Source organism: Vicugna pacos, chromosome 11, assembly GCF_048564905.1.
Source record: "Vicugna pacos chromosome 11, VicPac4, whole genome shotgun sequence".
NCBI classification, from domain to species: Eukaryota; Metazoa; Chordata; class Mammalia; order Artiodactyla; family Camelidae; genus Vicugna; species Vicugna pacos.
The window spans coordinates 90090599-90162687 of NC_132997.1; the positions used below are offsets into that span (position 1 = coordinate 90090599).

Here is a 72089-nt window from a genome sequence, read left to right on the forward strand (position 1 = left end):
AGTAACTTTATTTGAAAAACAGTGTGATTTCTTTGGACATTTAAACAAATCTCAAGTGGCTTAATTACAGTTTTCTCTGATTTTAGCTCCAGCAGGAGGAATTTTCACGGCATTTAGGTAATTTATCAACTGGGCTAGGTAACAGACAAAAGATTACATTTTCCTTTCTAACATTTGGGAGGTACATTTCTACAATAAATGCGACGATTTTAAAAGATCGGTCTAGACTTAAATGAATGAAAATTATGCTCGTTAACTGTAATGTCTGGCGTCCGAGGTGGGGTGTCAGTCTTGCCTATCGGTGGGCCACCGTGGTCAAACAAAGCTGCTTAATTCGACTGTTTTAAGTTTCAAATTGAGAAATATTGTTCTAATATGGCAACAATGGGGCTGTTGTCCTTTCAAGCACTCAGCGATGGCAGCCTCCTTACGGCTCGTTTTATGCAAAACGAATGGCAGGTAATTGAGATTTAATTCTTTTCAAGTAAATTACAGTGAGCGCGTGACACAAAGCCGCGGCGGACCCTCCTTTCTCTGTCAATAGTTGAATTAACGATGGCAGGAGTGAAAACAGCAATTCGGCACCACGGCCCTCCCGCGGCCCCCACCCTGGACAAAGGAGGACCTGCCAATCAGGCCGCGCCACCTCGAGGCCGGGAATCCTCGGGGCGCCGAGGTTCCGGGATGGAATGTTCCGGTGTCTCGGCGCAGGGGTCGAGAAAGCCGAGGCGCCCGCGGGGGTCGGCGTGCGCGCTCCACCGGCCGGGTGCCCACCGCGTGGTCACCGCGGACACCAGGGGCTTATGGCGCTGGACCCGCGCGGCCGAGCTGATGGCACAAAGGCTTCCCCGGGGGGCTGGTGATCCTGGCGCTCTAATTACAGGTTAACCTGGCCCGGCTGGCCTCCCCGAGAAACGCCCGGGAGGGCTTCCGGAGGAGGCGGCGCCTCCGAGCGAGAGGCAGGTCTGACAGCCGGGTTTGCCAGCGGCGCGGGGTGGCTGCGCTCTGCGCGCTGGGGTCCGAGGGGCCGAGACCAGAGCGCCAGTTCCGACCCTGGTGAGAAGGGAGCGGATGGGGCAGGCCTGAGGGGCGGGTCGGGAAGGGACGGTCGCCAGAGAGGGCGCATGCCTAGTGTTTGTTACCTGCGACCCCAGGATCTCTGCAGACTGCCTGGGCGCAGGAAGGGGTTTGGTTCCTGGTACACACTAGGTGCTCAGTAATCACTGAACTGGCCACTGACGTATGTTGTGACTGATCACTTCCCATTGTATTTGAACGAAATCCCAACTCCTTTCTGAGGCCCACCGGGTCTGTGTCCCCTAGCTCTTGCCTGGATTTGGAATGCCAGGAAGGGAATTCTGCCTGGTGAGTCTTCAGTGGGTAACTTTGGGCGGGTTAACCTCTCTGGCCTCAGTTTCCACAGCTGTAAATGGAGTTAATAATGGAACCCTACCTTCAGGGGTCCTTATGAGCATTTAATAAGCTACCAGTAAAATGCTTAAAATGGTGCCTGGCACAAAGAGCAGAGCCCAATAAATGTTAGCAGGGCTTACTCGCGTCAGTCACATCTATGTTTCCCTTTTCCTGGACCTCCATAAATGAACCTGTGCCTCAGGGCCTTTGCACTTGCAGGCAGAGCTCTTGCTCTGCCCTTGTCATGGCTTCTGCTTCAGGCCTCAGCTCGACTGTCACCTCTGAGAGAGCTTCATAATCACCTGGCAGTCCTGTCCATCACTATCACAAAGCAGTTCGCTTTCTTCTTAATTTTTATCCTTTCTCCGTGTATCTTTCTCTAGTCTCTTATCATATATTGTCTGTTTCCTCCCCAAAGTGTAAGTTCCATGAGAATGGGGCCCTAGTTTGTCATGTTCTCTGCAGGTCCCAGCACCTCGATCAGTGCCTGCACTGCAGTAGGTGCTCAGTAAATCCTGCAGAGTGGTTGGATGGAGTCACATCCTCTGGCCTATACTTCAGAGTGGTTGAACTGTGTTATCTCTAAGTGCCCAGTTCTGTCATTCAAGATTATAAGTGATGTCATTGGCATGGAAGTTGTATTTTCAAAATTAAAAACATAGTAGTAATTTTCTAAAGTGATCTAGGTTTTTAGGAAGGGCACTAGACAATTGGAGACTTTTCTCGATGTCGCCATCTTTCTACCCTGACCAGTTTTGACCATGAGGCTGGACCAGTCTCTGGGAGCTCTCCCCATGGCTCCCTGATCCTGGGAGGTGATGGAGGTACCTTCCAGATTCTTCCCTAGCCTGCACCCAGGAACCCTGTAGACCTCTGCCTCCCAGCACAGCAATGCCCACCTTACAGCTACCTGCCCCTCAGTGCCACCCACCAATGGCTACATCATTTCGCACTGGCCTTTTGTCCCCAAACCCCCCTAGCCAGAGCTTTTCTGCTCTGATTGCCCTCTTTGGCAGTAATCACAGATTTGCACCTGCTTTTCCTTCTTGCTGGAGCCAGCTGCTTTAGACTGGCTCCTGCTGGGCTTGCCAGACCATCTGAAGGAGCCAGCGAGGCCGACGGCTCAGCTCATGTTTGGGGAGATGAGTCAACTGGCGAGGATCACAGGGTCACTGCGTCTCTGTGTCCAGGCTGGAGCCAGGGACAGAGTATTTCTGGAAGCCCTGGCCTGCCTTCCCATCTCACACTGTTTATTTACTCAGTGAGATTATAAACAATGAGTATCTCAGACCTGGTGTGACCATCCTTGGTGGCCCGCGCGTGTTTCAGCATCTTACCTTTGGGAGAGAATTTGGAGAAGACCTCTCTGGCTATCCGGAGAACAAGAAGGATAAATACTCAGCTCATTCACAGATGCAAAACGAGTTGCTTAGCACCACTGGATCGGGTGCTGGGGACATAGATACAGTGATAGCCGACCCTTGTTTAGCACTTTCCGTGTGCCAGGAACAGTTCTAGGTGCTTCATGTGTGTTACATCATTAACGAAATATTCGCATCTCTATGAAATAGGTTCTATTATTATCCCCTTTTATGCAGGAGGAAACAAGCTCAGAGCAGACAGAGAGGTCGCCGAGGTTACACGGCCAGAAGTGATGGGTCTGAACTTAACCAGAGCCTGCACGTCTAACCAGCACACTGCATGGCCTCTCTGTCTTAGTCTCCAAGATGGATAAGATGCAGCCTCGGTTGTCCAGGGGCACTGGAAGCAAGTGGAAGGTAGCTGGGTGGGTGGGTGTGGTTTCCCGCACAGGGGGTCAGTAGTGACACATAATGGTTCTTTCTACACACCTGGCCCTGTTCTAATTGCTTTACACATGTTATCAACTCTTTAAATCCTCACAGCACCCTAGGAGGCAGGAAGGAACGTCACCCTCATTCTACAGATGAGATGCAGGGAGATCCAGCAGCTTCTCAAGGTCTCAGGGCTCGTAGAGGGCAGCGCTAGGATTGGAACCCACAGGGCCTCTCTCCAGGGCCCGTGCTCTTACCTCTGCCTTGTGCCTGGCCTCTGCCTGGTAGACCTGGGGCCCCTGTGCTGGTCCTCAGGCAGTGAAGAGGGTGCTGAGCCCCTTCGGTGTCACCAGGAACACCATGAGCTTGGAGCCCAGAGCTGCTGCTCATTCCCGGAAACTCTTGGGGAGACTCCGTGACCTTGTCTGTGAAATGGGGTCATGAGGTCAGCTCTTCCTGCCTCCCAGGGCTGCTTCGGGGAGTGAGGAAGAGAATGGACTGGGAAGAACGCTGTGGAGTGTGAACGCTGGCCAGAAACACCCAGTTCTGTGGGCCTGGTCTGAGCTGGGCAGCCTGGGGAGGGACATAGGCGACTGATCTACCTTCACGCTCAGGATGCAGGCCCATGAGAAACGAGGAGGTGATTATTTTAATTACAAAACAAACGACTATAAATGAGGTGTCTCCTTTAATGATGCAGATGATTAGAGAATTGTCTGCTCCTTCCACCCCTCTTTTGTCATTTTCTAAGAGGTCTGTATTCAAAGGCCCCTGGGCCAACACACGTGCCAAGCCTGGTGCTTGGAGATTTATGTGCTCCATCTCCCCAGACCCTCCTCACTGCATCCATTTTCCAGGCTGAGAAACTGAGGGTTTGGAGGATGAATGGATGAGCTGGGCTCTGAACCAAATCCAGCTGGCTCTAGTCCTGGCACCTTTACTGCAGCGCTGGAGGGTCCCGGCACAGACCGGTGTGGCTACCCCTTTTCTCTGTTCTGAGCTTTTGGCTTTAGTTGCACCTTTGTCTGAGGGTCTCCCTCCCTTGATCTCAGTACTTTTATGTCCTTCACCCTTCCTCAGTCTTGGGGGTCCACCACCCACACAATACCTCTGTTGAGTGCCTGAGGGACGATTCCACACCCCCTCCACCCACCCACCCACCCACCAGCTTGCTGCTAGTGGGTAAGAGCTTGAAGTCAACACAAGGCACACGAGGCACAAGGTGAGGAGATGTCTGTCCATCTCCAGGATCTCACCTTGTGTGAAGTGGCACCCCAGAGTGCCAGGGGGCCCTGAGTACAGACCAGGCTGCCTTGGGTCCTCTCCACGTTCACCCCAGGCCTCCTTCTGGCCCCAGTAGCTGAATTTATTTTGGCTTAAATGACTGAGTGGTCAGGGATAGTAAAAGTGTAACTTCATGAAGCCATCAGGCAGATTGAACGGGGCTGTGAAGGGGATGTCAGCTGCTTGTGGGCTTGCAGGGCCCACTCTGCATGGGCTGGTGGGCTTTGCTGTGGGACTACAAGTTTGCAAGTGGCTGGTGACTCTCCTGGTATGTCAGCGTGCCCATGGGCGGATGCTGGCCAGCCTCAGGAGGTGACTTCCGACAGGGAGAATCAGGCTTGGGCTGCAAGGTGGCGGCATGAGGATGAGGGAGACACATTCTCTGTTTGCCTTGAACCCACGGGGTGGCCAAGGGCAGCTGCAGGCTGTGAGCATGTACAGGAAGGGGTGTTTGCCTTTGGAACTGGCATAGCCACTGGGGATGGAGTCCCAGGGCCTTGGACAAACTACACAGCTCCTCTGCACTCCATTTCCTCGTCCGTGAGGCTGGGATGATAGCTGCATGTAGCTCAGAGGGTTATTGGTAGGGGCTAATTATTCAGTACGTGGAAAAGCGTTTTGAATGGTGTCTGGCACAGAGTAAGCAGTCAGTAAATGTTAGCTGATCCTCAAAATACAAGCTCAAAATTATCTTCTCCCTTCCCAGCTGCTTTCCCAATCAAAATACACAATATGCAAAAGTTGTAAAATGGGATGCCTTTAAAGCTGTATGTTGTCAAGAGACAATCCTGATGTGTCTTCTCGGCCCCACCACTCACTCCTGTGTCATCCTTTGTAAGTGACAGTTTTCTGAGCTCACAGTTTTCTTCTCTACAAAATGGATATAAAATTTTAAAAAAATCTAGTATTAATTGTGGGAATTTTGTGAATAATGTACATAAAGCAAATGGCACTTGTCATCCTTCTTCATCCCCTGCGCTTTTTCCCGTCTGTGCAAGTTCTTTTGGAAGCCTATGAGATGTGTTCTCCAAATCAGTTTTACTTCCCTCCCGGGGACACGAGAAGACTACATTTCCCAACCTCCTTTGCAATCAGGGGCCTCACAGGACTGAGTTCTGGCCAGTGGAACGTGGGCAAGAGTAATGCATTGTACTTCCAGGCCTGGCCCCTAAAATTTCTTGTAAGATCTTTCGTGCTTGTTTTCTCCTCCACCTGCCAAGAGAATGTGGCCCAGGGTGACCCTGGGGGCTACAATTTGAAGATGGTGGAGCTCCCCAGCAGAATTCTGCCCTTCACTGTGTACTCCTTATCAGCCTGCTTGGACTGGGACGTGTGTATTAAACCTTTGAGATTTAGGGGTTATTTGTTACTGCAGCTAGCAGTTAGCCTATCCTGATGTATACAGAATTTTGTAGAACCCCTACCTAGTGTATATCCCTGTGTACATTTATATAAGATTTTGTACATATTTTAGACTTCCTGGCTCCAGCCCCCTTAAATGCATCTATATGACCCAAGGTTAGGACCTTGTTGCCTTAAAGAACCAAACCCAGCAGTTGTTATTTGTGATGGTGGTGACATAATTCCTGAGAGCATCTTCTTGGCTTCAGGGCCTGCCTATAGCAGAGAGTCGGAAGACAACTCCTTACCTAAGGGATTTTAGTAACAGCCTCCCCTCTCAGGGCAGAAGTCTCCTAAGAGGACATTGCTAATCATGCAGACACTCTCGTCCATGCTGCAGTTACCAAAGTGCCTGCTCTCCTCCTCATGGCACGTCCACCACATCTGATGGGTCATGGGTTATGGGATCAGGCAGCCACTCCTCTCTGGAGCCCCTGAGACTAGGCTCAGGCCCCCTGGCATCTCTGCCCTCCTTCTGCCTAGGGTGAGATGGGCTCCTTCTCTGCAGCCTCCCCGCATTAAATCGAGCGCCCCCTGCAGGCCAGGGCTGGGCTGCATCCATCCCCTTTCTCAGAGCCTGCTGCAAGGTTGGGGTGCAGCAGATATCATTTGTTTTGCACAGGATTGTTGATCTCGGGGGTCAGGCACCATCTTTACATGTCCTGGAAAAAAAAATCCTCAGCTTGGGTGAAGTTTATAAGAATTAAAAATAATAATGACTTTAATATATTGAGCATCTGTTCTATTCCAGGCCTCCTGTTATTTCTTTAAGTCCTTTTTCATAATCCTGTGAGGTGAGTTTTAAATAGCCCATGGTCCGGGTGAGGGGGTGGAGGTGTAGAGATGCCAGGCCCAGGGTCTCAGGGCTGCAGGGGGTGGGTTGGAGACTCCAGCTAGGCTCACTCCAATGGTAAGAACAGCTAACTTTTCCTGAGCCCTTACCATGTGCCAGCAACCATTTGCCATAAGGGCGTTATATGAATTATTTCATTTAATTTTGATAATTTTCTTTATGGAGAAGAGACTACCATTATTTTCATTTTATAGGTGAGAAAACCAAGGCTCAGTGAGGTGAATTATCTGTTTTTCCCAAGGTTTCATGGTTAAAAGAGGTGGTGCCCAGATTCAAGTTCAAATCATTCTTCCTTTAGAACTTGCACCTTCACTCACTCGGCACTTTGCCGAAGTGGAAAAATGCGGTAGGAACCAGGAGAACTCCTCCAGGGGTCATGCCTTTGGGTTGACAGCCTGCTGAGTCTGCAGTGTCTGACTGTGTGCAAAGTCTGACTCTGTGCCCTCCTGTGACACAAGAGGCCCAGACTGTCCCAATGTGTTGGCGTGCTGGGAGAGAAGAAAGCTGGGTGCCTATACCTGCAACCTGAATAAGTCAGTGCCCTGGAAAGGGTAGATTTTGCAAACCTCAGAGGAGAAAGAGAGCACCCAGGTAGGGGCACGGATGGCTTTACCAAGCAAGTGGAATTAAATGAGCCTGATCTACCTGAATTTGAATCCCAGCTAGCTGAGTGACCTTGAAGAAGTTACCTAACTTCTCTGAACCTGAATTTTGCCACGTGTAAAATGGAGATAATGAAATAATAATATATAAAGTGCTTAGAACACAGGAAGCCCTATATTATATACTTATATACTCTTTTCATGATCAAGGACTGGTGGACTTTCAATAGCTGAAGACGGGAAGCTAAAGGCACCAAGTGAATGTCAAGAGTAAAACTTCCGAGTCCAGAAAACAGAGGGTGTTTTCTGAAATAATAAATAGCTCAGCTTGGCTGGTTCATACGGGAGCAATAGAAGTTGAGGCTGAAAAGAGAGGCCAGGTTGATGAGCACATGCTTAACTCAATAGGCAATAGGGAGTCCTTGAGGGTTTTTGAGCAGGGGAGTGTCATAGCTGGAGCTGGATTTTAGAGAGATATCTTGGCTGCAGAGTGTACAGTGGATTGGAATGGGACTGATGGGGGGAAATCCCAGTCGAAAACGATTGTCATCAGCCAGGGGAGAAGGTGGTGGCAGCTGGCAGGGCAGGAAAGTGTGAATTGGCACTCGTGGCAGGGGAGGTCCTCTGGAGCTTGGCGCTCTGTAGACTCGGTGCTGCTTGGGGTGTGTACGACACACACCCTTGGCCGAGGGCAGTGCGGCCCTGGTGCTCATGCAGGTTCGAGTGAGTGGCTGGGTTTTCCCTTTGCAGGCCCAGGCTTGGGAGGCTGTCCCTCTGGGCATCATGTCAGCACTGGTGTCTTTGTTCCAAGAAAGAGACAAAAGAAAGGTAGAGAAAGGGCAGACCAGCCTCCTTTCAGTCCTGAGAACCCGGGGTCCCTGGTATCCTCAGAGTGGAAAAGCCCTGTGATGGTCCAAAAACAGGTTCCAGAAGACTCACTCGGAAGGGAAAAAGGAGTCAGGCTCCTTTTGGGTTTTCATTTAGGCTTTTGAAAAGCAAAGCAGACTGGCGAGAGCCGCCTGTCTGAGGCGTGTTTTATCTTAACCTTTCCATGTAATCCTGAAAGCCTGCCTAATCAATTGAAGATCATAAAATATTAGACTTAATGCTGCAAAGTGCTGCTTTTTAATTCACATAACAAGCTCCTAAATAATTCAAATAGCAAACAGACCCGGCAAGTCAATGGTGGGAGGCTGCTTGGATCAGCGGGAGAGTGTCAACACATGCCACATTTCCCGGATCGACTCCATTTCAAGAACCCTATTAAGTTAATTGCCGGTTTCTGACAGCAGAGAGCATGCTGGGAGCACAGCAAGCTTTATTAGCCTCCGTGGCATCTGGAGACATCAGCCATTTTGCCCCTACTTGCAGGCACTGGGAGCCGCATGGAAAAAAGTAAATCAAATTATGAGACAATAAATGCTTTTGGCAACACGTGGGCATCAGATTCATTGGCGAATCCAGGAGTTTGGGTGTCACTTGTAGGCTTGTTAAATTTTTTACAGCAACACCGTCTATCTGTTGCAAAAGTCTCATAGGATGCCACAGAGTGGTTACATCATTTGGCACCAACTGCATGGCCGATGCAGGTAAACATTAGTGCAATTGAGAGGACCCCACCCCCTAAATAAACTCGTGGGTGGAGAGAGTCTTTATTAGAGCGGGAGTTGGGGTGGACATTTAGAGAGGCCTCAAATACCCCAGCTGTCCCCTGTAACCCACAAGTTACACATGCAGGTTTGTTAGCAGACCTGCCTAGATTTGGAGACCCAGTGGAGACACCCGCAGGGTTCTGGTGATGGTCGGAGATGGTCAGGGAAGGGAGGATGTGTGAAGTCAAGGTCCCCACCTTCTGTCCTTCTGGACGTTCCCAAGCAGGGCATTGCTTCCATGGCTTCCTGCTCTCCCCTTGGCCGTCCTGATATACACTGAGTGTGGAGTTGTGGGAGGGCATCCTGGCAGCTTGAAGATCCATCAACAGGTACCACGCAGCAGAGTGGGGCTCTGATACCTCCAATACCATTTTTGATACATGAGAAAACACAGGCAGAGAGAGATTCTGCGACTGTCCCAAGGTCACTCAGCCAGCCAGTTCTCTTCTGTTGCCTGACATCATCCCATTTCATGCTGTATCTCTTTCAAGTGTTATGGTGCCCACCTAGATTAGATCTGTTATAATCCTGGTTCAACCATTTATTGTCTGTGTGACCTTAACTTGAGCAAAATATATAATTTACTTGTATCTCAACCCTGTTGGCAGAATGAAGACAGGGTGCTTACCAGATGGGAATTTTATGGAGAGGATTGAATTAATGACGTATGTTAAGCGTTAAAGCTGCAAGCTCTATACCCAAGCTCTCAGCGTACTCTCCTCCCATCATCTGTGCCGGGGCTGCATCTGAGTGAGACACAGATGAGTAAGATTATTCGCGCTTCTAGGCTATTCTTTACAAACCAACACTCTTCCAATTGATTGGCTTTGCGCATCTGAATTCTTACATCGTTTACATACAGGGAGGCAGATCTTTTTCTTTCTCATTCTCATCTCTCCTTGCCCCAGTCCTGAGATCCAGCCTCAGTGTCTGCAGAAATGACACTTCTTCTGGAATCAGGCCCTTGATAAGATGGAAATACAATGGGAAAGACCCTTTGTGAATGATGGTCTGAGGAGGCTGGAGGCAAAATTGACAGCAAGTAGAGAAGTACAGCAAGTGGACAGACAGTTTGGATCCTGGTTCTCAGGCTCCGCTGCATTCATGGGGTTGCTGCGCTTTGATGCCAGAAGGGGTGTCAGAGATGGAGTCTGGCACCCCCATTTCATGGGTGAGGAAACTGAGGCTCAGAAAGAGGTGGAGACTAGTCTGAGATCACACAATGTGCTGATGACTGAGAATGATGACTTTTTGAATCAGAGAAAACTAGAGTTCGCTTTGGTCAGAGTTTTGTAACACACTTGGAGATAATTGGAAATGCCCCGGGATGCCGCAGGCCTAGGGTTGGAACCACCGTGCTGTCTGGGGCTCTTTGTTCGGGGATGGCAGCACTGATGAAATCAACAGTAATTCACACTGTCGGCGACTTGCGTCCCACATTGTCCCCTTTCAAAATATGGATATGTTTTATTTCTCTGGGTTTCTTCTGTTCATGACACACTTATTCTGTGAGTCTTCTGAGGTTGACTGGAGGATGACTGTCCTGTGCTGGAGGATTTAGATGACTCCTGGGCTGTAGAAGCAAACACAGACACCACCCATGTTGCAGGCCCTGTACGTGTGGCAGGTCATGTGATCCTCACAACAAGGAGAGGGATTATGATCCCATTTTTAGATAAAAAGTAGAGGCTCAGAGAGACCAAGCAACTTGCCCAGGACAACACAGCTAGTGCTATGGGCTGAATGTTTATGTCCCCTCCTCCCCACCCCACATATACTCTAATTCATATATTGTAGCCCCAAACCCCACTGTGATGGTGTTTGGAGGTGAGCCTTTGGGAGGTAATTAGGTTTGAATGAGGTCGTGAGGGTGGGGCCCCCATGATGGGACTGGTGCCCTTATAAGGGGACGAAGGTTGCTGAGCCCTCTCTTTCTCTGCCAGGTGAGGACACAGTGAGAAGGTGGCCATCTGCAAGCCAGGAAAACAGCTTTCATAGGACACAGGCCCTGCTGGCACCCTGATCTTGGACTTCCAGGCTCCAGACTGCGAGAAATAAGTGGCTGTGGTTTAAACCCTCAGTTTGTGGTATTTTTGTTGTTGCAGCCCAAGGGGATGAAGACAGCTGGTAAGTGTGAGAGCTGGGGGTCGTGCTTTCCATCACACCAGGGGGCGCTTGGTGGCTCCCAGCCGTCACACTCACCCTCCATTGCAGATCATGGCTCCTTGTGACAACAGGTGTCCCGGAGACCTCCAGGCATATGCTGTCTTCTAAAGTCTTTTCTTTTCTCCGCCTCCTCCTTCTTTCTCCTCAAGACCCTCCTCTCATCTTGGAAAGACCCCTGCAAAGTTGATGCAGGAATCCAGGCCCATCACCTGCCCTCCACCCAGGCTCAGCCAATCCCGTCTCCTTGCTGCGCCCCATGTGCTTCACGCTGTGGTCCAGCCCCCGTGCCCCCATCTCCGCCCATCAAGTTATGACCCACATCATCTGCAAACTAGGACCAGAGTCTGTGAATTGGAACAAAACCTAGGCTGTCCCCACCCCCGGCACGGGTCCCCAGCTCCGTGAGTGAAACCATGGACTCTGAGGATAGGAAGAAAAGCTCTCTTCTCACAGCCCCGGGAGGCGGACGAGCTGTGTGCGCAGCTGAGGCCCAGCCTCGCTCGGAGTTTCATATACATAATCTAAATATATACTTTGAAAATTGAAAAGTGCTCACGTATAGACTGTGGCTGCAGGGAGGGAGAGCTCTCTTTGAACATGTCTCTTTAAAGACAAAACTTGCCAAGTGTTTTCTTGCCCTCAAGGAGACACTTGAACGTGGCACCAGATGTAAAATGGAAATTGAAGTGTCTCTCCCAGGCCACCGTACACGTATAAAACCGGCACGGTCTATTCTGAGCGCTCATTAATAGCTGGTCTCTGAGGGCCCTGGCAGCAGCCAGAGGCTTTTACTCATTAAAAAGGTGGCGAGGTAGAGTTTTGTGGCTTCCCCGCTTCTCGCTGTGTGATCCTGGCGTTTAGATGTCGCCAGCAGGCCCCAAATGAGCGCCCCTCGATTGCTGGCATGAGTGACAATTTTCTGAAGGGTTCAGGAGTGCCACCCACTCGTGGATGGGGCAAGAAACCCTTGCTGTTTATCAAGTGGATATGTCTTTCCTCCAGGTGGGCCCACAACAGCATTATCTCAGGACAGACCCAGAGAGGACAAAGCTTTAGCTTGTCAGCTAGTACAGGATATTGGCGATTCTCAGCAGAGCATCGTGGTCCTCTCAGCACCACCGTAAATGACACAGAGCCCCCCGGGCATGGTCCTGGCAGGGAGGCCTGGGGTCCTCAGATGGGTCGGGAAGGAACCAGACCCTTAGAATTGCAGGTGCTGACTGACAGCCCCCGGGCCTCACGGCCAGCAATGCCCACTTGTGGGAGCCGCTGGTTTATTTTAGAAAAAGAGAATCCCCGGCTTCTTTTTTTACACCCCACCTCCCTCTTTATTCTTTGTTTTGACTCTCCTACTGTTAGGATCAGCGTTTTGTCCTCTTCTCCCACTCTTGTGAGGGGAGTGACCCTGTCTTGTCCCCATCAGCACATCTGTGAGGATGCTGGACAGTTTTCCAGCATCCTGAGGGCTGCCTCTCCCCCCAGAACCTCCAGGTGGAGGCAGGAAACCTCAGTGGCCTCCACAGTTCTGCCTCTTCCACGTCCACGTCTCCTGCTCTGGACCTTTGCTTCTGGTCTCCTTGACTTGCTGCCGCTGTGCTTCTTGTGGCAGGCTCAGATGTCACGTCCTCTGAGAGGCCTTTCTTAATATGTCCCCTCCCCCTCCCCCCTCTGCTCACTGTTACATTAGAACAATTCGAAATGGCCTTGTTGACTGGTAGCTCCCTTGTTTTTTGTGGTCTCCGCACACTCCGAGGGTAGATCCGGGAGGGCGGGAACTTCCTGTCATGTTCACCTGCTTCCCCAGGTGCTCAGGGCCGTGCCTGACCCCCAGAGGTACTTGCTTCATTGAATGGGCCAAGAAACAAAGGAATGAATTGAAGGGTCCTTCTGTCCCCAAACCTGGTTCTTCATCACTCCCCTGGAGCAGCCCTTCGGGGACTTTCGTTGTGACCCTTAGTAGCTTTCTGGGCTGTGGTCCCCAACTCTTGCGGAGTTTCCTGCAGGAGCGCTACAGGGCTGTCCTACACGATGCACTAAGTCAGGGTCACCCCAAGGGACCAGAGCGGAGATGAAGACAAGACGAAGGTCATGGTATCGAGTTCCTGTAGGAATGTCTCCTTGTCTGTTTTTAATGGCTCAATTTCCAAACTGTGTTGAGAAATTCATTAATTTTTATCCTTTATCATCAGCAGGTAGAAAATGTATTATTTTTGAAATGTTAATAATAAATTGAGTTGTTTAAATTGAACTAAATTTCAAAGCTTTACAGCCTGATGTGTGCTCTGAGGGGCAGGAACAGGGTGATAATAATGGAAACCAGCTGGGCTGAGGCCGGGGTGCAACTGTAGGGGGCAGGGCTAGGGGAAGCCACTCTCGTGGAAATGTTATATGAAGGATGGGGAAGTTGCCATGTGAACGGCTGGGGAAGAGCATTCCTGGTGGGGGGAACAGCATGTGCAAAGGCCCCTTGATGTGCTGGAGGAATGGAGAAAAGCTGTGTGGCCGAGAACACCATAAACAGGAGGAGGGTCAGACAAGATTAATGTTGGAGAGGTAGGCAGGGGCTAGCTCCGTGGTTCCCAAGGGGAGTGGTATTGCCACTAGAGTTCATTTGGGATATTTGTTGCCGGGAGGTACCATATATTCAGTGAGTAGGCACCAAGGGAGCAAGGCTTCAATTAGGGCCTCTAACAGTCCTACAGAAAGACGGACTGGCCGGGGTCCTGCTGATTTGAGGATGTCCCAGGAGATACTCACGTAGGTGAATTTCCAGTGATCTGAGTCTGGTCATAACTCTTTTATTCATAGAAACAGAAAGTCATTTTAGCACAGTGTTAATTATATATTGAATTTTCTAGGAATGGAATTACTGTATAAATTAAGGGATGATTGCTCTGTGTTTTGTTTGGATCGTTACCAAGCGGTGTTCGCCATGTTGGGAAAATCACGTCACCCATGGCAACATCACCCTTGGTATCTGAGTCTCCAAAACAACACCCCTGTTGTCAGTCTGTGTTTCTAGCTGTGGCATTCACTACGATTTTACACACAAATACAAGCCCTTGTGTTAATTAGTGAAGTCCTGTCAGAGACCTTACCTGAAATACAAGATGAAATACATCTTGTTTTATTACGAATTACTTTTCCCCCCTTATATTAAAGTTAATATATTATTATGGTGAGGAAAATATCTTGTGTGTAGATAAATTATATTATCCCTGAATTCTGTTTTAGGATAGCAAAAGAGCATGACAAAATATTGTCTGAGAGAAGTCCCAGGGCTGGATCCCAAAATTTTGTGTGACTCTTGATACGAAGTTTGGATTTTATGCTGAGAAGCCTCAGGAGCCATGGCAAGATTTTCAGAAGTGATGGGTTCTTTCAGGGCCGGTGACAATGACATCTCCTCTTTTCCTCTTTGATCTTCCTTTCCTCTCCTTCTGGCACCTGGCACAATGCTGGTTACCCAGCAGGCACTCTGTAAATTAAAGTGCCACCAGCCAGAACAACCTCGGCCCGTGAGCTAAGCAGGTCTGTACTCCTCCCATACAAATGAGATCGCTGAGGCCGGGAGGGGTGGAGCTGCTTGCCTGGACCAGGTAATATCTGGTAACTGGTATCAGGGAGATAGGGATGTACGTGTGTGTTTGGGTTGGGGGTACCTGCCTCCTTTTCCTATCCCCACCAGCGGTTCTGTATGATGTCCCTGCTGGCCAGTCTACCACTAACCCTCAGCCACCTGCCCAGGACCCGCCCTGCTCACAGGCCTTCCTGCCTCACTCCTGTGACTTGACCGAGGCTGCCGGCATCACTGTGTCCCAGGAGCCAGCTTCTCAACCTCTAGACCCCAGGCCAGGATCTAAGAATATCTCCGAGAGTATTCTCCACACCTGCAACAGATGTGCCCACAAATCACCCGGTCCCAGGGGGCTGGGGAGCAGGCGAGGAAAGGGCAGCGTTTTCCTAAAAGCATTACGCACTTAATGTGCAAAGTTACATCACACATTCATGCACAGGTCCACATTCTGGGAGCTTATTTCAAAACCAGAGGCAGGTCAGGGATCTCAAGTGTGTCCTTCACAGAGAAGGCAGCGGGGGGATATAGACACCCATGAGAGTCAGATGCTTTCACACGTGCGGGGGCAGATGGAGAGCGATGGATATTCGAGGGACCCCTTCTCTGGAAGGGCCCAGTGGGTGCCTCCACGAATGTCTTCTCACTTCTTACCAAGCAAAACCCTGCCCAGTGCACATGAGCAAGCATGTCCTCATCTGACAAGTGTGGGAAATGAGGCCAAACAAGGTCATGTGTCTTCCCATCACTTACAGACCATGTGACGTGGGCAGAGCCTGAACTTGAACCCAGGTTGCTGGACTCCTAATCCCACGTCTTCCCCACCACCCAATGCAGTGAGAGATGTGAACGGGTGGGATGTACACTGTATGTATAGAGTGTGGATGTATAGACACATCTAGCTACACTTTTAAAAGATTTTATTAAAGTGTATATATATTCTTTTTCAGATTCTTTTCCATTATAGGTGATTACAAGATATTGACTATAATTCCCTGTGCTATATAGTAAATAAACTTACTTACAAAACAGAAACAGACTCACAGACATAGAAAACAAAATTATGGTTACCAAAGGGGAAAAGGATGGGGAAATAAATTAGGAGTATGGAATTAACAGATCCTACTAGACATAAAGTAGATAAAAAGGATTTACTTAGGTACATTTTTTTTTTTAATTTGATGGGTCTGGGTACTTTATTTCTAAGAGCCACAGAAAAATCTCTGGAACCTATGTGAGATTGCAGCCAGTAGACAAAGAACTGTCCACAGAGCCTGTGAAATAACAAGTTGTAAAAATGAATAAGATTGAGTTCACTCCACAGTCCTATCGAGTTTAGCTCTTCAATTGACGAATTAATTGTCTTGAATTATTGTTGGTAATTTTAGGGTTTTTAAAAATTAACTCGAGGGTGTTTTCACATTCAGAGACCATTTAGAAGTCTATTTGGTTTCATAGCAGAGGGAACTATGTTCAATATCTTGTAATAACCTTTAATGAAAAAAAACCGAAAATGAATATATGTATGTATATGCATAACTGGGACATTGTGCTGTACACCAGAAATCGACACATTGTAACTAACGGTACTTCAGTTAAAAAAATTTGAAAAAAATAAGTCTATTTGTTTTCTAAATTTAATATTGGAGACATGACAGTTACAAAGTTAAAACCCTAGTTCTTCCTTATGCGTTTAAATTCTGCTTATAAAATGTATTGTTCTATCTATTTTCCTAGTAGTTTTTTATTGTGGTAAAATATGCAAAACATAAAATATATCATTTTAATCATGTTTAACTGTATAATCCAGTGGCATTAAGTCTATTCACACTGTTGTACATATCTGCACTTTTTTAAGAAACCTAAGAAATCTCTTCTGAAAATTCTAGCCAAGAACAAATGGATCAAAGGCTTCTGGGAGACAAGCCAGCCCCACGTGCCCCTGTGTCCACATCCCAGGGTCCAGGGAGCACTTGTAAGCACGTCTCTCCTTGTCTAGTAAGGTGTGTATTTCTGCCAGATTCTCTCGGTCACTGAGGTCACGTGGCTTGTTACCACCGAGAGAGCATCTCAAAGCCAAGCTGCCTCTTCCTCCCTCTCTATTTCAAAGCAATGTTTCCACAACCAGATTTACATTTTCAAAAACCCTTCAGATAATCACAAACCCAAGAAACTTCCACTCCTCTGAGGTTTAATTAGGAGAAACTGTCTTTCTGGTACTTCTGAGAGCCTGGCTCTGAATTTCTCAGCAGAAAGGGAAGGTTCACGGCAGATGAGTTGGAGCAAGGGGGACCTGTGAACAGCCTCCCCCTCGCCCCCCTCTCTTCCCTGCAATGGAGAAAAAGATGTGTTGCAGGTCATGAAATCACATTGCGAGTGTGCCCTGTATCATTAGGACCCAGAGAATGGGGACGATCGGAACGCAGGATAACACATTAGCGATAGATAATAGAGTCTAAATAAACATGATCAGCTTTCCTCTACGTCTCCGGACCAAAGCTTATCTATAAATACCCTAATGACGCCCAACCAGCCAATTACTCGTTTCTTGGAAGAGCCCCTTATTAATGGCGTTGCAGTGAGGGAAAAACATTAATTATTGGACACAGTGGGATCTTTTACGTTCTGTCTGGTCCGGACAGCACCAATTAATGCAACAATTATTAGCAACGACCGTGGCAGCCTACTGAGTGCAGCCAGCCCGGGCTGACTCGATGGGGTGGGAGAACACGTGTGCTGGGGGACCATCACCCACACTCACTTCGTGGAGCCTGCTGCTTCCTCACTGTGGAGACTGCTGGAACAAAGCAGACGGTGGCCAGAGTGTGTTGGTTTTTCCTTTTAAGCCTCAGGATTGTGCTCCTGGAGTGCTAAGTAGGGGAGAGGAGGAGGAGTCAGGAACTAGTCTGTTGTGTTAAGTTGCTAAGTGAAGCCGGGCAGAAGATCGGAGAAAACAGGCCACCTTCAGGGCATGAAGCACCTGTCTTGGGCCCTACTCACTCTTCCAGTCCCTTCCTTCTCGTTCATTGTACTGCAGCCTCACGGCTTCCCTCTTAGCTACTCCAATTCAGCAGTCTGCCATCCTGCCCCAGGACATTTGCACAAACCCGAAGGAGTCCCTGCGCTTTGCAAGGCTGGCTCCTTTCTGGATGCAGTATAAACGTTCCCTTCATAGAGAGGTCCTTCTTGAGCCTAGGCCCATAATACACATTTCCCTTTATGTCAGTCACTGCTTGTTTCTATTTTTTATACAACATCTATCACAAATTAGCACAGGGAACTGTATTCAATTTCTTGCAATAACATATAATGCAAAAAAATCTGAGGGGGGCAGGGTATAGCTCAAGTGGCAGAGCGCTTGCTTAGCATGCATAAGGTCCTGGGTTCAATCCCCAGTACCTCCTCTAAAAATAAATAAATCTAGTTACACCCTCCCACCAAAATAAAATAATTAAATAATATAATAATAAATTTAAAAAACATAAAGTTAAAAAAAGAACCTGAAAAGAAAATATATATGTATGTATATGTATAACTGAATCTCTGCTGTACACCTGACATTATAAATCATCTACACTTCAATAAAAAATGAAATAAAAAAACCCAAAAAAGTTATAATATACTTAACAGATATATCTCATTACTTTCATTGTGTCTGTTTCCCCCACAGCAATGCAAGCTCCATGAGAGCAGGGACGTTGTCAGTTTTCTCCAGCATCTGCCTGAGTGTCTTGCACTTAGCAGGTGCTCAACAAACATTTGGTGGGTGAATGAGTAAATCTGTGCATTGTGTAGAAACAGATTATACTTAAGGGGTTCCATGCAGATACGACAAAGGCTAAACTGGCTATTCTCTTGCAGAAATTCCATAGGAAAAAAAACCCCAAACCGTTCTATTAATAAATAGCAATAATGATGTCTCCTGCAAACTATGTCGACCCTACTTCTGCACTTTAAAAGTGAGTCGTGTTTGAAGGGCCTTTGACAGGCTGTCCTGTAACATGCTGGCCTTCATTATTATCCACATCATGGAACTTTATTGGAACAGGTGAAAAATGAATCTGCTCTGCCCAAGGTATAAAACAATTGCAGGAACGCTTTTATTTTTCTCTTCTCAGTGACAAGAAGAGGATCTCTTCTGGGAGGCATTAATTACAGAGCACTTTGGAAAATTGGTTCAGTGAAGGCTGGGAGAACTCCCCAGAGCCTTGGTCAGGGCTCTGAGAAGAGGGTGTGCCCTGGTGGCTCTCCTGGAGAAAGAGCTCCAGGCTGTTTGCACCAGAAGTTACCCTTTCGGAGTGTTAAAGCAGCTCATACACCTTATTCAAAGTCAGAGCCAAGTTCAAGAAGCGTATTTGACCTCACTGAACCTCAGCAATCCCTGGGGCCACTAACTGGGGTCCAGCCTCGTGTGTCATTGACCGAGATGATCTCCTCCTGAGGTTTTCTAACCAACATGGAACTGTGGAAACTTAAAGGCAGCCACAGGGAATCCTTAGCTGACGGCTGCTGTACAGATGTGGCCATGGCAGACGCTACCATCCCAGCTCTCCTAAATAACGGTCTCCAGGGAGACACTTAGAAATGACAGGGACACTCAGGGCATCTGTCAGGGCTGTTTTTGCTTTCATCTCTTCTGGAGAGTGGCAATGACCTCAACTCACAGTGATCTCACCCCCTTTGCACGCCTCCAATACATTTGGTCTTGACCCTGCCTTTGGGCCCAAGTGTGGACTGTCCAGCATCTAGGCTGTTTGGGGGCCGGCAGATTGTAAGCTGCTGGAGGGCAGGGTCTGCAAGGTCCCTACCCTGCTCAGTGCCAGCTTGGTGATGAGAGCTCGGTGGTGTTGAGCAGAAGGCATTGCATTGACATTATTGTAAGTCTCTCCCCGCCTCCGCCCCCGCCTCCCCCCAGACCAGCCTGTGACTCCTGGAGAGCTGGAACCACAAATTATTGTTCCATTTCTGGTGCCTGGTGTGGGGCCCCAGCCTCCAAAATGACTTTCAAACTTTGGAATGAGCCAGTTGATAGTCTTCGAATGAAGCTGCCCTCAGAGGCATGTCAGAAGTGGCGATCCCTGCTCCAGAAGAACCATTCTTTTCTTTCTCCCTTGAGAAGGAGCATTTTGGCTTACTGTGAACTTCTAGATGCCCAGAATGAAAATAAGAATGAAGCATTAGAGTCAGATGATTGCAAACAAGGAGGCCTGCTGATCTGCGTTCGAATCCTGGTCCTGCCACCTACTGGCAGCAGGCGTTGGATGTGGTACTGGCATCCATCTGGCATCTCGGCTTCCTTGTGTGTAAGATAGAAGTGGTCACAATCTCATCACGCTGGAGGGGTGTTCCACGGGGTGATGTCAGTAGAGTGTTTAGTATGATGTCTGGGACAAAATAAAGTTCCAATAAATGTTAGCTGTTGTGGTTATTTCTGCTCTAAATGGAGAAGTTCAGCCCTGGGACTGAGGTCAGCTGACAGATTTGGAGGGGAATTAAGGGTTGTCCTCGGCCTAGAGGATGCAGCAAAGACAGAGGTTGATTCCGTCCCAGGGAATCTGTTGCACGTTAACCATCGTGGTTTCCTGCCCACTGGAATCTCATTTATTCTGGAGAACCTGGCCCGTGTCCTGCAGAAGGACACCTTACGTGGACGCTGAGTATTTGACAAACGAAGGGAAGGACGATGACCAGGGAGCGTGGGCTGCTTCCGAAGGCCCCAGCGACGGTGTTCGGGGTGTATTTCACTACTCGCTGTAGTCCCCGGACTGTGCCGGACGATCATTAACCATCTTTAAATCAACCAGTGCCTGCAGCCACATAGAAATGCCCGTGTCACAGGACCTAGATCATAAATCCTGGGCTGCAGTTCAGATTGCCTGCTCTTAGGGCTTTGAATCAGGACTCATGCTTGAAACTACTATCTGCTTTTTCTGCTTTTGGCATCTCGATATGTTTGACATTTCTTAATCAACTCATGGTGTAAAAGTCCCATGGCTATCAGCGGCTCAGGGGGACGACTGTCTTTTTCTCCCAGATCCCTCGTCACCCCACCCCGGGTGAATGTTGTGTACACTGTGTGTAGCTGTCTTGTGTGACTACCCTGAAGATACTTCCTAAAATCAACACAGGCATTTTAGGTGTTGTGGAAACAGACAAGCAGAAAGGTATTTTGTTTATGTAGATTTGATGTGTAGGGCGTCTAGTTGGTGCCTGTTGGTATCCTTTGATTCAGATTCACCCTTCCTTCTTTTATTCATTCCCTCCCTTCTCCTACTACCATTTCCTACTGTTTCTCAATATAGTGATTCTCGACTTCCTGGAAAGTTGAAGAATATGGTAGTCATTTAAAAAGTGTAAAATTCCAAGAGTGGAGGGTATAGCTCAAGTGGTAGAGCACATGCTTAGTATGCATGAGGTCCTGGGTTCAATCCCCAGTACCTCCTTTAAGAATAAATAAACAAGTAAACCTAGTTACCTCCCCCCACCAGAAAAATTTAAAAAAATAAATGAAAAGTGTAAAATTCCTTACCCAAAATTGTGATGTCTCTTCCAATGATTTCCGTTATTATTCATGACAAATGATTTTGTTTTTGAATTGAGAATATAGTTTATTTCCAAAACAATAGCATGAGTTCTACATCGATGTCCAAATCCTCCACCGTACAGTTGTCAATTCTGGGTCATATGTGGAAGTACGGATGGAAAGCAACTTGTTCCGGTTTTGGGGGGTTTATGGCCTTATAACACTTAAAGAGTAAAACTCCTTCACCGCTTGCTCACTGCTCTTTACTTTTTCTCCGCATCTGATCGCACTCCCATCATGCTTGCTACCTCGTGACATTTTGTGACAAGTTCAGTATCTTCGTCAGTGCGGTACCTATCTGTGAACCTTATATAATTGGGGTCCCTCACGTCATATGTGTACCTTACATAATTTCTCTAACCATGAACCTTGTTTAACTGGAAACCAGGAACCTTTGAGCTATCTAATGACATCATATGGCTTTTATTAATTTCTGCCTATTTGCTTAGTTGCCCATTTCTACGCTTATTCTAAACTTTGACGAAGAAAGGAAATGCGGAGAAGGCAGGTAACAACAGAGCTTATTCAAGCAACAAATGAAATATTAAATGAAAAGAAATGAAGTCAGTAATAAATGAAAATCCACAGACATATGAAGCCATGGTACTGAAGACTACCTCTGTCAACAGTACCAACAACAACTTCCTTTACTAAAAAGATGCGGGAAAGTCTCCTGGGCTCCGGATTGCCTCTGGGCAGGGTGCAGGTGGCGCCAGCAGACAGAAGGTGCGGGGACCCCCTGCTGTAGCGAGTGGGTAAGAAAGCAGACCCTGAGGTGACTGCCTAGCCATGGGATTTGGGGTAAGTTATCTAGGTTTGTGGGACCTCTGATCTTTCGTCTATAAAAAAAGGAGCCAAAATTATCCCCTATCTCATAGGGGAGTACTGAGCTTAAATGAAATAACTTGTGTGATACACTTCGCGCAGTGTCCAGCTCCCAGAGTCCTCAATAAAGGAAGGTTAAATGCTTTCCTAATGATTAGGACCAGTTAAAGATGGCATGGGCTTCCTGTGGGATGGGCTAGGGAGTCCCCGGCCACTCGAAGTATTTAAGGGGAGGCAACTGGCTTCTCAGAGTTTCTCCTGCTAACGAATTATCTAGGGTGAGTGCTACCATTTGAATTCTGATTTCCATAGGTTCTGGGTGGGGCCTGAGTTCTGCGTTTCTAATGAGCTCCTGGTGCTAGTGATGCTGCCAACAACCACACTCATGTGGAGGCCACTGGTCACATGTGGCTATTAAATATTTGAAATGTGGCTGAGTCCAAATTCAGATGTACTATGAGCATAAAATGCACATAAACAGTATATAAGGAAAGGACATAAAATATCACAATAATTTTTATATTGATTGCATGTTGAGGTGATGATATCTTCCATACATTAGGTTAACTCATGTATTAAAATTAATTTCACCTGTTCCTTTTTATTTATGTATTTAAGTTTTTACCATGGCTAATAAGAAATGTAAAATGACCTGTGGCTTACATTCCATTTCCACTGGGCAGCACTGAGCTGGACCATCTCCGAAGGTCCCTTCGGAGCATGTGCACCGAAAGTCTCTGGTGTCCCACATGGTCTCTAGGCTGACGTCCACTCGTGTCCAGGTGTGCGTCCCCTGGGGAACGGGTGGCCTGTCCTCCCACTGCTGAAGTCAGTGAGCGGGGCAGAGACGGAGCCCAGGGGTCTGCAGCCTCCTGATTGCCTGGGGTGGGGGTGGGGGGTGAGGAGGGACCCCGTGTGTCTCTCCACTTTTCTCTCCCTCTCAATCTCCCTCAGAGCTAACAGGCAACAAAATGCTGTGTCGCTGCAAGGGGTAACCAATTTCCACCGTGAAAATGCCATCTCTTATAACTGCCTTTCTGGAGAAAAGCCACTTCGTCTTTAATCCACAGCTCCTCACTGAACTTACCCCCCCCCCCACAAAATAACAACGGCTGCCTGGGGAGGCTTTTCCTTTGGGAGCTGGGTGTTTGGGAACCCAGGGGGCAGAGGTCCTGGCAGTGCCCGCGGACGCAGCGCCGTCTCCTGGAAGGTCACCTAGCAGATGTGGCTCCGAGTCACCTGAGGGTCTGGTGAACTGAGACCCACCACCCTGCAAATGATGGGGCTGTCAGAGGCGGGGGGTGGACCTGTCAGGGCAGGTACTAGCTCAAGCCCCATGACTGCAGACTTTTAACATCATGTCTAACCTCTGGTTCCCACATCCAGCTGCCACTTTTCTTCTTGTTGTTGTTGCAGTGCATGGTTTTTGCAGGCATAAAAGTGAAACTGGAATTTGAAAACCACCTGCCATTGTCATCTCCACCATTTCATCTTTCCTTGTCCGTCCATAATGGCTGCTGGATACGAGGTTCTGATTTTTGCACAAGGAACAGGCTGAAAACCTTCTGACATGACTTTGCCCAGCCATCTCACTGGATGAGACGCAGCGCAGTAAGCAGCGAGGAGCTTGAATGCAGTCCTTTCTCCTTTCTAGCTGGGGACCTTGGACAACTGATACAGGCGCTGTGTGCCTTGGTTTCTTTTCTGTAAGATAGTGATGGCGATAATACCCACGTCCCACCTCGGCAGAGCTCTCGTGAGAATTACTGAATTAATGTGGTCAGGGGCCGAGAAGAGTTCCCCTCTCCTGGAAGGCTGTTATTCTTGGCTAATAAATGCTCCCTGAATGGCAGCCTCTTTTTTCAGCTGGCAGATTACTTAGAAAAGCCCCCAAATTGCACACCTGGTTAAGTAAGTCAGGTCCTGCGTGGCGGTGATGTAACATACCTATTTTTGGTGGACTCAGCAATTCAGGGAGTGACCCATCTCCCTGCACTGCACCGAGGTCATTGCAATGGATTTCATCAACCAGCAGGTTTGGGAATGCACCACAAGGTTCAAGTTTTTCTGCCATCCTGCCACTCTGGACCGCTTTCACCTCAGGCAGCTCAGGTCGGGGCTGGGAGGCGGGGCAGGGCGCTTCCATGATGACATCCATGTTCACAATGATGGCATCTGAGACAGGAGGAGGGGCAGAGGACACAGTCCCTGCTTGACTCTCCAGGGATGTTTGCCACATCACCAGAGGAGTGGGAGGATTTTTGTTTGTCTGTTCAGCTTTGGGTCTGGAAAAGGGAGGCTTGTGTTTCCAGGTGTGTTTAGGACCTTTTGAAGGTTGAATGACAGCTCCCTGGGGGAACACGTGTTGTGAAGCTCCTGCTGTAGGGAGGACCACAGCGCCCAGCGGAGGGCGAGATGGTTCCTGAGCATCTTGTTGGGCACCTTTGTCTGGGAGAATTTCTTAAAAAGCCTGAACTTGCACCCCAGGGAGACATCGTCGTGGCTTTTTGCACCACTAATCCAGGTGGAGTGAAGGGCACTGGGTGAGGGCAACTCTAGCAAGAACAGAGAATCTGGAGGTTCAAACTCTCTTTGGAATGAGGCTGAGTGTTAATAAAAGTGTATAGACACACAACTAGCTTGTTCACTAACTGACCCACTGTAAATCGAGTTGCCGGCGATGGTAGTTGGGTCAAATCACATGAGGTGGATGCAAAGAGCGGAGCTTTGGGCCCGACAGGCCTGAACTAAAACCCTGCTTCACTACTATTGGCTGTGTAGTCTTGGTCAAGCCACTCAACCTCTCTGAGCCCCAGTGTATGTGTCTGCACCATGGAGGACAATGCCTACCTTGCAGGGCTGTCAGAGAAATAGACAGCAGGCAGCCCCAGACCTCCTGAACCGCCTGGTGCAGATCCAGGCCCTGCTGGCCCCACGTGGCCCTCAGCTCACTGGTTGCTTCTGATCTTCCAGGTTCAGCTTAAAGGTCACCTCCTCAGAGAGGTCTTCCCTGATCACCCATGGAGAGCACCCTGCCTGCTCCTCCCACTTCCTGTTACTTTCCATTGCTTCCCCTGGTTTGTTTCCTTCTCAGCTTGAGACACAGTCTGCAATTTTCTTGTTTGTTTGTGTTTGCTGATTGTTCTTTTTTGCTTATTGATCACTGGCTGTCTCTGGCCATGTGACTGAGGTCACCGAAGGCAGGGGCTTGATCTGTGTGTGTTGGGACTGCTTTGATCAGTGCCCGGCTCAGAGCAGATGGCTGGGGTCTTTGACCAAAGATCCTTGTATCCAGGGCGAGCTTCTGAGCCTTGTTAGACCTTGTTTTGTTCTGCATCCGTGATACCGGGAGCCACTTCAAAGGGTTGTGAGGTAATAAGGATGCACGGAGATACAGTGTGGGTTTCACTGAGGACAGGAAGTGAGTGACACAGAGCAGAAATCAGTAGTATGAGATGATATCATGAGATGGCGTGCAGAGTAATCAGTGCCCCCAAACAACAAACATTTTTATTCTTTTCCCCTTTGCTCTTTTCTTCTGAGTTTGTACCTCTTACTTGCAGATACAAGTCATACAGAACACAAACTTTGGGATAATAGATGTAACTCTGAGAAATGAGAAAAGAGAAAATTTTGATTTCTCAACTTACAAAACCTGTGATTTCATTTATAATGTCAGAGGAAGGGTCCAGTGGGTGAATTCACCCATTAACGTGGAAACTGACCGAAGGAGTCAGTCTAGACGGGGAAGTAGCACCTTTGGATTTACTGGTATATTCCATCAGAAAAACAACACAACCCTTGTCCTCTGTAAGTTTATATAAGGACATTTCTTCATGAAATCATCTCCCTTAAAGAGAATTGATCTCCTCATCAGAAAGAACTATGGAACAGAGTGGATTTCTCTTTTTACCTTGAGTGGCAGGAAGCTCAAGGTTAATTTCAACACGCAATCATGATATTAACTCTCAGTTGATACTTCTACTTATTTCGGTGTTTTGAAAAGAAGCAGGACTTAAGTAAATAAATGCATTTTGTAAGTGTGATTTGCTTACTAAAACCCTGTGTCTGAGTTTTCTGGGATGGACAAACTGCACTGACACTTCCTAATTTTTGCCACGGCATTTGTTGAAACGTCTCTGTGACCTGAGCTTGGCTCTCTTCCCTTGTTCTGGTCCGTAATTTCCTCAGCTGTTAAAAGAGGCGTCTAGACTGAGAAGGCTTGTTCTGGGCACTTATAGATTGAAAACGCTTTCATTCTTTCTATGTTCTAATGAGCAGTGAAGCCCTCTCTTCTCTGTTCCGCTGTGTCTCAATGCTGTGAAGCAGGGATTCTTTTCAAACTTTCTTTTTAAAGCTACATTGTCTTTTGTCCAAAATAAAACTGATGGGGAGTCCAAGTACACGCAACACATCACAGCAGAGCTCTTGCGGTTGAAGTGAGGGGTGGGGTTATGGGCCAAGAATTCCACCTCCCTCCCCTCCCTCTTACAGACCCCAGGGCACCTCAGAGGCATCCCCAGACTTCCAGGGAGCACCGTCTGAAACCACAGTATTACAGGATTGCTGGACACAAGCAGAATGGAATTCGCTTTCTAAAATCTACCTGGTTTAAACCACACCTGGATTGTAAGCTTCTCGAGGGCCAGCAGGATCTGGCACCTGTTGAAAACACAGGTGTGTGTTACTCAGTGAATGAATGAGTCCAGCAGTCTGTTCTCGGTTCAGATATCCTGCGAGGCTTTGCAGGTCCTGGAAGCATCTCTCTGCAGCCCTTCAGCATCTTGTAAGACCACAGAGTCCCCGACGGCTCGGGGAATATAGAGCGTGTGCTTTTATGGCCTTTGTATCAGAATGATTTGTGACTTCTCAGGTGGAACAACCAGTGACATAATTAACATTTCAAAACTCTGCAACCACAAATTTACTTTCTTTTGAATATTTGGGGCCATTTAAACAGTGGCTTTGGTATTAAATTTGTACTTTATGGGATCTGGGGAGCAGGGACATGGGGTAGGGGGGAGCAGGAGGGAAGAATTTCCCAACCTGTATGAAAAAGGATGGAAAACATTGGTGAGTTTTTGCTTAAAAAAAACCCAAAACTGTTTTTTTCTCTTCAATTGAAATACTGCTTTAAAGCATTGGCAGGCTTACAGAAGTGAAATGAAAAACAAATCCCACAAAAATCCTGGAGTACCATAAAAATAATGAATAAAGTAGTGCAAAATGCTTTGATTTTAGTAATGTTTTTCAGTAAAGCTGGTACATTCCAAACAGATTGTATTTATCTCAAAGGAGGCCCTCTGCACTGTGGCTTAAAGGTTTATAACAAATTTCATGGTCTTGCTTGGGATATGATAATAAGGACTCACATAGTAAAACAAAAAAACAAAAAAACAAAAAAACATAGCTTTGAAAGTGGGCTGACCGGGTTCAAATCCCTCTTCCCCTTTATGTTACCTGGGCCTCTTTCAGTAAATGGCCATCCTGTCTCGGTTGAGTTTCCTTACGTGAAAAAATCCGAAGAACAATGCCTGTCTCAATGGGAAGTTACATGTGGGAATGGGAATAAAAGTAAAAGCTGCTGGCGGGGTTTGTGGGCACTGGGACTGAGTTTGTCTGGGTAAAGATGGTGATTCTGTATTTGTGTCCAGAGCGCTGCACGTTGTCTATAGTATCACACAAAGCTCCGATTCCAAAGGTGCAAGAAACTATAGCTGTGTCCTTGTTTTGTTTTTAGTTTCCATGGCTTTTTTTCTGGTTATAAAATTAGTATATATTTACCGGAGAAAGCTTGAAAATTAAAGATGGATGTTAAGGAGGAAAAGAAATCACCCACAATGCAGTTTGGTGCAGCCATTGTGGAAAACAGTATGGAGATTCCTCAAAAGACTAGGAATAGACTTACCCTATGACCCAGGAATCCCACTCCTGGGTATAAATCCAGAAGGAACCCTTCTTCAAAAAGACACCTGCACCCCAATGTTCATAGCAGCACTATTTACAATACCCAAGACATGGAGACAGCCTAAATGTCCATCAACAGATGACTGGATAAAGAAGAGGTGGTATATTTATACAATGGAATACTATTCAGCCATAAAAATGACAACATAACACCATTTGCAGCGACTAAGTGAAGTAAGCCAGAAAGAGAAAGAAAAATACCATATGAGATCGCTTATATATGGAATCTAAAAAGAAAGAAAAGAAAAAAAAAAGAAAGGAAAAAGACAAATGAACATAAATACAAAGCAGAAACAGATTCATAGTCATGGAATACAAACTTGTGGTTGCCAGGGGGGAGGGGGGTTGAAGGGGACAGACTGGGAGTTTGAAATTTGTAGATACTGACAGATATATATTGAATACATAAACAAGATTACACTGTATAGCACAGGGAAATATATACAAGATTTTGTGGTAGCTCACAGAGAAAAAGAATGTGACAATGAATATATGTATGTTCATGTATAACTGAAAAATTATGCTCTACACTGGAAATTGACACAACATTGTAAACTGGCTATAACTAAATAAAATAAAATTTAAAAAAAATCACCCACAAGCCCAATAAAATATTGGTGTGTTTTTCTGTGTATAGAAATACAATTTTTCTTTGGTTAATTTCTATTTTTTGGCAAGAAAACTGTTTTATTCATTGAGATTTTCAAATAAATTAGAATATGCTTTAACATACTTTTCTTCCCTTATAATTTCTTAGAAGACTGCATTTATTAGTACAAGAGTAATTAATAAGTGCGTATTGTTAAATACTTAGAAGTGAAGGCACAAGAAGAAATAAGTATATTAACTATGACCCAAGTCACAGAGATAGTCACTGTTGACATTTAGTTGTATATATCTTTCTTTTTTCAATTATATATATATAACATTTTGTATGTAATATATATAAATTTTTCTTTCTAGTTTTATTGAGATCTAATTCATACATAAAATTGTATAAATTTAAGGTGTATAATATAATGATTTGATATAGTATATATTGTGAAATGATTATCACAATGAGTTTAATCACCTCATGTAGTCACAAATTTTTTTCTGGTAGTGAGATATATAAATTTAAATTTTAAAATTTAAATGGGAAACTTCTTGAATGATCACTATTGTCGACTACTTTCTTTTGACAAATATTGCATATAGAATCCTTCCTACATCATTAACTTTTCTTATATGTCATAAGTTTTAATAGTTGATATTATTTCATTGTTGTATATCATAGTTTATTAATTCCATGTTATTAGATTGATTTCAGTATTTTATTATCATAGGCAATTTTGCAGTAAACTTCTTAATAGCTGAATTTATGCTATATCTACGATAAGTTTTTTAAAATAAATTTCTGGACATGAAATTTCTAGCGGACTTACATGTACATTTTCAGGTCTTTTGTCAACTTGCCCTCCAGTAAGTCTATACTGATTTCTACTGCCACTAGTATTACATAAAATTACCTGCTTCCTTATACCCTTAGGGTTATGATACTAGTAATATTATCAAAAAGAGAAAAACTTTGTTAATTTGTCAAAAGTTATCATACTTGATTATAACTTACATCTATTATTTTATGCATTATCTTCTGTATCTTTTGTATATTTTTATTTTTCACACCAGTTTAATTTGTAAAACAACATAAAGAAAATGAATAAAATACATTAAGAGTACAGATAGATTAGTTTTGACAATTGTACATACACATCTGTGTAAACACCTAGATGAAGACGTAAAAATTTTTTAACACTCCAGAATAGAATACAACCTCCATTGATCTATTTGTTTATTCTTGTGGTAATGCCACATTCAAAAAAACATCATGTACCTTGGAATAAATCTTAAAAAAGATGTGCAAGATCTCTTCTCTGAAAAACGCAACACATTATTTAAATAAAGAAGACCTAAGTAAATAGAAAGATATACTATGTTCATGGATTGAAACACTCTATATTGTAAAGATGTTGATTCTCCTAAAGTTCATCTATAGATTAAATGACATCCCAAAGAAATTGTAGAAAACTTCCCCCGCCCCCGTGGAATCAACAAGCTGATTTCTAAAACTGATATGGAAATTCAAAGGCCAAGAAAAGCCAAGGCAATCCTGAAAAAGAAATGCAAAAGTGAAGGACTCATACTACTAGATATCAAGATGTTATGAGAGTAATTACAAAAAGGAGTAGACTATGTAAAAGACTTGAACAGACATTTCAAAAAGTGGATATTAAAATGGCCAGTGAACATATAAAAAGATCCTAAACTTTATTAGTCATAGAGGAAACACAAATTAAAACCACAATGTGATACCATTATATACTTGCAAGAATGACTAAAATTAATGCAGGCATATCAAGGGTTGGAAGGACGTGGCACAACCAGAACCCTCATCTACTGCTGACAGGAATATTAATTGGCCAGTCACTTTAGAAAACAGTTTGGCCATTTCCATTTAATTTAAACATATGCCTACCTATAATGCAACAATTCTACTTGTAGGTACATACCCAGCTGAAATGCATACATATATTCACCAAAAGACAATTAACATTCATTAATGAGAAGTCCACCCAGCAGTCGAATGGATGAATTGCAGGATATTCATGCAATGGAGTACCATACGGCAATGAGAGTGAACAAACCACAATTACAAGCAAAACATAATAGTCAACCAAAAAAGCCAGACCCAAAAGACTGCACACTGAATGATTCCACTGATACATACAAAATTCTGAAAAGACTAAACTAACCTATGGTCTTAGCAGTCAGGAGACCAATTACACTTTGGGGTCTGGAGTGGCTGTCGGTGCATGATGGCGCTCTGAGCTAATGGTCATGTTCTGATCTTAACTAGGTGCTTATTATATGAGTGTTTCCTTTTTGAAAATTCATCGAGCTGTATATTTACGATTTATGTACTTTAAATTTTGTACATTATTTCTTACTTTTTCTTTTCCCAAGGGGGAAACAAACCTCAATGGGAGGGCTGTGCAATCTTTTTGCTTTGGATTGCTGAGGAGCATTTTGAAGCCAGACAGGTTTATGTTTCTTGGGTGGGGTCATAGAATTCTCCCTAACCTAAAACTAGAACATAAGTACCAGAATATTTCTATATGTTGGCTATATTAATTAATATTGCCTGCTCTCCAGGTAGCCCTTTGTATCTCAAGACTTATCTCTTCTCCTTCTGTTTCTTCAGTTTTATAAGATTTTCTTCCATTGCTTGTTAGATTGCTGTATCTTCCGTCTCTTTGGCTATCTACATTGACAGTCCTGATAAGTGATAATTGAATCTATTGAATCATTTAAAAATTCTTTCCTTTTAAAATGTTCATCTCTTTATTCTGGGAAAATTTCTTGACCTTATTTTGTATTCCATTGACTTAAAATTTAAAAAGTATTCTAATGCTACTACTTGTGGCTTTCAATTCAGCAACTGCACTTTCCAACATTTAATAGAATTTCCTGATCTCTCGTGTTCTTTTTAAATTATCACTTGCTATTGATACAATATTGAGAATATAGATTAGATAATTCTTAAAATTTTCTCCTGATTCTTGCAGTACCTGTTTCTTATGAGAGTATTTTCTCTGATTCCTCAGAGTGGTCCTCTGTTTTTGCACATCAGAACCTTTCCTCTTCTAGTTTCTTTCTCCATCTGCACATCCTGACAGAGATGCTCAGAAATGGGAACCAAGATAGGGTCTGTTATTCCACACATCTTTCCTGTGTACATGCTATTTGCCAGTCCATCCCCTAGGTCCAGAAGATAGAACTCTCTAGAAGAACTCTCTGGAAGCCATTTCTGTTCCATGTTCTTATACTCTAACAGGGAATATTGAACACGTGATTACACGGATGGTGCATGTTGCACAGATGAAGAGCAGGATCTTACAAGAAAGAAATTTAACCTAGTCTTGGCGATTGGTACCAGGGGTCTTCTGGAAAGACTCCCTAAGGAAGTGATGGTTTAGGCTAAGATTCAAAAATAAGTGGCAGTTAAAGAGAGGGCAAAGTAAAGGACTCCTGTGTACAAAGGTGCTGAATGGCTGGTGTGGTTTCTCTAGCTATGCTATTTTTTTTATCCTTTCTACATTTAATGTGTATGAGTGCATCACACGTATACACGCCCATGTGGGCAATGCATGGGATAGGATGCTGTCTTGAACCTGAAAATATTAGCTATGTCTGGGATCACAAGCAAAATTTGAAATCCTTTCCCATCATCAGTGATTGAAGACCCCATATAACAGTGGCTAGAACTCCAGCTCCTCTCTAAAACCACGGGGGTCTGGGGACTCTGACACCTTGACAGATGTCTTCCTCCAGCATTGGCCTGTTTGCTGTGAGGGCACAGACTCTTTCTCTTGGGTGATCTGCTTGAGGGTGGAGATTTCAGTGTGTGCAAATGTGCAAAATGCAGTGAACACTTGGGAGTAAGTTTTGTGACTGAGTTAGTCACACAGCTTAGCCACATTATCGGTTAAGTAGGACACTGTGGGCTGGCCTGGAAGCTTTAAAGCCATAAACAATATTATATTTCTTTTGGAAGATAGATTATGTGGTCCAGACAAACCTTGGGAAGCCAGCACACTTGGGACCTGGACATTTCCTGTAAAGCAGGAATATTTTCACACTGAAAATCTTATTTTCATGTATGATGTGAAAGACTATACACAAAAATAGGATAAGAGGATGAGGGCATTGATTTTGCTCCCACTGTTTTCTGGACAGATGGTGCTAAACTATGTCTAGAATTCAAATATAACAAAATTCGCCTGACATTGAGACGTTATCACGTCTTCCGTTTCTTTAAGCCTCTTTTAGGACAGAGAAGCTTTCCAGTCTCCTGAGCCAGATCTTCCTGTGTCCATGGGAACTACCTCACTTTTGGGGTGCAGGGCTCATGTGTGTTCAAGAAGGAGGATGAGCACACATTCCAGAGTTGGCAACAGACGGAATGTTGACACCAGCTTCTTTTCCATCGATGCAGCCCACTGAGAGCTGATGGCATTTTGGGAGGCTGGGGATGTGGGTTTGGATCTTTGCAAATACCGGTCATGAAAAATGTTAACTCCAGACATAGGTGGGAAACTCACTGTCCAACTTTATGAAACTGAACTTCAATAGTTAATAGGCCAATAGCATCCTGGAGAATACGCGATGGCCCCGAGGTCTCCAAGGGCTGGGTAGTGGCATTTCCCTGCAATTCCAGTAAGCTCAGTCATCTGAGTAGCCTGTTTGTCCCCAAGCTCTATGGGACCATCCCCATGCTTACGTAGTAAGAAGGCAGAGCAACAGAAGCCATCCCTCCCCTGGGATGTAGACCCACTGTGTGCTCAGCAGTCTTGCCCAGGCCCTGGCACGCTTCCCAATGGTATAATGAGACGAAAGGTTGTGAGACTGAGCCTCTTCTTGTGGGTCCTCAGTTTGTAAATTCTTCACCCCCATCCAAATCCCTTTCTTTGTCCATATGATATCATGTTGTGGTATTTTCTATCCCTGAGCTACATCCACCCCATTTTCTTTCTTAATTGAATTATTTTGTCTTGTTAGGATGTACCCAATTTTGCAATCTGCATTAAACTCTTTAGGAAATAAGTCAACAAGGCACTATTTAAGTTCATCAAAACAAATACAACATAGCAGGATGCGTTCCCCTTCGCCTGCCCACCAACCCTACACTTCCGGGAGGCGGGCTGTCTTCATGTAAATAATAGGAGGGGATTTCCTACATTTCACAGCTTATAACTCAAGGTTGAGAAGGAGCCATAAGCCCTTCTAGCCCAAAAAGGCACAAGAACTATTCTTTCCAGTTTAACTTTTCAATAAACTTGGAGGCAAAGCCTCCTGAGGATTTTCCACTTTTCCCTTTTCTTTTTGCAGGATCTTTGATACATGAGGGGTGGGGATGAAAAGGCAAGAGTGTAAAAGGACCAAAAAGAATGATGGGAGAGGAGGAAGAGGGCAGGAGAGAGATGAGGGGCATTCTCTCTGTCCACGAAGGGGCCAGTGACATCTTCATGGTCTAGGAGTCAGGCTCAACTCCCCACCAACCCACAGGCTCTCTGGACTGAATTACATTGCTTGAATCAGAAGTAAGGAACTAATAGAAAGTTCTTTGGTATTCTGAGTGTTCTTGCCTGGCCACGGGAGGAAGCCTTCTGCCTCCTCTTTGCCCACTCATGCTTCCAGCCACCCCCCAACCTTATTTCCATCAGAAGCCTGGCATTTAGGAAAGAGTCAATAAACGCTGGTTATTATGACTGTTATTTATTACACTTTGTCCATTTCAGCATCAGTCACAGGCGGGGCCATTGCTGACCTCGTCTTCTAGGAGGCCAGGATGGGGGGGCTACGACCACATGTGAGACCACGCTATGCATATCTATCTAGCCTATCTATCTAGCCTCGGATGAAAAGTGCAAGACTTACCATTTCTTCCCATCTTCTCTAATAGTTCCTGCTTCCCAGTCAAAGGAGAAACTGTTTAGAAAAATCAGGCCACGATTACCCTCAAGAGAAAATATGTTTTGAGTCTAGTGAAGGCCTTTGCTGAGTGACATTAATTATACTCGTTTAGGCTTGACATTATTAATTAACCTTCTCAGCTGTTTGTATTGTAGCCTCTTATTAAAACAAAATGATTAAAACAAATAAAGAATATGACTACCACCTTAAATGTGTGCATCGTTTTAAGCTTACAGAAGGCTTCTCGCTACCATCTCATTTGATAACACGCAGTGATTCTACAACGTGAATATGGTAAAGCTTATTTTTTTTTTACTTTTGGTAAAATATACATAATATAAAATTGATCGTTTTAAAGTGTACAACGCAGTGGCATTATGCACATTTACAACATTGTACGACCATCAGCATTATCCACCTCCAGAACTTTTCCATTATCTGAAATGAAAACTCTACACTCAGTAAACAATAACTCCCCATTCACCCCCCTCCCCAGACCCTAATAACCTCTAATCTACTTTCTGTCTCTGTGGATTTGACTATTCCAGGAACCCATGGAAATGGAATCATGCAGTATTTGTCCTTTTGTGGCTTTTTCTCTGAGTGTAATGTCTTGAAGGGCAATCTGTGTTGTAGCATACATCAGGATTTCGTTCCTTTTTAAGGCTGCATAATATTCCATCATATGTACACACCACATCTGTTTATCCATTCATCCATGGATGGACATTTGGATTGTTTCTACTTTTCTGGCTGTTGTGAACGGAGCTGCTGTACACATGGACAAGCCTTACTGTGATATGACAAATGTGGTTAAGTGATCCACCTAGTCTCATGGAGGTAGAGGCTGGTTCCCAGTCCTGACTGTGTGTTAGAATGGCCATCAGAATGTCAGATTCTCTGGAGGTGCAGCCTGGATGGAGCAGATTCTTTAAACTGAATCCAAATGATTCTTTTGTGCAGCCAGAATCACTCATGGTCCTTCGCAGGCTTTCTCTTTTGGGTTCTTCTCTCTTTTATTAAAGCTATCCACCAGAATCAGTGGATCAAAGTGGTTTCTCTTTATATCATTTTAGTCCATAATTTAGAGTGGGGAAAATAAAAAATTTTAAATTCAAAATTCAAGCTTAAAAAAACCCCCATGCTCTCAATACCGTGAAGCCCAGTGCTGGTTTATTGGCTAAATATATGGACTTATTTGCTTCTTTCATTTTAATCACCTCGTTTTAATAACACGCCACAATACAAACACTTGTGTGGGTGTAACGCAGCTTTGCTTAAGAAGTCTTGTTCTGTCCGCCGAAGCTTGTTCTGTCTGGTTAAATGCTTATGCATTAAAATGCTAATAATTAAACTGTTACGACTGACTAATGAACTCCACTGACGATAAATGATGGTCTTGTTAGATTCACCACACAGCCAGCCTCTTTTTGTACTGAGAAAGTTAAAGGTTAAAGTGCTCTTGAAACCAGTGAGTGGATCGAGATGCAATTACAATTTTTCCTTGAAACTAACAGTCACTACAATAATGTTTCAATTCCAACCCAGTAAGAGTAAAAAAGAAAAAAAAAAAAGAGGTGGGGGAGGGTTGGGGTGGGAGGAAGACTCTGCGCTCTATTCAGGGAGAAGGATGTGGAGCTTTCTTTAGCCCACAAGGCAGATGGCATGGTTATTGAGACGGAAGCCTGCTGAGTTACAACATCCGGCCTAGAACCGGTCTTCCCAAGAATGCAGACAGAAATAGTTTTTCAGGACACAGCAGCAGGTGACCCAGCGTCATGGGTACGATTTGGACCATGATGGCTAAACAATGCAGAAAGTTTCTCCCCAGTTCTCTTTGCTATTTGGAGGAAGTTGCTTAATGTCTCTGGACCCCGACTTTCTCATTCTTAAGAGCAGAAGAGTAATTGCAACTCTCTGTGGCAAACATTTGCTTGGTCCTGCCGAGCAGTTAGTTCCCGCTCTTCCACTCACAGCCTGGGCTTTCCACGCACGCGGTTTGTTTTGGTGGGAGTTGATTCCAACCCCCAAGCCCCAGGGGTGAGCACGTGACCAGGCCCGGCCAATCAGAGCCTCACATCCGTCTGGCCTCCGCGGCGGGGCATCAGTCAGCGCAAATCCTGGGGCTCCGGCCAGGGCTCTCCCTTTACGGTGGACTTGAGCCCACAAGGATGTCACCCTGGAGTAGCTGGGGCCACTGTAGCCGAAGGCCTTCTTGTCACAGGCTAAACAGAGCTGAGGAGAAGAGGTAGATGCTTGAAGAGCTCGATTCAGACTTACCCTGGGATTTTTCAATGACAGAGCCAAAATTTCCCTTGTGCTCCCCGCTTTGGCCAGGTGGAGCTGAGTCCTGTAGCTAGCCAGGAGTGTTTTCTCAGGAAGAACTGTGAAGCTCAGCCTCAGCCCCGCCTCCTCGGGCGGCCCCTCGGACGGCCCCAGTGTGATAGGAGCTCCTTCCTTTGACTCACAGGAATCACAGGGTTCTGAGTGGTACTGGTGCTGGCATTTATAGAAGCTTTGTTTCTCCATCAGGGCTGGGAATTCCTCAAGGGCAGGGTTACCACCCCCCCACCCCCACCCCCACCCATGTGCTCTTCCTCAGGTCCTTAAAGCCACAGGCAAGGTGAGCTGGACTCGGTCAGCTCGGTGAAGATGCTGAACTGACCAAATTCTTCAGTGACAACAAAACCATAAGGCGGGGCTGGCTGAGAAGACCCTAAAGACATCCAGGGCTTTCCCTTCTGGAGTCCTTGTGCCCTTTTCCAAATATGCCTTTTTCTTTTCTTTTTTTTTTTTTTTCTGGAGGAGGAAATGGAAGAGAACTGTATCACTTCTGTCCACTTCGCACGGTACCTGCAGGTGGACTCAGTAGGATCCTCTGACTTTGGAGAAGCCTCCAAAGCAGGAAAGGTGGAGACACTTAGCCCTGGAGGTGGGACTCTGCCAGCTGGCACAGAGCTGCCCTGCTGCTTTTGGTGGAATCAAAGCTAGTATCAGAGACAACCTGAGGGCCTGTGACACAGGACTTCGCCTGCTGCGTTGCTATCCCTTCTCCCTGTTTGTGTTTTGAGAAGAGCTTAGGAGATGAGGTCACATAGCACTGAGGATGCAGCTCCAAGTGTAGACTATGAAAGGCAAGGAAAGATGCAACTTTGGGGACCAAGGTAGGTAAGTTCTGCTTCACCTCCTCCAAGAAGCCCTCCGGGATTCCCTCTGCTAAAGTATCCTTGCCCTCTTCTGAACGCCTCTCTGAACTCTCTTTCTGCCCCAAGTAGAACTATCTGCTCTGCCCATGATGCCCACAAATTTCCCTTACCGTATTACCATATATCTGGAAGCAGGACTCACATCAGATTCATCTTTGTGGCTTCACTGTACCCAGCACAGTGCTGGAACATAGAAAATACCCAGTAGTTATGCTTTTTGAGTGAGTGGACAAGTGCATTTCAATTGGCTCCAGTGGAACAGGTCACTTTGGTTTTTTTCCGGGGAGGATTATTGACCACTAATCATAAAAACAGTAAACATTCATCAAGTTTTTACTGGCTTGTGTTAGAAAATATTTTTCCAGCCATCATTTCTATTTCTAATCTTGTTTTGTGACCCCACTGTGGTGCATCATAGCTGCATTATTAATGGGAGGAAGTGGGAACCACAAGGTCCTGTCTCTCTTCTCTGAGAGTCATGGCCACTGGGCAATAGTCCCCTTCCTCCTGGGCAGCCTGACTCTCTGTTGGTGACCTCTTCCTCAGAGAGACACAGGCAGAGAGGGAGAAATGGGGTAGAAGGTTTACACAACTCAAACCATATAGTTTATATCTTCTAGTGGGTCCCTCCTCATTGCCTGATTTTGCCTCACTTCACTTCCTTGGAGTAGGACCCTCCCTTCCCCAGATCAGGCCAAAGCTTTTTTTGTGAAATTCTTCGCTGATGCGGGATACAGCTTCTTTGTAGAATTTGACATAATTGCAATTTCACATGGTTTTAATGATTCTTTAATTCATAGTCTCCTTCACAAAACCAAAAACTCCATAAAGGCAGGAACCATATCTGTTATCCATCCATCCACCCATCCATCCATCTATCCATCCACCCAAAACAAATATCTTTGTGTTCCATCCACGTGTCAGGCACTGATCTGGCCACTGAAGAAACTGCAGTAAACAGAACAAAATCTCTACTTGGATGCAGCTTACATTTGGGTGGGTGAAGAGAGTCCATAAATGAGAAATCAAATAAATGTAAGACATGTCCAGGATGATAAGTGCTGTGAAGAAAAATAAAGCAAAGTGGTGGTGGTGGTGGTGGAGGGGGTAGAGTGATGGGCAATGGGGGCTCCATCCCCAGGACCTCAAAGAAGCCTACAGATTTGTCTCCCAGAATTTTCTTCCAAAGGAAAGAAATCCTGGCGGTCGCTGGTTCCCAGCCGGCAGCTGGCCCATTTTCTACTAAGACCCCTTGGGTTCCTGCTTCTGTCCCCTTCTTGAGAAAAAAACAAGTGAAAAGAGAGAAAAATAAGGAGTAAAATTTCCAGTATCTTGCAAAGGGTCTGGCATTTAGTGGGCACTCAGTATTAGATGAACGAATGCATGGATGGATGGATGGATGGGTGGGTGGATGGATGAAAGGGTGTTAACATGGAGATATTTTGGGGAGGGGGGCTGGAGGCTGTGGACAGCCCCCAACCCATCTAGGGGAGAGGTTGGCTTTGGGAATGTGGGTGCCTCACCCTGACCTTTGCCCACTGCCCATGAAGGGTACTCCAGGGAAGATGAGATGGGCCCAGGTGGCACCCATAGGACTCCCTAAGTCTCCTGAAGCTCCCCTACCCCACTCCAGTGGCATGAAAGGAAACTACACCTGGTCCCTGGGTCAGTGTGCTGGCCCATAGCATTGAAACAAAGGGTGGGGACCCGGGGTAAGGCCCAAACCTGGTAACCACAGGAATTCCTCTTCCTGGATCCATTCAAGTGCAACAAAGGCTTAAAAGGCAGCTAAAGTCAGTTAATAAGAAAGCCTCACCGTGTACCTGATGAATTTTTTAAATCAATTATGAAACAGTCTCATTGATCATTTGTTAACATCTTGAAACCTTACAAATTAATTTTACTGTATTAAAAAAAACTCTCACAGTCTGTTAACTCCACAAATGTGTTTTAAATTTGTTTTTGAATGCAGCAATAAGCTGTGTGTGTGTGTGTGTGTGTGTGTGTGTGTGTGTGTGTGTGTGTGTGTGTTTTAGACTGACCGTTCTCACATAAGTTACTCTGCATTTGAATGCAGTCCTGTCCAGAGGGGTGGCAGCTCTGGTACAGTTGCCCCGTGTGTCTGGCTATCGTGGGCCAGCAGGGTGGCACCTCTGGAGACGCTGCTTAAAACTGCCACCCAACTCAGGGCCAGCTCTTCTCATAGGGCAGAGTTAGTGGCTGATGACTGTGGCAAGCGGCACCAAGAGAAAGGGACAGTGTGAAGGCAGCCCTCCTGACCCCCAGAAGGCAAAGAGGCACAGGCAGTGGAGCTGGGAGGCCCGGCTAATGAGGGGCACCGAAGCCGTCCCCAGACGTCAGGCTACCCAGGGAAGCTGGCAGCGGTCCTGTTCCGGTGAAGTGCTGGTCTCTCTTTAAGCCGGTGACATGGGAACAAACCAATAAGAGGGGACGTTGCCAGACCCATGAAGTGAAATGCACGGCCATTCTAACTTTGGCCAAGTCCATGTCTGGGTTCGGTTTTAGGCGCCCTGTTTGGAGAAGGATGCAGAGATCCTGGAAAGAGGCCAGGGGGACGCAACAATCGCTTAGAAGTGTTGAAAGGCGGGATTAAAGGAGCTGGAAGTATTTTGCATTTTGAGCGGGGAAGGGGCAGGCGGGCTGGGGATGTAGAGAGATGGGGATGGCTTAATGGCTACCCACGTTCAGGTTTGCAGAGGGTTTGCAAGCACGTCACCAGTCATTTCCCTGGAGAAGAATGATGGGCATTTTTTTTAATTTTGAAACAAGAAGGAATCAAGTTAGACCTGGGGAAGGCTGTCTTGAAGTAAAGGTGATTTATCACAGCGATGATCCTCAACTGAGGTTCTAGAATCTGCCTCTTCCTGAAAACCCTTAAGAACCAAGCAGACGTCTCTGTCCTCTGAACAGTAGACACAGCCTTTGCTGCAGACCAAAGTCTCAGTCTGATCTGACAGGTTTTTAAAAATTAAACTTTTCTTGTTTCCCATCTTATATTTCTACATAATCACATTTCTCATTGTCAAATATAGCTACATTAAATTTGTATTTTTAAATAAAATTCTTTTCTGACTGTATGCTTTTTATAGGTAACTTTGAAAAACAGAAAAGTGTAAAGCAGAAGAAAAAAATTGAGATAGTGTTAAAGTTTCTCTGAGGCTTTATTTTCTGGACACATAAATCTATAGAATTATTTCATCTAAAGGTTTGTATCTTGATTTTTTCCAATTTAGCTGTGCTTCAAAATGATTTTTCCATGTCATTACAAAACCCTTCAAACTTTTCCCCACCTTAAATAATATATTTTTCTTTTTTTGTTTACAAATGAAATACAAAGTAATACAAACTTTAAATATTTCAGAATTACATAATAGGAAAAAGTGAAGGCACCACTCCTCCTATAAAACCACCCCCAGGGATAATGGCTGTGAACAGTTTGGGGCACATTCAAGACCCAAAGCATTTTTAATAACTGTATAGTATTCCTTCAAGTGGATGTGCTGTTTTATTTACTTCCCTGCTCCTGCTGTTGGCCAGTTACATTTTCAGGTTTTCACTGAATTTCTGGTCTTCCCTCGTTCACTGTTGATGCGTTCATGTGTTTAGTAACTGTTGGGGAGCTCCGTGTGCACTGTTTGAGGCCACAGGAACAAAGCAGGGAACAAAACAGATGAAACCCATGACCACTGGGAGCTTCCAGTTCAGTAAAGGAATCTTGGCCATAAACAAGTAAACCCAGAGCATGCCTGAGGTGCTGTGTGCCCCGGAGACAACTTCGCAGGGAAGGGGACAGGGAGCACCCGTGGGGCGGGGTAGAGGGGCTGCCATGTGTGTTCCTGGCCTGAGCAGGGCTCTCAGCCCCGACCTGAGCTCATGACCCTGGCTGAGCTCCACAGAGGCCTGTGCAGGCCCTGCCCCTTCCTCTCTGCTGCTGAATCTCCACCTTCTGCCTTTGCTATCTCTGTTAGAGTCTGGAGAATTCTACCTCATGCCTTTTCTTCCGTGTGAAAACTTCTCAGAAATTAACATCAGCCCTTTACTTTGCCCGTTTTCTCGCCTGTACACAACACAATTAAAACAACTGAGCTGACTGGCAGAGACCACGATCCCATCAGATGAGCCAAGCCCCTCCCCCAGGACCCTGATTCTACCTCCTCCAGGTAGATCCCCCAGCCAGGGCCTTCCACAGCCTCAAAGCTTGGTTCCAGGTGGCCAGAGTAGGGGACAGGCACCCCAGCCTTGCCTAACTCTCAGAGGACCCCAAAGGCAAATTGCCTTCCCTGGTCTGTGTGAGAAACACATTTCCACCAGCACTACGTCCGGCCTCCCCGAGCCTCTGACAGGAGACAACACAGCCCTTCACCCAGGTGACCAGGGCAGGAGGCCCCAGCTGCCTGGCCCCGAATCCAGAGAGAGCATCTGTCCTGGGCCTTCCCTGCCTTGATGACAGCCATCAGCTCAGAACGCTACCTGTTTGGGTCACAGAATCACTTAATAGTTCACTTAAAATCACCAAAAGGATAAGCCCATTGGAACACTGAAAACATCAATTTGATACACTGCAGAATACAAAAATAGAAAGTTTTTAAAAGAAATTTTGTGAGACAAGAATAAAGTGCATAAAGAAAAGCTGTCTCCATCACTCCACGCTCCACTCCCCACAGCCCTCTCCTGAGTGGTCAGTGTTCCCAGGCAGGAGGCCCCACCCCGACTCCTCCTCATTCACTCCGTCTCCCAACGCTCGTGCACACCTAGGGTTTTATCTGTGGTTTTCATGGAAATGGAATCCTACTTGATAAATTTCTCTCAACCTATTTTGCTTTGAATACTTGATGGTTCTGCAAGTTGGTGAATCTACCTTGATCTTTTTTTTTTTAAGTTTATAAGCACCCACACCCATATAATTTGCATATTTATGATTTTATTAATATGCTGATTTTTGAGTGCAGGCTTTTTTTTAAACTTGCTTCCCGCTCTATTCTCCCACCCTCCAGCTCCAGCTCACACTAGTGACCTGTTTTGTGTCCTCGAAGGACCCTTTTCGGTGCTCATAGAATCATACACAAACACATAGAAACACAAGTACAAGATGATACACGTGTTACATGCGCACTGCCTCTTGCTTTTCTTGCTCACCGCTATGTCGTGGAGATGCCCCCACCTGCCCAGATCTGATTATCATTATCAGTTCTCATTCACTCATAGTGGGCATAAGTCCTGACTTATTTGGCCGTACTTCTATTGGTGGGAATTCATTTAATTTTTAATTTGGATTTTTGGTTACTACGAACAGCATGGTGCTAAATAAACATCCTTCCATGCTTATATGCAGACCTGTACCTTTAGGTAATTGTGCTTTTACTTCTATGGAATAGATTCCCAGGAGTGAAAATTCTGAGACCTTTGACGTGGTTTAAGGTTTAAAAGGAAAAATACTAGAGCAGGAGAACAAATGACGCGTGGCATGTAAGCCCCAAGTTTGGAGCTTCTGAGTTTGGGATGTTTCCCATGATTTAATTTTCTGCCCTTATTCCTAAATGATTCAGTTCTGCCTCCTAGAGATAGAGCCATGGGGTCCCATGACTGCTCGAATTTTCCCTGAGGCTGGGATAGGAGAAAAAAAACACTGAAGTAGGAGCAGGGGCCTCTGACTTAGCCTTGTGGACTTAGAAATTTACCCAGCCTTTCTGTGCCTCCATCTGCAAAAGAGAAGCCCAGCCGGTCTGGTGCCAAGGGCCGGGCTGTTGGGGTCCCCCGGGCAGGAGGAGGTGAAGGTTTGGGAAGGTGCAGGCACCATGCCCTAGGAAGGCACCAGCTTGAACTTGCTCTTGCAGGTCTTGGCAGAGGCTCAGTGACAACCGAGGCTCCCTCTCCTTTCCATACCTTCCACTATGGCCTCACAGGGAGATTCAACTTCACTTGAAGTTCCTTTCCCTTGATGGAAAAATGACTGCAATTGAACAGAACAACCATGGTCCATTTTAGCATCAACACATGAATGAGTCACCATGGATGAGAAGGAAAAACCACAAATGCTTAAGGTGATTTAGAAAAAGAAATCTTTGTTGGAGGCAGGCTGATACAATCTCCACCCATTCGTTTGGCCCCGTTGCTTATTAACCACGTAGCTGGACCAGGATGAGCCAAGGGGTGGAGCCGGCCAAGGGCCCGTCCGTGTCCCACACTTCATCCCACGTATACAATGGAAGCTTGGATGAGAATAATGTGCTGAAATGGGGTGTAACACCCACCCAGTGTCCTGGCATGTACACTGTGAGGTGTGTCATCAGTGTTACAACCTGGGGGAAAGGGCTGAAGACGGCTGCGCTAAGGGGCAGGTTTGTTTTGAGCCAATCGAGGGATGCTGAGTGCACGGAGAGGAAAGGGGGCTCCGTGCAGTTGACTTTGTGGAAATGGTCTCTCAGACATCACAGGGCTTCGTGGAAAGAACAGGGATGAGCTACGGAGCCTGGCTCTGCCACCAAATAGCTTTGAGGACCTTTTTGGAGGCATCTCACTTCTCTGGGCCTCAGTTTAACCACCTGGAAACCAAGGCCATTAGACTCAATGAATTCCAAAGGGACTCTCAGCTGTAAAACTCTGTTTTCTTTTTAATTAAAAAGAACATTTCTAAAAACATGAAATCATTTTTATTATAGAGAAATTATAGAGAAATCAGAAAATACGAATGGACCCAAGAAAGAAAATGGAACGAACTATTAAATCTGAAATCACAGTAGTGAGAATAAAAATTGAAAAAATCTTAAAAATTGAAATCATATGACTGAGCAATAAACATTATTAACCAACTCCTGTATCTCCTCATAGGCTTTTTAAAGTAGGCATATGTATCCTAGTATTTACATATAAAGTTTATACTTCTAGTAATCAGGGGCTCATTCTAGACATAGAGCATTACAACATGTTTAGTTGTAACTTAGCATGACACATGGCTTGCTTTCCACGTACGCGATAAACTTCCTTTCCTGTCACTATCAACCTCATGTAAAACGCCTGCCGAGTTCTTCACATACAGATGCTCCAAATTTTATTAATGCCAGACACACTGAAGACGTTTTGTATTTTCCACTATTATAAATAGTGCTGCGAAGAACATCCTGGTAATTACCTCTTCACATACCTCTTTAAATTATGTCCCTAAACAGGATGGTTAGAAAGGTATGAATGCATAGTTAATGGATGATGTGTGCCAGGTGCAGAAAGCAGAGGCCAAGCGGGGTCCAACATGCTGTTTAGAGGCAAGGAGAGGAGGGAAGGCTGAGTCAAACACACTAACCGTGATTTTGTTGAAGGAAATCTCTAACTGTGCTGGCCGGCCAGGCGTGGGTAGAGCGGGCGGGGATTGGGTGGCTGGTTAGCGAGATGCTTGTGACACTGTTCATGTGGCGCACCCGCCACGTGGGGAAGGGTCTATGGGACGTGTCCACAAAATCTTTCAGAAATGCGCACCGAGTTGCGGGCATTGATGAGGGGGAGGCAAGTAATCCTGTATTGCTGGGAACTCAGGAGAGTGTTCTTTGATAACAATCGCTGCTCAGCTATTCCCCGAGGAAAGAACTAAGGGGTTCTCCTTCATTGACTCCCGGAATGCCAATTCATTGCCCTCCTCATTATGAAAGGGAAGAATAAAAGTTTTGGTCTCATAAACAAGGGCTTGCAAGATTACGGAGATAACAATGTCAAAGCTCTGGAGTTCCTTCACGAACAGAAAAAATGTGGGAAGAGAATGGGGCCAGCAGCTCTGATAACTTGGCAGATGTTGGTACCAGCTCCTGTGTGTGGCATGCACTGTGATTCAGAGGGAGCCTCTCTGTACCCATTTCACAGATGGGTGGCCTCAGGACGTGGAGGTCCAAATGACGGGTCCAGCTCTACGCATGAGAGCCACAGCAGAGCTGGAAACCCATCCTCGGTCCAAGGATGACCATCCCTGCCTTGCCAGCTTTACTGTTGAGAGGTTGGAATGAGGTAATGTCTCAGAACGTCCTTTGTAAACTATAAAATATTATATGTCTATGTGAGAGATTACTGTGACTTATAAAGCAGAGTTATATAGCAAATTTTAAATGAAAAACTCAAATGGGCAGGCTGTAGAAGGCTAACTTTTCATATTCATTTTTCTTCACGGGACAGTAAGAATCATGAACTTGTATTGAATTCTGCTGTGTGATCTAAGTACTCCTAGGATGTTAACCCATTTAATCCTCACAAAATCCCTGTGAGGTAGGTGCTATGGCTAGCCCCATCCTACAGACGGGAAACTAGGATACAGACAGGCTAAATAATTTGCACAAAATCACGCTGTCACTGCGTGCTGCTGACTCTCATAGTCTGGGGTGCATTCCTAGATCACATAAAAATGTACTTATGCCCAGAAAAAGAGGACTTGGGTTTGACCTGACCATGTATGTGCTTTTGGAAAGTCTAGACCCACCCAAAGATTTGCACCCCCCACCCCATTTTGCCAGACCAAGGCTGACCATGCCAGCTAAGGATCCACTAGCGCTCTCTGGGTCTTTCCTGGAACAGAAAGAGTTAAGTTGACCCACGACCCGACCCGGAGGACCCTGAGAGATTTTCCTTCTGTGCCACATATGTAGATGGGCTCTGAAGGCGGACATCTCTCCTCATTGGCAATCATGAATTTTTATGAAGCCGGTCCAGAATTCCCAGAATTCAGCCGGGTGCACTTTGCAGACCCTAAAATGCTGTCACCATGGAAGGTTTCATTGCTTGCACCTGCTAAAACATTTGAGGCATTTGAGAGGCAGTGAAACACATTTGCTTTTCATTTTATCTGACTTTGGAAACCTTTGAAGTGTTTAATAGTAGAGCCCAGGAAAGATCCCCGCCTCTTAATCATTTACTCGTAAGGCACATTCTCGGCTGGTAGCCTGTCAAGCAGAAACTGACCTGAGCCCAGTTTTATTAAGTGTCACATGCCCAGTCACTGTTCATTAAAGGTGTTTTAAGGTTTGAATTATGTAATTTATGAGAAAAAGAAATAAAAATTCCATTGTTTTATTAATATGTAGCCCAGGATCTCTCGCCGCATAACAAACTTGGAGGGAAGTTGGGCGAGAGGACAGGAGGGGGGAGGCTGGAGGTGGCCTTCCGTTCTCCGGCCTTCCTCGGCCCCTGCCCTCCCACATCCACTCAGTCCGACCCCAGGCAGGAGCCTGGCGAGCAGGCAGAGCTCTGGGAAGGGAGCCATCCCAACCCATCCTCCCACCTCCCCTGCCTGAGACCCGGCGACATAGTGACCACAGCTCCCCTCTTCCCAGCTCTTCTGCCTCTTTCCCAGAAAGGCCTACGACAAACAAACAGCAGGAAAAGGTATTTCTAGAGTGACCCCAGGTGATGATATGAGTCACAGTCATTGAGATTTAATGCCCCTTCCTCTCAGCAGAGCTGGGAGAGGGTGTGGTGCCTGGCACTCGGCCGGCCACCTGCTCTAGGTGAATGGTCTCATTGGATCCTCACCTTACCTGAAGGAAAGGGGTGGCTGTCCCCATTTTACAGAAGATACAGAGGAGCCAAAGTGGGATCTCTGGGCTGCCCTTGTCCTTTCCTCTTGGGCTCCTAAGGCATCCATAGCCCAGGTCAGCTTTCTTGGAATCATGTAGCTGGGCAGGCCGGGAGGAAAGGATGGGCTAGAACAGGCAGTGTGTGCTTTATTTGGACTTGGGCTCTGCACAGAGGCCCAGCAGTTCCCCAGCAGGGTCAGCAGCCTTCACGAAGGACGCTTTTCTCCCACAGACTCTCCATCCGTTCTCAGAGCATTCACAAGGAGGCTTTGCATGTGGGTTGCTCCTGGCTGGGTCTCCCTTATCTGACACGGTGAGATCCACCTTCTCCTGAGGTCCCCAATCTCTTCCCTGGCTTACAAACAAAGGTGAGGGAGCCAGCCCCGCCTGCTCTGTGGTAGGGTAGCTTTGAAATCCTCCAGTGTTGTTCGCTTATATGCATCTCCCTCTGACCAGCACAATAAGCCACCAACAGGAGGAAAGTCATTTTCCCAAATGCAGACGGCCCAGAATATTGAGATTGTGGTTAGGATTTGAAAGCTGGTGCAGCTGAAAGTATTTCTCACCCTCCACATACCCCCGCCCCAACTTTCCCCGTATAGAGAGAATCAGGAACTTGATTTTGATTTTGAACTTGATTTTCTTAATCGAGTGACTCATGTGCTACAGGTGCACCAGGCTTTTCCCCCTTGGCTCAAATTTGTGAATTTTTATTTCTAAAAGGGGATTTCAGGTGCTAAGGCTTTCTAAAACATCTCACAGGAGTGGTGTAGAGTTTTGAGAACAGGGGCCCTTTAAAGTCTGGGTGGGGGGGGGCAGGGCATGGCTAAAGCTAAATGAACTCTTGTTTCAGAAGCTCTGAGCTCCCAGCCGATGCAGAGAAGGAAGGGCCCTGTGTGCAAGAAGAGAGTTGGGGGGGCCGGGTTTTAAAAATTGATGTCAATCATTAACCCACTTAATTTTGAATCACAATTCCACTGATATTTCGATAGCGCTGGCTGCTGGCAATCTGGACTGTAGGAGCTGTTGCCTTGGACCTGCCAGGCCAGTTTCCATTAGCAGTAAAACCACAGACCTTTGCTGGGCCACAGGCTGGAGAGTTCTGACGTGTCCCGGTGCCCTAGGGGAACTCTGAGCTGCTTGTCCCAATGCCAAGAGGGCCCTGGGTAGAGTCTCTGGAAGGAGTCATCACGAATCAATCAACTCATCAATTCTGCACAATTTCCAGCAGTGCGCTAGGCACCAGGAAGCAGAGGAGTCAGTGGCGTCAGACAGCTGGAGAGACAGGGGAACGGCGTTTGATACACACTTGGGTGGGGTACGAGCAGGCAGCTGTGGGAGCACTGAGAGGTGCATCAGGGAAGGCTTCCCAGAGGAGGCGACACCTAGGCTGAGACCTGAAGCTGGGGTAGGAATTAGCTGGGCGGTGGGCAGAAAAGCAAAGGCAAGCTCAGAAGAACCTTCTAGATCCTGGGAAGGAATTGAGCATTTCAGCTGAGGGTAATGGAAACCATTGGCTGGTTTTAAGAGGGATGGGTAACTGAGTAGACTCATCTCCTAGAAGGCTAGGTGTGGAGAGAGGAGGGCAGGGGAGCAGGACCGGGAGCAGGAGAACAGGCAGGAGTCTGCCATTGGCAGGGGGGCTGTCGAGGGGGAGTTTTGGGTTAAACAAAGCCGGACTTGGGCAGATGTGTTGCTAGGGACTGGGGGGCTATCCTGCCAGGAGACCTGGCTCTGGGACATGACCGGGCCTTCCCAGGGCCACTAAGGGCGGGGCCCCCGGTATCTGTCTGCGCTTGAACCCACCATGCCCCTACTCAGAGGCGGAAGCTCTCAGGGAAGTGTAGACAGTCACAGGGAGCAGGGGCTCCGAGGACAGGCGGGGAAGGTGTGCTCTCTTTTTAAAGTCTAACAAGATGTAATTAAACTGTTGGTGTTGGATAACTCTGAGGACTGAAAATTGAGGCAAGAACTTCTCTCGGACTCTAGACACCCATCGGGTAAGAGCCGGCCTGGGGCAGCCATGGACAGTTGTGCAGGTTTAGCAAGCAACCAGGTAGCCTTGGTGGGTGGCCCAGGGTGGCATGGAACTTCTGTCAAGCATCAAGGTGCCTGGGCTTGAGTGGTGGAGACTATTTTTTTCCCTCATTGGATGTGGTGAGGGTGGCAGAGGTACTCACTATGCCCAATGAGACCCTCAGCCCTTTCTTTCAAAAAAGGTGTTAAATGTGGACATCATCTACCAATCATAATTTTTTAATTAATTGAACACGTACCATGTGCCAGCTCTGTTGCATGCTTTCACGTTAGCTCACTTAATTCCCCCATCCCTGCGAAGTTGACATTATTATGTCCATTTCCACTGATGGGAAAATTGAGGCTCAGAGTGAGTAAATCATCAGTGCAAGGTCACAGGACAGATGTGTGGGAGGGTTGGGAGCTGTCAAAGCATGAGTTGGGCAAGGTCCAACATTAAAGGCTGGATGGCCACATGATCCTATCTTCCCTGGCTGCTCCGTTTACCAGACTGTGGGACGGGGAGGCACTGTCTGTCAGCTTGGGCAGCACGTTGCTGATTCCCGCACATCCTCCCACCACTTTGACACTGCTGCTCACTTAGATCAATCCACTTACCTGGCTTTTTCCAGGCACTGAACACAGGGCTGCCTGCAGATAATGCAGGGCTGCCTGCACATAAAGCAGGCAGAGGCGAGGAGAGGTGTGCCTCACCTGGCCTACGCCTAAGCACCCGAGTCGGTGGCACTCGGGAGCAGCCCAGCAGGTCTGGAGGGGCTAGGCGTCAACAGCATAGACACGGTGCACTGCAATCTGCTGCCATCGTCAACGCTACAGGGATTCCAGTGGCCATGCGAACAGCACGTGGGACAGCACGCTGCCGCATTAGAGCTGGTGGTCAGTGTTGACCCCGAGAAGCTGACAGAAATGGGGAGAATCCTGCTTATCATTCAGCTGCCACAGATCAGAGCAGTCTGATAGCATCTTTGAAAAGTTGACATTTAGCATCCCTTTTGGGTGATGCCTTCTGCAAACAGACCGCTTTGCCCTGGAGGTGACCCGAAAGAGGGAGGAGCCCCTTCTGATTTCATCGTGAGTTCTAGGGGTGAAGGAGAAGTGCTTAGTCTCTATTCTGTGCCGGGTCCTCTGGCAGGCACCTTGGTTATTTCACTGATCCCTCCTCCCCTCAATCATGGCAAATATGATCCACTTTTTACTAAGAACACGGAGGCTCGCGGCTTCAACACGATGTCCAAGGTCTCAGTGGCAGAGTTGGCGCTCACTTCCTTCTGACTCGTTCTGAGGGGCATCTGGGGTGAGGTCTCACACAAAGGAGAGGGTTTGGGCGGGTAGGGGTCCGTTTTAGAAGATGTGCAAAAATGGCAAGCAAATCGCCATCATTTTAGGTGGATTCTGCTGTTCATGAAAGAAGTACTTACTTTCAAACTTCAGTACAAGGGATATTTTCAAAACATCCCGCTTTGAAATGTAACCTACCACGTTTGAGATTTTTGCCCAAAGGTGGCACTTATTCTGGGGGAAAAAAATAAAGCAAACACAGAAACTTTCCCTGCCCCCAGATGAGGACAGGTGCTGGCTTGCCAAGCAAGGGAGGCGGTTTTGTGCCTTGGGAATTAGCTTCGAGTTGCCACCCTAGTGCTGGGGGTGGACACAGGGGCCCAAGCCAGGTGTCCGTTCCCCGAGGCTGAGAGGTGACATGATGGATGGAACAGGGTGGCCCGGGCCATCCCGCCAGGCTGCCCTGGCCTTTCCCAAATGACCCCCACACCGCCATTCTCCCTTACGCAGTGACTTTCAAACTGCAGTCCATACACATAGCCTTGGGAGAGCCCTAAGTCCCATACAGACTTAGAAGAATCATGTTTTATTTCAATAATATAAAAATAATTTTTTTTCACCAGACATCTAACACATCTTCTCTGTCACAGTGATAATTTGCTTTGTTGCAGACTAAGCCTTTCATTCTGCTGTGTCTCAAATTGGGGCTCAAGACGAATTCTCCAGAACTTCTGAATTATTTTTCCTTTAAGTGGAGCCCATGCACAGTTGGGGTTTAAGAAACCTGGCCTTCACACGACACTACACTCCCAAGCCCCAGAGATCAGAAACGGTGAGCAGACTCCAAGGACAGAGCCGGTGGCCCTGCTTCGGCTGCGGGCCGAGGGGCAGTGGGAACAGAAGAAAAGCCCTTTGCCCGCTTGGCCCTTCTTCCCAAATCTGAGTGAAACCTGGCTTCAGAAATGGTGAAACCGAGGCGGGGTGGCATGGCCTCCAGGCAAGGAAGGGACACAGCAGGTCCCCAGGGACCCAGCCCACTTTGAATGGGAGTAATTTCCTGACTAACCCTTGATTCTCTTTGGGGGTGGCTCCTGGAATATTACTGAGCTTCCGGTTTGGCTGCTTCGGTCTGAAACGTCAGCCATATGCTTCCACTTTCTGGGGCAGCGTTAAATATGCGGGATCTGGGGGGAGCCAGGGCACCCCATGGATCTGCAGCCTTCTCAGCAGCTGGCTGGACGCAGACTGCCGGATTCGCCATCAACAGTAATAGAAGTGGGTTATAGTGGCAGCCAGCGTTTACCAGGGTCTCACTCTACGATGTTACCTTGTTTTATCCTCCCTCGGGAAGGATGCGGGATGTTACCATCACCTCCTTTTATAGATATCAAGCCTTGGACAGGTCAAGTGACCCGCCTGAGACCCCCTACATCCACAACCAGTTCTCCTGACTTCAAGCCCTCACGGAGGGGGTTTGCTGAATACCTGCTGTGGGCAGATCCTTCTGTGGGTGCGACGCGAGGTGGGAGGGTGACATATCCTGCCCTTTAGAATCATGATGTCCAAACAGTAGCCACTTGTCCCATATGCAATGTGGTTTGTTCTAATTGAGCTGTATTGTGAGTGTCAGACACACCCTGGATTTAAAGACTTAGTATAGAAAAGAGAATGCACAATATTTCATTGATATATTTTATATTGATTATGATAATATTTTACATAGATTGGGTTAAACAAAATATAATTACAATAATGTTTACCTATTTCTTTATACTGTTTGTAACTGTGGCTACTAGAAAATTTAAAATGACATTCATGGCTCTTGTGCTTTTTCTATGGAAAACGCTGCCCGAGAGGTTCTGCTGCACACGCGCAGGCAGGTTCAGTTCTGGATCTCGGGCAGGTTCAGACAGTCCTCATCTTCAGGTTTCTCTCCTTGTGATGATGATGAGTCCTGGGAGAAAAGGACCGGGTTTCTCCTCCGACAGCAACAAGCAGCAGGCTGTGCACACAGAAGAAACTTTAGAAGTACAGTCGATGTTGATTCCTGTTACTTGTGGTAGGTAATGTTCTATAAGGTTGCTGCCGACAGTGAAATCGCACATAAGGAAACATTGCTCCTGGGGGAAATACGGGGTTTAATTCCTGTGATCTCCTGCTGACAATGTTGTTGATCAATACATAATCTTGTTTAATGTGTGCTTCTGTTCAAAGACACCTCACTTAATATATACGTACATACGTATATATGTATGTATAGTTGATTCACTCACATTGAACTCACCACCAACAGTACTAAAAGCCATCCCTGAACGAAGCTTGTCCAACACTCCATAAGGAACATCACAGCCTTCTTGTGCTTAGGGGATACCAGACAGTAACATGTTTGCGGGGCTTTTTAAACAGTGAGATCACCCAACAAAAAGCACAAAACTGTGAAAAATATGGCACTAAATAGTCTTCTGCTCTCAGAACGTCCCCTGAGATTGCTGGTTGTGTCCACTTAGCATAACCGCCTGCCCCACGCTGGATGACAGACCGGAGGTGGGTGGAGCTCCGGCCTTGGAGGGGAGGAGAGCACCTGGAGTCGGCCCTGGACTCACAGTTTGTAACTCCCGGGCAAGGTATCTCACCTCTTTAAGCCTCAGCTATCCAATCTGTAAAATGGGGGTCACGATACTTTATCTTCCTGCCTCGTGAAGATCTAATGAGACGACTTGGTAAAAGTGCTTTGGAAGCAGTAAATAACCCACGGATGTATGGGATTCACAGGCTTTCCTGATAAAATGCTTTGAGCTGGGGAAGGCAGAACCCTGCCTGGGTTCGAATCCTGGCTCTGGCCCTCACTGCCTACATGAGATTGAGTGAAGGGCTAAACTTCTTAAGGCCTCAGGCCCCCCTCGGTGAGATGGGATAATGCTAACATTAGTACTTCTAGGGACACTGTAAAGATTCAGCGAGACGATGCCGGTAAAGCACTTCTCACAGAACCCAGACAGAGAGCCCCCATTGGGGGTGGGGGTGGCTATACTTACTGTAATGAGTGACTGTGCCCCTCACCTGAGCTGGATGGTGGGGGTCAGGGAAGTCACGTGAGCCTCAACAACTTCATCTTTAAAGCCAGGTAACAGCACCTCCTCCAGATGGTGGGGTGAGAAATAAGCGCCCTGCAGCATATCAAAGCGAGGCACAGAGAAATACTTCAGCGTTTCTTCCTCTTCTCCCCTCTTTTCTTTCATCTTCCTGGACCTGCATTTCCTCACTTGTTAAAGGAGCGTAAAAGCACCTGCTCAGCCAGGTGGCCGTGTCATTGGATGAGGTAATTCACCGAGAGCACCAAGCACAGTGCCCAGTACCTGGGGTGGCGGCGGGGCGGGCACACGGTAAGTCCATCCGTCCTTCCTTCATCTTCCCTCCAAGTGGGTCCAACAAACTGCTGGGCAGAAACAAATACAACTTAGCTAATTAGCTCACGGAGAATGTGAATTTCGGGAAGGCCAGTTTCACTGATTCCCGGGAAGACGCCGCATTAGGGGAGGATGGGGCCGTGGGGGGGGGGAGGGAGTGGCTGGAGCGGGTCACCCTCTGGACTGAGGAATTTGGTTCTCTGAAGGTCTTCAGATGAAAACATCTGGGTCGACCTGGGGCAGACCTACTGGGTTTGGAGAGCTGGCGGGGGTGGCGTCAGGGGTCATTTGTCTTTAGCCTCGGGAGATGGTGAACTCCGGGCCTCCTGGGACCGGGGACAGGGAGGGATGCCCCACCGTCCTTCTGCTTCCTCTCACACAGCTTCTAAGGAAATTCCATCGTATTGTATTTACAAGGCATCCCCAACTGTCAGCTTCCTTGAACACAATGTATTTAATAAAAAGCCATTAAGCCTTGTAAAGCTGTCAGAAATCTAAATGACACTTGTAATAAAATCTTGTCGGGTGACCCGTTCCGGTTAATCAGGTCCAGCGACATCATCACCCGCGGATCTGTCTGATACCCAGGGCGCGAGGTATATTTAGACAGCTTTATGATCCACGCGAATTTGAGTTATTAAAATTGTACAGTTTTGCAAGGAATTTGGGATTTAATAAAGCAGCGGAGAAACTACAAAAGGAGCAATAACCTTCCCAAAGGCCAATCCCCTGTGTGCGGGGGACGTGTGCTCGGGCCAGTCACCGGCACATCTGATGCCAGGCGCTCCCAGGGTGATTTTATGTATCTATAATGTGTGTATCTGGCATCTGCAAAGCTAGAAAATATATTACATCGTACCCAATGACTTCAAGGTGGTGAATTGTGCTTAAATGTAAAGATTTATGGATTTATTCAATTACAAGAAGATATTACCACCAATTGCATATTGGCTCTATTAAGCTTTTTTTTTTTTTTGAGCAAATACAACCGCTAGATTGTAAATATCTTTGGCCCTGCTTACCACCTGGGTCGTTTCTGGGACTCTCGTGGCTTTAAGGCATAACTTTACTTATCTTGAACTACAAAAGCCGGGCTTCATGTAACAATCAGGATGAGACAGACGGACAGACACAGACAAGGGAGCTCCATTATTTGCTCAATAATCTATAAATTCAGACTAATGGGGCAAATATCAAAAAAAATGTGTTGGGCGCAAGGTAGATAAATCACACCTGGTCTCCTGGCATAAACTGGCACAGCGTTCCCGATATTTCAGTCAAATTATTCCATTTGTTTCTCAAGATATTTTAATCCCACATGACCTCAAACTTCCCGTGAACCAGGGCCTGGACCCAAGGCCGCCCACGGCCTTTGCAATAAATCCGTTGTCTCCCTTCTCGGCCCTCAACCCAGGCCCATAGATCACCTCTCCCTGCATCTTGCTTCAATTACTCAATTAACTGCAGTAAAGTTCTTGTAGGTTTTGCAGATGTTGCTTTATTATCAAGGCCTCAGATGAACAGGAGAGTTCAGGAGCCGAGGTTATAGGAAGGTTGATGGGGGAAGGGCCGGGATGGGGCACAGGGGATATTCCCCAGTAACTGCTGGGGGCCGGAGCGCGGAGAGCGATATTGTCCCCCCCACTCTTCCCTGTGCTGTTAAATGCCCTTCACTGCTTGGGGAATTTGTGATGTTATCTCACTGAGAAACTGCTTGAGAGAAGTAGGTATTCCACCTTCCGATGAGATAATGCCGTGATTAACAGATGCTTAATTGGGCCATTTATCAAGAACAGGACCTGCCCCCAAGTCAGTGGGCTAAGTAAATTATTACCCACCCTGCAGGTGTTGGACTGGCAGATCTATTACTCTTCTCGGAATGGTCTTCAGAAGACTTTATATGAAAAGATGATTTATTTCCAAAAGGAATTCTATTGTGCTGTTATTTGTCCAGAATGGAGCCTGGTTCTGCCCGGCCCCTCTTCCTTCAAGCACAAAAGAGGATTGTTGAAAATTAGAATTAGGGGGAAGGTCAGAGCCGGAAGAAGATTAAAGAATCAACTAGTCCAATCTGGCCATTTTACAGATGACAACACTGAGGCTTGAGAAGACAGCCAGATTATACAGCCAGTTAGCAAATTGGCCGTTATTTCCCTCCTTTTTTTCTTTTAAAGTATAGTTTCTCTAGTTGACATGAAGAGGATTCCTGAAAAGCAAGAATGTAATTCTGAACGAGACATTTTTATACTTAAAAAAGGGGTGTCTCAACCTTGGCATTATAGAAGCTTTGGGCTGGGTCATTTTGTTTGGAGACCGTCCTGTGCACTGGAAGATGTTTAGCAGCATCCTGGCCTCTACCCACCAGATGCCAGAAGTATCCTCCCTCCCAGAGAAGACAACCAAAAATGTCCCCAGATGTCACAAATGTCCCCTGGGAGGCAAAATTGTTCTTGGCTGAGAAACGTGGCTTTGAATATTGTCATCATCATCATGATCATCATGAAATTAATTCTATGACTAACAGCAGCTAACATTTACTGAGTGCTAGAAATGACTGAATACTGTATGTACATTCTCTCATTTAATTCTCACACTAACTTGATTAAGTGGGTATTAGTATTTTTCCATTTGACAGGTGAGAATGCCTAGGCTCAGGGAGATTAAGTTTTGCCCAAGTTCATGCAGCTAGGAGGTGCCAGAGCTAGGGTAAGCCTTGGAGCTCCCGTCCACACCACTAAACAAAGGGTGAGGCTGCTGAACTTAGATTTGCTTTAAGTGATAAAACTGTACAAATTTGCTTCCTATCGTCCCTTGTAATGAACCTCCCCTGAAGTATCTGTTGGGATAAGAAGTCATCTGGTCTCCAGGTTATAAGGGAAAAAAAAATGCACCATGTGGCTTGTGGATGGGATGCTCTGGTTGCTCTGTTGACGACGGAGTAGTGCCTTCTTGGCATTCGGAGGCAGCACAGGGCTGGTCCACGTCATGGATGAAAGTGCGCACAGCTGTAAGCACACAACAGAATTAGGAACATCTGAGCGACTCTACTTCACGGAGCAAATATCTCGTCTGCTGAGTCCAAAACTTCCAAAGAGGCTTAGCCTATTCTCCAATAGGCTGAGGCAGGTACTTCCCCAGACCTGGGAAGCCGTCTGATACCTGGGAAATTACCAGGTGAAAGATGATGAAGGCCATGTCTCCAAAGGTAGAACAGGTTTCACGCCAGGAAGTATATTACATGTACCCACTGTGATGCGAGGCGAGACACCGCCGCATGGGTGGTTTGTTACATCAGTGTCCACAAGTGTGTCCGGGTGGCTTTGAGAATGGGATGTGGGGGTAAAGTAAGAGAATGTCTTTGCATGAGTGTAAATAAAGCCCACATCCTCATCCCTTTGAATACCTTTTAAAATCAGAATTGCCCCCCTGTAGAACGGCTCCAGATTGTACCGCCTTATGCTTGGATTAATCTGACTTTAACACTTCTGTTTCCCTCTCACCCTGATTTTTTCATCTATTTATTTTATCCTGTCGTGAACTGTATGTGTATGTATGTGTGGGCACATACATGTATGTACATACGTATGTGCATGTGTGTAGATACATATGTATGTATATAGTATTTACGGTGAGTCATGGCCAGTCCTTCTTAAAGAGTAAGGCACAAGTAAGAAAACTATGGCAGTACGACAGCTCCAATGAATAGGTTTTGTTCCTGGTGATCACTATGGAAGTCCCTCTGTTTTAAAGAAACACTTTACCAACCTTCGCATCAGTGCTTCCAAAGGCGGCTGTCAGAGCAACTCCACACCATGGGCAACACCCCGGGCCAGGTGTGCACTCCTGGACAGGTGGGGTTGCTGGACCATTTGTTCACTCACTTCCCCCTGTTTTGTGTTTTTCACTCCAACAAGATTATTTTTGTCTGTCAAGTGAGGCTGTACATAAAAATGCTGCCAACTCTGAAGCGCTTTTCAAAACTCAGGCTCTCTGATCTGTTTGTATCCTAGTCTTTCACTGTAATTTTTCTGTCCCAGCTAAGAAGGTAAGAAGATGTGCAGGGAGAAGTGAATTCTCCTATGAATTAGAGTGGGTTCCAGACTCAAAGAAAGCGGCAGGAAACATTGGCATGGGTCCTAGCTTCAGAGAGAGAGAGAGAGAGACAAGAGAGAGAGGATGGAGGGAGGAGACACCACATTTAAGGCCATGTCTTCTGCCCAGGGTATCCAATTTCTTCATTTCATGAAGAAGGATGCTGGTGTGTGCACCGTGGTAGCATGTGGAGAGCATCCCAAGGACCTCATCAGAGGGGTATTTAACCACATGGAAGATCAAGGAAGAGGAAACTAAATAAAGCTAAGAGGACTCAGGGCTTGTTCAAGGTCATTTGGTAAGCGAGGGACCAAGTTTGGATTTAAACCCTGACCTGTCTGACCCCAAACTCAGTATTTCCCCCTTATGTTTCACCACTAGAGGAAGCAATCCTGGACCTCTCTGTGTGCCGGGCCCTGGGTCCGTGGATGTGGAGAACAAGACATTGTCGCAGGGTTTTCTGGGAGGCCCAGGGCGGCTCCCCCGGGCATCTGGGGTCCTAGTGGGGCCTCCCCTGAGGCCCTTCCCTGTAGCCGGCCCCTCGAGGGGCAGGGCTTTGCTCTGTCCTTTCCTTTCCTCGGTGCCATTACACTCCTTTCTCTCTGCAGAACAGCCGTCCCCCCGCTTCCCTGGTCTGGCAGCCCGCGCGGCCCCCTCGCAGCGCCTGACTCAGGCCGGCGTCGCGGGCAGGCTCCGTGCATACCCGCATGGGCTGTGGCTCGATCGGCTGCAGTTGTGATGGGCGAGGAGGGACGTGCTAAGTTGCTCCTGACAACTGCCACCTCTTCCATCTCCAGGCCCAGCCTGAAGCCACCAGCTCATAACACAGCTCCCCACACACAGAGTGAGGAGTGAAAGGCAATCATTTCAGACCCTGAGATGTGAGAACTGAGTGCTGCCCTTCTCCACCCCCTCTGCTGCCCTTTTCTCCAGCCTCCTCCCAGGGGACAGCGGCTTTGGCCTTTTAGCTTGAGGACAGGCTGCTCTGGGGGCTCAGAGACCTGGGGGTGGGGGTGCAGGCGATGGCGACTTTTCCCAAAATTGCTGAATGCCCAACACTCCCCTTTGGGAAGAAGGAGGGCATTTTATTTTCAGGGAACATTGGCTGGCTTCGTCTGTTGTGAAAATCCTGCTTGAACACAGTCCTGAGCTTCTCGTGAGTGCAAGGTGCGGTGGGCGCTGAGGTCCGCGTGGTGCGGGGGTGGGTGTTCTCGTCCCAGCAGGCAGAAAGCAGACCCATTTCTTCTCGGACGTTTATAGGTTACACATCCCGGGATTCAGGGTAGGATTGATAACTTGACCCCCAACAACATGGGCAATCACACTTCTTCACTCACTGACCAAGTCTTTACTGAGCTCCTGCTGTGTCTCAGGCACCGGGAGAACCGTGGTGGTCAGATGACCAGCGTGGAAGGTCAAGACTCCTGGGTATCGGAGGTGAGGATTAATCAGATATCCCCACCAATGGGTATTTGAAGGAAAACTGGGGAAAAGGCCGTGAAGGGAAGGAGCTGAGGAGGGGGCCCTGTTGGGACGGGGCAGCCAGAAGTGACTGCTCGGAGAGGGAGCCGAGCTCAGAGCTGGGAGTAAGCTGTTAAAGGAAAGAGCAGCAAGCACAGAGGGACAGGGATAGGAGGGCGGCTGCTTCATCTGAGGGTCTGGAAGGAGGGTAGAAGTGAGGGCAGGGCTCCCCAGGGTGAAGCGGACAGAACTTTCCAGAACTTGCCAAGATGGCAAAGGCTGGCTTTAGACAAAACTGAGAGGTGGCCTCTCTTCGGTGTGTCCCTCTGTGGCAGTGCCCTCCAACCTACGTGCCTGTGCTTAGCCCCTGTCCACCAAGCCTGCTCTCCAGAAATAATCTCAGGCCCTTGGGAAAGAGAGGGAGAAAGAAAGGAGGGAGGTGGGGAGGGAGGGAAGGAAGGAAGGAAGGAAGGAAGGAAGAAGCAAAATCTCCTAGACTACGTACCTTTGAGGGACAGAGATGAGCAGGATGTGGTCTCTGCCCCAAGATGCTCACAGCCTCCTTAGTTGCTTCATGCAACCATATGCAGAACCACAGAAATAAGGGCCCAACAGAGGGAATTATGGGAATTCAGAGAGAACCACACAGCCACCGGGGAGGGTGACGGAGGGCTTCCTGTTGGAGGTGAATTTCTGCAGATTAACCTGGTGACAGGTTAAGGGAGCCACCTGGAAGGGAAATCCTGTATCCCTTTTCCAGGGAGCTCTGTCTTTCAAGCTTGATGTCTGATGGGGAAACAAAGGGACTTTTAGGAGCAGGGAGGAGACTCTTGGAAAGACTGGAGCCCGTTGATTCAGATTTTTCCTCCTGGCTGGGATACGTGCCCTGTGCTGTGAGTATAGCATTCAGCATCCTGGTGGACAAAACAAGAAAAGACCCCCAGGTCCTGTCCCTAAAGACCTTTGGAAGGACGGTGGAACTTAGATCCCACCAAACTGCTTTCTTATAATTTCTTCAAAACTCAGCTTGAATCTCCTTCCCTGGTCTTTAGGGCAGACAGATGTGCAGGGCACTCTGTCTGTCTGTGGTTCAGTCATCTTATTAGAAGCCCACCAATCCCCATCCCAGGGCCTGTGACCAGCTACGTGCACGTAATGGTGATACGGCCCTTGAGGGTACAGTGGGAGCCCCCAGGTCCAGGCACCATGCTCCAGGTCCTCCTGAAAATCCCACAGGCTGATTCTCTCAGTGTCCTGCCTTTCCAGAAGAGGACACTGACATGAGAAGGTTAATCCCCTGGTCAAGGTCATACAGCTCACCCAGATGACTTTGACTGTGAGCCTGCCCTCCCCGAGGCTCCGTGCTACCCTAGGTTGTCTCTCCCAGTATTTCTCCCGTGCCCCGAGCAGCTGCTAAAGGGCGTGTGTCTGGCCGGCAGGAGCCGTCTGAGCAGGTCCCTTGATGAGCCTCCTTGGCCCCATTTTACAGATGGGAAGGATGTCACCAAGAACAAGGGTGCAGAGGAAGTGGTAAGTGAATTACTCCCGCCCCAGAGGGAGGCGGCATTGGCCGGAGAAGGCGGCGGCCGGGGGCAGGCCGGTTTCCATCAGCCGCACTCCTAGAGCCCAGCTGATAATTGCTCATTATGTGCTTAATCTGGGCACAGCCAGGCCTGGCAGCGGAATTGCATCACATCAAAGCAAGCTCTTCAAAGGAGCAGAAAGCTGGCCTCTGGGGTAATTAGCAGAGGGCCTATTCTCTCCTGCTTAGGACAGTTGGAGGCGGTTCGGGCAGGGTCCAAACAGCAGGAAGCGAAGCTCAAGAGTTGTCAGCTTGGCTGAACTTGGCCAGGCAGGGCGATGACTCGAATGGCTCAGTTTGTGTGCGTGAGTGTCTTTTTCTTTTATAAGCTGCTAAGACGGTTTTCTGCCTTCCTGGCCCAGATGCCCCGACCAACTGATTGTCCTCTGTGTCCCTGAAACCTCTTTCTCTAGACTATGTTCTTCTTCTGGCAGGAGCCAAAAGACACGTAGCCACATGCACACACACGCGCGCACACTCATCACCACCACAACCCACAAACAGAGGCTGAAAGAACAACACAACCTTGCTTGTGCGTAGCGGTGTTCAGAACCCCATCACCATGACTCAGTTTCCCCAGCTGCCTGCATGGAGGGGCCCCAGGTGGCAGCCCTGGCTTGAGGAGTGTTGGTTCATCCATCAAAGCGGAACTCGGTCAGGGGACACCAGGCCTGGCACGAGGCCTCGGAGAAAATCAAAGGACGCAGCTGGTCGCTGAGCGTGACCCGCCTGCTCCCTCACCCGGCTGGAGGGGACAGGCAAGGCGATGCTCTGTCTCTAATCCCATTTGCAGGCCCCTCTCGCACAGCCAGGTACCCCAGCGGCATGGCGTGGAGGTGCAGAAAGTGCTAAGAGACGTTATAATGGAGTCTGGTACCTCTTCCTGATGGCCTGTGGGGCACACAGGCTAACAGGCCCGAGCGAGTGTGATATCTGAGACGCAGTGGTGCTGAACTGGCCAGCGGGGGACCCGAGACCCTTTGCGTGTCTGGCAGGGGGCGCGCTGATTCCAGGACTGGTTGGTGCAGATGAAGAAGAGAGGTTTTTTTTTCCATCCCTGTTTTAATAAATGACAAAGCTTTGCTTACTTGGAAGTTTGGAAGAGTGTTCATCTTACCCATCTCTTAATCATATTTAAATAATGGCTAGCTTAAGTCACAAAGTGACTTTAAGTCATTAAAGTGGCAGAGCTTTTCGGAGCCGTGTGAGAAAGGTGTTCTCAGACACTGAACAAAATCTCTCAGACTGGGGAGTAGAGGGAAATCACGATACCCAGGGCGTTATTTTTAATGGAAACAAAATCATCGACTTGATATTTGCTGATAATGCAGACTTTAGCCTAACATGGTCTTCGTTTATCATTTCTGAGCACGGAGCTTTCTCGTACTGGTTATTTTGCCAACAGTGGGAAAGAAATGATTTAGCAGACGCTTGAAGAGTTGGTAGAGAGTAGATGTTATTACTCCCCCAAAAGAGGCCCTTATGACCCCAGGAGCAGACCCAGACATGACTGTTTCTAACATGATTTAATCCAGGGCCAACTCGAATTCCCTTTCAGTTATCTCTGCCCCTGGTTTCAGGCTCTCAGTCCTACAGCCAGCTGTCCCCACGTGTCCTGTCCGCCTTGTGCGATTCACGAGCCCCATGCTGAAAATGGGAGCCTTTAAAATGACTTCACAAAGTACCTGCAGCCTTGCTAATGGTCAGGTGTGAATACACCACACACCTGCTCCGTGTCCCCTCTGTCTGTGTGTTAGCTCTCGGGGAAGCCACAGAGGATGCTTCTGGGAGTGGCAGGGCCTCAGGAAGAGAGAAGATTCAGACCAGGGTTTGAGCCTGTCACTGACTGACCAGCTGGCTGAACTCGGGCAGGTCAGCCTCAGTTTTCTTGTCTCTAGAGTGGGCTTTGGGTGAAAGATGGGACTGGGACTGGTGTGAAGCCCTCTGGCTTGGGGACATCCTTCTTGGTGCCCCTCTTCCCTCCTCCACTTAGAGGCACCGAGCTGCGAGCAGCCTGTCCCCTCTTCAGGTCAGCTTCCTAGAGGACAAGATCTGAGCTCAGTTCTTCTCTGTGTTGAGGAGCAAATTGCCTGGCATACAGCAGGTGCTCGATAAATGCTTAGTAAATAAGATAGCACCTACTTGGCCTACCTGGGAGAGTGGAGACATCCGTGGAATAATGGGTACAATTGGAACTGATTGAATAATTTATGGCTCAATGTGAAATGAAAATGTGGGGTTGCTTGTTCAGAAATTATTAAGAATTTTGAGACAGTGACAGCAGAGCACAGAGACAAGTGCAGGGCCCTTCTGAGCGCTGGGCCCTGTGCAATGGCGTGGGTCACCTCATCATCAATGTCACTTGATGTTGCTGTATCAATCGGCTTAGGCTCCACAGCAAAGGGCCACAGTGGGCACCTTAAACCACAGGAATTTCTTTTCCCACAGTTCTGGAGGCTGGAAGTCCAAGATCAAGGTATCAGCAGGGATGGTTTCTTCTGAGGTCTTTCTCCTTTGCTTGAAGATGGCTGTTTCTCCCTGTGTCTTCACATCCTTTTCTCTCTGTGTGCATCTGTGTCCTAATCTGATAAAGACACCAGTCAGAATGGATTACCGTCCACCCTGATGGTGTCATTTTAACTTGATTACCTCTTTAAAGACCTTATCTCCAAATAGGGCCATATTCTGAAGTACTGGGTGTTAGGACCTCAACATATGGATTTGGGTGGGGGAGATGGAATTCAGCCCATTATCGGAACCGTCAAATATAGATGCTGTATGGTCATCATTCTGAATTTGGTTTCAACCCCATGCTATTTCAACCCTACCCTGTAGATATGTGTAACACCTACTTTTTGTTGGTTATAAAAGAAAAGGCTAAAAAAGTAAAAGTCACCATTCATCCTGCTATCAGTGTGTTATTGTTTTGATGTACATCCTTTCTGTTTTTTTCAATACATGTGCATCTTGACTGGATAAAGAAGCTATGGTATATTTATGCAGTGGAATACTATTCAGCCATAAAAGTAATAAAATAATGCCATTTACAGCTACATGGATGGCCCTGGAGAATGTCATTTTAAGTGAAGTAAGCCAGAAAGAGAAAGAAAAAAATACCATATGATATCACTTATATGTGGAATCTAGAAAAAAAGACAAACAAACTTGTTTACAAAACAGAAATAGACTCACAGACATAGAAAACAAACTTATGGTTACCGGGGGGGGGTGGGAAGGGATAAATTGGGAGTTCGAGATTTGCAGGTACTAACTACTATATTTAAAATAGATAAACAACAAATTTATACTGTATAGCACAGGGAACTATACTCAATATTTTGTAGTAAGCTATGGTTAAAAAGAATATGAAAACGAATATGTGTATGTTCCTGTATGACTGAAATATTGTGCTGTACACCAGAAATTGACACAACATTGTAAACTGACTATACTGGAATAAAAATACCTTAAAAAGATACATGTGCATCTTGACCGTGTCAACTGAGATGGTACCATTTAGTATCCTCCTTTTTTTGTTGTTAATCACATGTCCCTCTCCCACCCCACCAAATAATTTTGCCCAGGTACACAAAGATGATGCCATCTCAGAGCCACACGGAGGCACTCAGACCACGGGGCAATGAACCCACCCAGTCCTCACCAGCCAAGGCACTTCTTGCCGCTTGATTGGCTTGGCAACATGGAGCAGAAGGGAGAGTATGAAGAATAGAATTGTGGCTTCAAGGAGGAGTTTCCATCTGTCCACAGTGGTTTTAGAGCTAATTACTGTGGATGCGATGGCTCGGTGTTCATTCCTTAATATAGTCCCCTCAAGAAATAACCATTTAGTCCACCAATTATTTTATCTCTTTTAGGGATACTTTAATTGCAAAAGAATCTAAAAATACAACGGGCGTACTGATACGTGTGGTATCTTGTTTAGAAAGTTAGGTTGGGAGAAAGAACGTAATTAAACTGTCAGAATGTAGTTATTTTTCTATTTTAAAGTAGCTCGTTCCCATTTATTTTTCATGGTTTTGGAGTTAAAGCAAAGAAAGTTACCAGGACAACTGGTAGTTACAAAATGAAGATGTGGGGCACGGATAGCCACTTAGGAGCTGCTGCTCTCAGATTACTTTGTTTTAATAACACACCGTGATGCTCAATTTCCTAGATACCTGAAGCACAGAATTAGCCAGTTTGGGGCCCAATGGACCATTCCACTGAAAGAAATACAGCCTGAACTGATAGTAATTCCAAATCCCCCCAAATGTGTGTTTGTAATCATGTGTACGCCTACCATGGGTGTCTGCTGTGTTTGAGGTGGGAAGCTCCATGAAAGACCAGCAGGACCCTCAGGCAGGGCCACTACTCTCCTGCCAGCACCATCCGGTTCCCTGGCCTGGTGGCATTATATCGCTTTTTGCCTCTATAAAATGGCTTGCTTCTCGGAAAGTGGAACTTACCCCTAAGATTCTATTGGTTCCCTGAGCTAACTCCTGATTGGCCCATTTGTAACACCTCATTTGCTTAAAGCTCACTTCTGATTGATCCGTTTTTATCACTCTTGATTGGTCCATTTCTGTCACTCTTGATTAGTCCATTTCTATCACTCCTGATTGGCCCATTTCTAAAAACCTCATTCCTGATTAGTCAACTTTGTTACACCTTATTTACATATGGTGTTACAAAGTCTAGACTGGCAGCCTATAAAAGCCTGTGTAAACCTACAGACAGGGTCCAGAGCTTGGAATGTTAAATCCTCTGGGCCCGCTGGCGTAATAAACCTGAGTTCTTCAACCCTCCGAGTGCTGCTTGGTTGGTCTTTCGTCAGGATCCAGGTTGCTGTCACCACTGAGCTGTAACACACTGCTGCAACATGCTTAGGTGGCTCTTGGCTTCCTTATCATTTCAGGATCCTTAGTTAACCAAAATGAACACTCCTAGTCAATTTTCTCAAAGGGAAAAGTCGCTCATCCACACTGGCTGGTTATGTAAATGCCACTTATTCTGGAGATGTGTATTCAGCAATGATTTGGTGTGCTGGGCAAGGCTCCTGGGAGCTGGAGGTGGACCTGACTTGGTTTCTCTCCTCAAATAGGTCGGAGACAAGTCAGGGAGACAGAGAATTTTGATAAAATGTCATAAGCACCAAGATAGAGTTAAGAAAGGATAGCTGTGAAGCCACTAAAGAGGGAAAATACACCCTGGATGGCCTCACAAATCTTCTAGGATGAGGCAAAAAGTGTACTTCAATTCAGAACTATTTAATTGCCTACTATACTTGGGGGACAATCCAGGCTGAGGCTCAGCACAGAGTTTGTGCTCTAGAAAGATTTGGTCAATAAAGGAGGTGAAATGAAAGAGTGAAAAGTGAGCGCAGAGTCGTAGGTGTTTCAGAAACGTTCGACAAATGAATGCAATGAGATGCGAAAGTGATGAGCATAAAACACTGCAAGGAAAGTCCAGATGAATAGGACAGGGCCGTGGTTGCTGTCTGTGGAGGAAGAAGGGAGTGGAGGGAGGCTATATTCATTAATCAAGCCATTCCTTTCCTATAGTATGCTCCCTTTTATTTAAAAACTAATTCTTTGAAGGACACAATGTCACTTACGTGGTATTCCTGCCAAAAATGCAGTCTGAATCTAATCATGAGGAAACATCAGACATGCTCGAATTGAGGGACATTCTGCAAAAAAATAACTGGCATATAATCTTCAAAAATGCCAAGGTCAAGAAACACAAAAAAAGGCTAAGGAAACACTCCAGATTAAAGGGAAGAGCAAATGACCCTGATTTGGATAAATGCACCATTCACGTGGTTAGGGGTAAGGAGGTACCATGGCTGAGGGACGGAATGATAGTACTAATGGGGTCAGACAAAACCATCCGGTGAATCTGTGTCCAGAGTTTCTGGAAGTTTCTTGCACTCTTCTTGCAACTTTTCTGTAAGTTTGAAGTAACATCAAAATAAAAAGTTTAAAAAAAATAAAAACAAATCTTAGAAATCTTGGAATTCGGGAAAGCACGTGGCAACCAAAATAGAATAATTCAGTCTCATCCTTCAGAAATCACTATGCTCAACAATTAGTCACTCCCTTTGGGCCTTCCCTCTGTGCTTTTGTACAGTATTTGGAGTGTGCTGTGTGAGCTTTTAACCGTGAACTGCATGACATATTTTGAGCACTTGTTGTGGTTATGGACACACATTGTTGAAGAGGTCTTACTTGCTTACTGACATGTTTGGGTTGGCAATAGATATTATAGTCCTGATATGTGGGTGTTTGACAAAGGGTTTTGGTGGCAGCTGCCAACAGCTTTCACCATAACTGGCAGGCACTGCTCACGTTCTACCAGTCATGACCTCTGGATGCAGTTCCCATACCATCTTCTGGCTACATGCCAACCGCTGGTCTTTGGTCTTGACAGCAGTGTTTCTCGACTTGGCACTATCGATACTATTAATGTCCTGTGCATTGCAGAAGGATTAGCAGCATCCCTGGTCTCCCTCTACCAGATGCCAGGAGCAACCCCCCCCACCGCAGATGTAACCAAAAATGTCCCCAGACTTCCCAGTTGTCTCTCAGCATGGGGTAAATTCGTCCCCATTTGAGAACCATGGCTCTAACATCAGAGACCACAGAGGGGATAGAATTCCCTCCATAGCTTCGTGTCCTCTCTGTAATTGATAGGGTTGGATCATTGGTGGAAAAAGAACCCTAAGACCAGGGTGGAGCTCCTGCATCAGCTTCCTCAGTGATTAAGTGGAGGAATTAGCACCTGTCATGCTACTGCTCATGAAATCAAATGATGCATGCTACACAATGAATCTGTGCATGGCTTGTACAAAGATGGTCTGCAAGACATTTCAGGGTTCTCTCTCAGCATGAGAATAAAATCTACAGCAATCACTTTGCAAACTCAAAAGAATATTTAAATTAACTTGAGGACTTATTTCTCTCATCTTCAAGTTGCTTGCCAAAATATCTACAGATCTAGAAAATTGTGACAGGGATGGTACTGTTCGGTTTTGCCAAACCTGTTTTCTTTTTTTTTTTTTTCTGGATGTGCAGGGAGACTCTATTTCCCAGCCTCCCTTGCAGCTATGTGGACCATGTGACTGAGGTCTGGCCAATGGAATATCGGTGGAAGTGAGGTCATCATCTGCACCCTTGCCCCTAAAACTTCCCGTGTGGGCTCCACATACTCATTTCATTCATCAGTCAGCCAGATTCAGTGCAATGGAGAATTCTGAGTCCTGGGGGATGATGAAGCCACTAGTTAAAAGGAGCCTTGGTTCCTAAAAACCTGTATGGAGCATAGCCTCCCCTCAACAGACTGACGCAAGACTTAATTAAGTTACTGAGATTGTTTGTTACACAGCAGTTAGTCTATCCTGACTAACACAGGTGACCAGAGATCAGTATTGAGAAAAATCATAAGGAAAAGCCAGAACAAGTCAGATTGTATGAATAGTCACTCATGGGAAGCATCCACAGACTTCTCTGAGTAACTGGAGTATTCCTGCCTCTGTGCCTTTGGTCACCTCATTCCTAGTCCTGGAATTCCTCCCTTTACTACAGCTTCAACTCATGGCAATGTTGTTTATTCTTTCTGGTCAAGGACCACCTCTTCCAGGAAGCCATCCCTAACTGCCTAGTGTAGAAGCAGTCTTTCCCTCCCATGAACTCCTGTTCCATCCTATAATGTCCTCATGGCCTTGTTTTACAGCTATTTGTCAACCTTTTCCCTTGATCAGAATTGACCTTTTTAAAGGAATATCCCACGTCTCATTCATCTTTGCACACCCCTACCCCGACAAGTCCCTTAAATACAACAGTATAATAAAGCCAAACACCAACATACTATTAATCAGACACAGGTTCGATATACACACACAGAACCACCACCTGGAAGCAAATTATGATGACACTGCTCACATCACATTTGTTAGCTGTTTAACCAGTGCAGGGCTCTGTGATGAACCCTTAACATAGATGGTCTTATACAGCTACCCCCAAAGGGCCCTGTAAATTTGGTACCTTTATTATCCCTCTTTGGCATTTTTCCCAAAGCCACATCCCAGAGCCCATGCCCAGTGCACCACAGAAGCTCCGCCCCCAAAGCCTGCCAAATGCCATTACTCCCTCTGCCCCGTCACCTCCGAGAATTATCAATGGACCCGGAGGAGAAGGTGCACAGTGAGATATAGCCCTTCATCTGTAAAATGGTGAAGAGGGCAGAACAAGATAACTTGCGTGAAGCTCTCTGCACAGCTGACTCTGTCTGTCAAACATTTGTGATGTGATCGTCATGGTTTTGGGATAAGACCCAACCATGCCTCACCCCAACCAAGAGAAACAACTGTGGATTTGGCTTAGCTCACCTGCCACTGGCCAAAAAACCAGACACCAATGGAGACGGAAGGTAGGGATTGTGAAAGAAAGAAGCCCCATCAGCAGGTGCAATCTGAATTTGATTCAGGATGGAAAAACTGCGATCTTTTAGGATTGCTTCAGACAATTTCCTGCTATGTGACACTGGGCTTGGAGTAGCTCTTCACACCGCCTTCAGAATAAAGTAAATTCTTCTTTGACGGCCTTTCATGAAAAGCAACATTGCATCATGAAAACCTGTTTTGTTTTGCTTTTTCTTGTACTATACAGGTATAACTACATTTGCATTAAAATGCATATTGTCAGTAGCTGCCCAAGCAGGCAGACGACAGCCTGCAAACTGGTTGTGGCCTGACTCACTAATGGTAGAAAAGCAGCCTTGGGCATGGCTGCTGCCCTTGGCTGTTGAATGGGTTGTGGATATCAGTGGGAAACACGGACCTGATTCACTTTCAGAACTTGGGACTCCTCCGGAATGTGCAGAACATTGGTCCGAACTTGCAAATCCTGGCCAGCCAGGTGGCCTCTTGTATTCCACCAGCTCTGCTTGCTTTCCAGCTAAGAAATTATTTTGAGAGAATAGCAACTAAAAAGAATTTGGATGCTTGTAACCTGGGATGTTTTTCACAATGGTAGCAGCTATTTAGCCGGGCCAGATAGAGTATTGAATTCCCGCATTGCCTCTTACGGCTGTGTGACCTTGAGCAAGTAACTTAACCTCTCTGAGCTGCAACTCCTACCTTTAAAGTGGAGAGTTTAATAGTGCCAACTCCACCAATTATCGTGAAGATTAAGATTATCAAGGCGTATAGCAGAGCAGCCAGCACGTCATGGTGGTCAGTGACGGTATTGTTATTGTTGCCAATGTGATTATCACAGACATCAATAAAGTGCAACAGCACGTGTTGCTCTTGTACATGTGAGATTATACGCACTCAGTCCTTTAGATGTGTGTAACTGCCTGGATGTTCCCAAACACTAACATATATGCTTGCGGATGCACACACACACACACACACACACATACACACAGTTGTTGCAGGACATCTTATCCTGGTTCTGGGGCCCCTTGTCTGGGCCACACTGGCCAGCACGACTCGAGTTTCTCTGTCCTGCTCCCCCCACATCCGCTCTCCCCTTTGCACGTCATTACCTTTGATCCATCTGGTTATCACAGAAAAGTTCTTACCTCTCCTCGCACGCCACCTCCTCACTCCCTGCCCACTCCAGCTCTCAGCAGCCCGTAATCTTCTTATCACACCTCATCCTTCCACTTCTGTCTCTGCACACCGTGATCTCCCCCAACTTGCTCCAATCTTCTTTCTGAAGCTCCCCATCTTTCCCCTGCTCGTCTTCTCACTCACTTCATCATTTTAAATCTGGCCTCCGTAAGCCTTTCGCTTCCCCAGCCCTGGCAGGTTCCGGAGTCTTCTTTCCAGCTCTTTCAGCTGAGTTTCCCGGCCCTGGGCAGCAATGGGTCACACAGCTGAGCTGGCAGAAGTCTATGGCTTGGATCCCTCCTGCTCTGTTTGGTCAGAATGCTCAAGGGCCAGCGGCTCCTCCTGATCAGAATAGCTCCCACTGATTGAGCACGGGTGCCGGGACACTGCCTGCCTTGTCTCCTGTAGCGCTGCAGCGGGCACTACCACCGTCCTCGCTTTATAAGTGACAACACTGAGGCTCAGAGAGGCCGAGGTTGGCCCAGGTTACAGAACTTGTAAGTAGGGGAGCAGGGATCTCATCCTAGGTGTGCCTGACTCCGGGCCCCTCGCTCTTAACCTGACACAAAACCCTGTGGTTAGGATGTTGGAGCAATCGAGGGTTTGGCTTTTATTCTTGTTTTCTGTGCCTGAACTCACCACTCACTGAAGCCGGGCCAGAAAGGAGCTGGTGCAACCTCAGGGGTGCACCTCCTCCCAAAGCCATCCCGGACACCTCACCTCCTCACCTCCTTGTTTGTTCAGTTATCCCACATGTTTACACAACTCTCGCTTGTTTCCATGTTTGTTTTCCCCTTTTTCCTGGGGTTACTTGGCACATGGTGTGTAGTGGGAGCTTGATCAAGGTTCAGGACATGAGTGATACTGGAGATGGTGTCAAAAGCAACCCAGAAATATCAAGACATGGAAGCAACCTAAATGTCCACGGACAGAGGACTGAACAAAGAAGTTGTGCTGTGTGTGTATATATATATACACACAATGGAATGCCACTTAGCTGTTTGGGCTCACACGCTCAGCCTTGCTTAATCTTCACTGCACCTACAAGCATCAATATGCCTATTTTTGCTGAGAAGCAGAAATCAAATGTCTAAGGTCAATTAGCCAAGAAGGGGAAGAGTAAAAGCCCAGCCCAGCTTGGGCAGACGCAAAGCCCAGGCCAAAGGGAGAAACTAACAACCTAGGACTTAAGGGGCCAGTCGGTGTGGCCAGCCC

At 46.7% G+C, this 72089-nt stretch overlaps 1 long non-coding RNA gene and 1 other non-coding gene across 4 annotated transcripts; both read left to right on the top strand.

Annotated features, from left to right (window-relative positions):
- Positions 1–726: 726 nt before the first annotated feature.
- Positions 727–23998, top strand: LOC107033182 (uncharacterized). 3 transcript variants are annotated; one of them, XR_012078110.1, is made up of 4 exons: positions 727–1056; positions 3012–3191; positions 10942–11125; positions 23563–23998. It is a non-coding gene; the product is annotated as an uncharacterized lncRNA (long non-coding RNA). The 3 variants fall into 3 exon arrangements; XR_012078111.1 differs by lacking the exon at positions 23563–23998 and adding an exon at positions 11314–12639; XR_012078109.1 differs by lacking the exon at positions 23563–23998 and adding an exon at positions 11213–11257.
- On the top strand, positions 21108–21181 carry TRNAT-AGU (transfer RNA threonine (anticodon AGU)). The gene has a single exon. It is a non-coding gene; the product is annotated as a tRNA-Thr (tRNA).
- Positions 23999–72089: the final 48091 nt, after the last annotated feature.